Source organism: Rhododendron vialii, chromosome 10a (assembly GCF_030253575.1).
Source record: "Rhododendron vialii isolate Sample 1 chromosome 10a, ASM3025357v1".
In the NCBI taxonomy this organism is placed as follows: domain Eukaryota; kingdom Viridiplantae; phylum Streptophyta; class Magnoliopsida; order Ericales; family Ericaceae; genus Rhododendron; species Rhododendron vialii.
This window is the reverse complement of record NC_080566.1, coordinates 31,420,219-31,490,584: the sequence shown is the minus strand read 5'-3', so window position 1 is coordinate 31,490,584 and position 70,366 is coordinate 31,420,219. Positions and strand designations below refer to the sequence as shown.

At 39.0% G+C, this 70,366-nt stretch overlaps 6 protein-coding genes, 1 long non-coding RNA gene and 1 other non-coding gene across 15 annotated transcripts; 1 reads left to right on the top strand and 7 right to left on the bottom strand.

Annotated features, from left to right (window-relative positions):
- Positions 1-11,586: 11,586 nt before the first annotated feature.
- On the bottom strand, positions 11,587-13,524 carry LOC131303945 (protein MAIN-LIKE 1-like). The gene is made up of 3 exons (XM_058331016.1): positions 12,971-13,524; positions 12,723-12,878; positions 11,587-12,221 (listed from the first exon to the last, which is right to left on the bottom strand). Exons 1-3 carry the CDS (start codon positions 13,430-13,432, stop codon positions 11,703-11,705), a joined length of 1,137 nt encoding a protein of 378 aa, XP_058186999.1. The 5' UTR covers positions 13,433-13,524; the 3' UTR covers positions 11,587-11,702.
- A 10,445-nt stretch (positions 13,525-23,969) lies between these two features.
- On the bottom strand, positions 23,970-29,888 carry LOC131303944 (uncharacterized). 2 transcript variants are annotated; one of them, XM_058331015.1, is made up of 2 exons: positions 28,198-29,888; positions 23,970-24,546 (listed from the first exon to the last, which is right to left on the bottom strand). In XM_058331015.1, the coding sequence occupies exon 1, from the start codon at positions 29,814-29,816 to the stop codon at positions 28,689-28,691; it is 1,128 nt and encodes a 375-aa protein (XP_058186998.1). In that variant the 5' UTR covers positions 29,817-29,888; the 3' UTR covers positions 23,970-24,546; positions 28,198-28,688. The 2 variants fall into 2 exon arrangements, with proteins under 2 accessions (XP_058186998.1, XP_058186997.1); XM_058331014.1 differs by lacking the exon at positions 23,970-24,546 and adding an exon at positions 25,475-25,760.
- Positions 29,889-36,416: 6,528 nt separating this feature from the next.
- LOC131303943 (transcription termination factor MTEF1, chloroplastic-like) lies at positions 36,417-38,424 on the bottom strand. Its single transcript, XM_058331013.1, has one exon. It carries the CDS (start codon positions 37,685-37,687, stop codon positions 37,202-37,204), a length of 486 nt encoding a protein of 161 aa, XP_058186996.1. The 5' UTR covers positions 37,688-38,424; the 3' UTR covers positions 36,417-37,201.
- A 3,515-nt stretch (positions 38,425-41,939) lies between these two features.
- Positions 41,940-45,761, bottom strand: LOC131303940 (mitochondrial-processing peptidase subunit alpha-like). 5 transcript variants are annotated; one of them, XM_058331010.1, is made up of 5 exons: positions 44,611-45,761; positions 44,307-44,477; positions 44,092-44,184; positions 43,849-43,915; positions 41,940-43,471 (listed from the first exon to the last, which is right to left on the bottom strand). In XM_058331010.1, exons 2-5 carry the CDS (start codon positions 44,454-44,456, stop codon positions 43,449-43,451), a joined length of 333 nt encoding a protein of 110 aa, XP_058186993.1. In that variant the 5' UTR covers positions 44,457-44,477; positions 44,611-45,761; the 3' UTR covers positions 41,940-43,448. The 5 variants fall into 5 exon arrangements, with proteins under 5 accessions (XP_058186993.1, XP_058186990.1, XP_058186992.1 ...); XM_058331007.1 differs by lacking the exon at positions 41,940-43,471 and having other exon boundaries at positions 43,644-43,915; XM_058331009.1 differs by lacking the exon at positions 41,940-43,471 and having other exon boundaries at positions 43,644-43,915; positions 45,255-45,761.
- Positions 45,762-45,897: 136 nt separating this feature from the next.
- On the bottom strand, positions 45,898-57,851 carry LOC131303937 (TOM1-like protein 5). Of its 2 annotated transcripts, none has more exons than XM_058331001.1 (9): positions 57,658-57,851; positions 56,770-56,848; positions 56,311-56,409; positions 56,107-56,217; positions 53,982-54,139; positions 51,927-52,002; positions 50,390-50,475; positions 46,741-46,905; positions 45,898-46,385 (listed from the first exon to the last, which is right to left on the bottom strand). In XM_058331001.1, the coding sequence occupies exons 1-9, from the start codon at positions 57,801-57,803 to the stop codon at positions 46,070-46,072; spliced, it is 1,236 nt and encodes a 411-aa protein (XP_058186984.1). In that variant the 5' UTR covers positions 57,804-57,851; the 3' UTR covers positions 45,898-46,069. The 2 variants fall into 2 exon arrangements, with proteins under 2 accessions (XP_058186984.1, XP_058186983.1); XM_058331000.1 differs by having other exon boundaries at positions 51,927-52,023; positions 57,658-57,848.
- LOC131303942 (uncharacterized) lies at positions 47,514-50,370 on the bottom strand. Its single transcript, XR_009192263.1, has 2 exons — positions 48,205-50,370; positions 47,514-48,115 (listed from the first exon to the last, which is right to left on the bottom strand). It is a non-coding gene; the product is annotated as an uncharacterized LOC131303942 (long non-coding RNA).
- On the bottom strand, positions 51,523-51,630 carry LOC131305821 (small nucleolar RNA snoR100). The gene has a single exon (XR_009193379.1). It is a non-coding gene; the product is annotated as a small nucleolar RNA snoR100 (small nucleolar RNA).
- Positions 57,852-58,184: 333 nt separating the features above from the next.
- LOC131303939 (serine/threonine-protein kinase BIK1-like) lies at positions 58,185-68,199 on the top strand. Of its 2 annotated transcripts, none has more exons than XM_058331006.1 (8): positions 58,185-58,228; positions 58,980-59,177; positions 59,562-59,740; positions 59,842-60,075; positions 61,676-62,148; positions 62,337-62,458; positions 62,535-62,655; positions 67,409-68,199. In XM_058331006.1, exons 5-8 carry the CDS (start codon positions 62,007-62,009, stop codon positions 67,693-67,695), a joined length of 672 nt encoding a protein of 223 aa, XP_058186989.1. In that variant the 5' UTR covers positions 58,185-58,228; positions 58,980-59,177; positions 59,562-59,740; positions 59,842-60,075; positions 61,676-62,006; the 3' UTR covers positions 67,696-68,199. The 2 variants fall into 2 exon arrangements, with proteins under 2 accessions (XP_058186989.1, XP_058186988.1); XM_058331005.1 differs by lacking the exon at positions 58,185-58,228 and having other exon boundaries at positions 58,290-59,177; positions 61,676-61,903; positions 62,001-62,148.
- The last annotated feature ends 2,167 nt before the right edge of the window (positions 68,200-70,366 follow it).

Here is a 70,366-nt window from a genome sequence, read left to right as displayed (position 1 = left end):
GATCTGCACCCAATCAACCAGAATTTCAGGTATATTGTGCATGCAATTCATAGAAACAAGAATATAGTAAAATCAGATCGAATCTGCTCCGCATGTATATCCTCACCTTTTTTCAAAATTTGTTACGAATACTCTCTGATGTACAAATAGTTTTCATGGAACTACCATTCTATTTTTCAAGTGCCATAACACCCAAATTTCAGCTTCCAATATGTAGTGATGTGATTAAACTTGCTGGACTTATATTTACTCTAATATGGGGAATAGAGCTCAATTCTTGAATTGGTATTTTGACTGATAATTTGTTTTTTGTGTAAATGAAGAGTGAGTTTACTTCAATCCAGCTGCTAAAAAACTAACATTAGATATGTAGAAATCAGAACTATTTTGCTTTAATTTCTTACCAACCAAATGGAAGTTTAGTTTTCCCTATTACCAAATTAGTGACATCTGTGAATTCCAAGTTGGCAAAGCAGGTGGAGAGAAGTGGAAGCCTATGTCTGAATCTGTAAGATTTCTACTGAGATTTACGTAGTTAAGGAAACAGGAAAGCTTGCATTGTTACGATTGGATAAAGAATTGAAATGGAGATTTGCACCTAATCATAAGTTAATTTTATACTCTCTTCTTGTTCTTTTAAGTTCCTATTTTTCATGCATTTTGTTCCATTCTTTTAGTACTTTGATTTTATTTTCAGATTGTTGGATTTTTGTAGTTTATTGCGATGATTTTGAAAGCTGAAGCTTAAGTGGAGCTCCAAAGTTTATTGGAAAGATTTCGGATATGTTTTATGTTCGCTTTTTCAAGCTTTGGATATTAGCCATGGTCTTTATTAAGTGTTTTTTGGAATCCTGGTTAGTATGAATCACTAGGCAGATTAAAAAGTTATTAGCCGTATTTGTACATAATCGCATTTTGTTGGGTTACTTGGTAGGAATTGTTGATGGTGTTGATTATCCCTTATTAGTTCAATACATTCTCACCGGTATCATTCCTTTTGCAAGGCTGATTAGGAACTCAGGAGTTGTCGTTATTAGATCCATCCGTTTTTTGGTGTGGCTGATCGTAAGCGAGTATTCCCTAATTCCTTCTGGGAATTTGGAGTAGGAGAGGCTTGCTTTTGACTGGTTTTACGAAATTTTACTTGGTATATATCTTTTGGTTGAATTTAAATTCTTATAATGTGATTGGTAACGGAATTTTCCTTGCAAAGATGGATTTTTTGTACTGCATTGTCAATTTTGGATTGTATCTCTGTTGATGTACCAGTTTCTCAAGGAAGTGTGAAGCCAACAATGGCTCATTTTCTAGGGACACATTGATATAACAACTTCCAATGGGCCTTTTTTTTAAAAAAGTTTTACTCATTAGTCGGGCTAATCTTTGTCTTGTCTATTTCTTTCTTTTTCTTTGAAAGATGTGTTCATTGTGTAGTGATCAATAGAATTAATTGGAAGATTGAACTGTGGAATTAAAACTCCATTCTAGAATGAGAAATCTATGCATTCACAGATATTATAGTGCTTGAATACACTGAATGAATACTATTTCCTACCTTCCAGGTACCTGTAGTGTTGTCAACCGTGCACATATGAATAGCACTATAAGTTTAGTTTAGTAAATGAACTTAAATTGCTTATAGCAATGATCGGTTTTATGGGGAAGATTACGCAGTTTATTAGTGATGTTCTTCTAAAAGGATGGTAAAATTGTCGAACGATGATCTGTAATTGTATGGTTTTTCCTAGAATTACAGTTGTATGTGGTCTAACTGGAAAAACAACTGCACACCATATTGAAATTGAGTGACCCTAAATTAAAATTTAATTGGAATTCGTTGTTGTTCTGTTGTTTCAATGGCTCCAGTTGAAGTAAAACTACAAAGACCTAGCATAGAAGTTATACCCATACCTATTTGTGCAAGGTAAAGCATAAATAGAATGTTGCATTTTAATGTGAATTTGCTATTTGCATGCTTTGGAACTTTAAGACCATAGTTACCCCACAATAGTTTTTGCAGCCTTGAGAGTCAGAGTCCTTGGCCTGATTCAAGTAGATCTGAGCCTCAACCCCTACATGTGAATCAGAGTCTTTGGCTCATTTTTTTTTGCATAGTTTTCAGAAAAAGATGATCACTGTTTGGAGCAAAATCACGACATTTCGAGTCTTGCAAGGACATAGGATACATGTACATTTAGTAAGAAACAAGGGGGTAGCACAGTGAACAATGTACTACAAAGACTAAAATTTAGAACTACAAATGAAAACTTATGCAGATGTATCTAGCAAAACTGTACTATTTTGGTAGAACTATATTAATATATGTTCAAGTGTGTTGGCCTTTTGTACTATTTTACTTCATTCTGTGCTTTTGGTCTAAGCTACTTCCTAAGTACTCCTAATTTAGCTAACAGCGATCAATTATTCTTCTATCATATTATTGTCTGATAATTTACCCCAAATTTTGATTCTTTTCTTTAAAATCAATACATGCTACATTCCAGATCCAATTCCAGGTGCATATCCAGTAGCGGAACATATAGATTGAGATCGAGAAGCATAAAAACCAGAAACGGAAATAGACTCAGCGGAAGTAACATAGAGATATGCATCTAGAAGCTCTGCATCGCGATCTTGAATTGCTGGTACTAGCATTCGACCTGGGAGGGAGGTTACTACTTCAAAGTGGTCAATCGACTCTGCCTTCACCTTTGTGGCTTTACCAAAATCTCTAATGAAAGAACCCGGAGCTGCTTGCTCGAATGCTTCCCGTGCTATGGGTGCTTCAGGGTCTCTATCTTGAGAAACTGCCTCTTTAACAGGCTTTGGAATGGGTCTTGCGTACTACAACCCTTGCTGTTTACTCTGCTGTTAGTGGTGCTTCCATTCTGGCGCAGGATTGGGATATTAATCCTTTGGCAATTGTATAAAAAAAACCCTGTAGTCAAAGTCATGCAATTAGCTGAATAACTTCACACCTTTTGTTCAAGGCAAAAGCTTATCTGGACCATAACTTCTACAACTAGGAACTTCTGATGATACACTTGATCAAACTTATCCATATAACCTTTGCTATGATCAACAAGAGCCATAATTGAAAGAAAATCCAAAACGCATCTATACAACGGGCATGAATGATGTGCTTTGCACGTCGGCATGCACCTAGTTTACTCTCAATTTTCTCAAAACGCATCCACCAAAATCTAGGGGGCTGCGAATATTTTTTTCCAAAGCCCACTACTTCACATAGTCCATTTTTAATATTTAAAAAAAAAAATTCTTGATATAACCCACTTAATATACCTGATCTTCCCATTATACCCTTCCCCTCTCAAAAATTACACTTTAACTCTCATCCTACCCACAGCCACCATCTGCACCTCCATAGCCACCACTGCCTCTCCTGCCAGAACACCACTGCCTCTCTTCAACATGTCGTTCTCTCTCTCTCTCTCTCTCTCTCTCTCTCTCTCTCTCTCTGTTCGTCAATCTCTCTCTTTGTGAGTATATACATACATGTATGTATATATATATACAATAACAACAATTAGATCACTTTCGGTGACAACATATCGAAAATACGTACAAAATTCGGTAACCAACTATCAAACTATATATCCGAAAATCATACATAACATTTCGGTAAATAGCTGTTGAAAACAAGATTATATTTCGGTAACTACATGTCAAAAATATGTTTAAGCTTCAGTAAACAACTGTCGAACTACTATATACGAAAATCATACATACATTTCGGTAAATAGCTATTGAAAACAAGATTATATTTCGGTAACTACATGTCGAAAATGCATACAACAAAAACAAGAAACATATATTTCGATAATTGGATGCTGAAAATGTATAACAATTTCGGTAACTAACTGTCGAGTATGGTAATATTTTATAGTGGTTAGCTACTGAAATTACTTACTTTTTTCTATTCGTACCAAACACATCGAAAAATTGGGTTTTGTAAATCCAAACGCCACAACAACAAAGAAAGAAGAATGATGAAGAACAGGGGGAGGAGAAGAGAAGAACAGGAGAAGAGAAGATGAAGAACAGGGGGAAATCGCCTGGTGTGTGTTTTTTTTTATAAAAAAACGTGAATGATGATTTAAGGGGAAGGGGGAAGAAGATAATTTAGGGATTTTGTTCATAAGGGCATATAGGTCATTTCATGTATAGGTATAAGGGTAAGTAGGTCATTTTGCATTAGGGAGTGATGTTGTAATTAGTTGAAAATTTTTAACGGACTAAGGGAGAAAATACGGGGCTGCGAATAGTCGCCCCTAAAATCTTTTTCGCAGCCCTCTATTTTCTCCCTTAACCCACTTCTTCACCTAGCCCATTTTCAATATTTAAAAAATAAAAAATTTCTCCATATAACCCATTAAAGGTACCTGATCTTCCCATTATACCATTCCCCTCTCAAAAATTACACTTTAACTCACACCCTAAGCCCCCCACGCCTCATTACCGTCTCCCACCCCCATAGCCACCACCTCCACCTCCATAGCCACCACTGCACCACCGCCACTCCAGCCGGAGCACCATCGCCTCTCTTCAAGGTGTCGTTTTCTCTCTCTCACCCTCTATGTGTGTGTTCATCAGTCTCTCTCTCTGTGAGTATATACATACATGTATGTATATATACAATAACAGCAATTAGATCACTTTCGGAAACAACATGTCAAAAATATGTACAAAATTCGGTAACCAACTGCCAAACTATATATACGAAAATCATACATAACATTTCGGTAAATAGCTGTTGAAAACAAGATTATATTTCGGTAACTATATGTCAAAAATATGTTCAACCTTCGGTAAACAACTGCCGAACTACTATATACGAAAATCATACATACATTTCGATAAATAGCTGTTGAAAACAAGATTATATTTCGGTAACTACATGTCGGAAATCCATACAACAAAAACAATAAACATATTTTTCGGTAATTGGATGTTGAAATGTATCTCAATTTCGGTAACTAATTGTCGAGTATGGTAATATTTTACAGTCGTTAGCTACTGAAATTATTTACTTTATTCTATTCGGACCAGACACATCGAAAAATTGGATTTTGTAAACCCAAACGCCACAACAACAAAGTAGAGGCCATTGTAAATGGAAAAACTTAACCTCCTCATGCGACTTTCAAGATACAATGTCCATCATAGTATCTTTCTTCTCATTTTCCATCATATAGTTGCCAATAGAATTTGATTCAATTTCAATTTCAAAATCCAAACCTACAAGTGGGTCAAAAAATAGATCAATGGAAGGGCTTGAACCTTCCATTGATACAATATTTGGCCATTGCTCCTCCTCCATCGAAAAATTTGAAAGATAGGAGAAAAGAGAGGATGAAGATGAATAAGAAAGAGAGCTTCAGAGAGAGAGAGAGGAGAGGAGAAGATGAACAGTTGCCTGGTGTGGGTGTGTGTGTGTGTGTGTTTTTCTAAACGTGAATGATGATTTTTGAGGGAAAGGGGGAAGAAGATAATTTAGGGTTTTGGTCATAAGGGCATGTAGGTTATTTCACGTATAGGTATAAGGGTAAGTAGGTCATTTTGCATTAGGGGATCATGTTGTAATTAGTTAAAAAAAATTAACAGGCTAAGGGAGAAAAGGGGGCCGCTATTCGCAGCCCTCTATTTCCTCCCGGAGCCCGTTAAAAATTTGCAAGTAATTACAACATGACCCCCTAATGTAAAATGACCTACTTACCCTTATACCTATACATGAAATGACCTATATGCCCTTATAACCAAAATCCCTAAATTATCAACTACCCCATTCCCATCAAAATCTCCCCAAAATCATCATTCACGTTTGAAAATAAAAAAAACACACACAAACCTCCAGTTCTTCATTCTCGGCTTTGTACAAGTTCATCTTCTCTTCTCTCGCCTCTCTAAATCATCATTCTCTTTTTTCCTCTCTCTCAAATTTTTCAATGGAGGAGGAGCAAAGACCAAATATTGTATCAATGGAAGGTTCAAGTCCTTTCATTGATCCATTTTTTGATCCACTTGTAGGATTGGATTTTGAAATTGAATCAAATTCTATAGGCAACCATATGATGGCAGAGGAGAAGAAAGATATTGTGATGGACATTGTATCTTGGAAGCCGCGTGAGGAGGTAAGTTTTTTCGTTTACAATGCCTCTGTTTTGTTGTTGTGGCGTCTGGGTTTTGTAAACCCAGTTTTTGAAGGGTTTTGTCGATGTTTCTGGTTCAAACAGAATGAACAGAATAAAGTAAGTAATTTTGGTAGCTAACCACTGTAAAATATTACCATATTCGACAGCTAGTTACCGAAATTGAGATACATTTTCAGCATCTAATTACCGAAATATATGTTTCTTGTTTTTGTTGTATGCATTTTCGACATGTAGTTACCGAAATATAATCTTTTTTTCAACAGCTAATTACCGAAATGTATGTATGATTTTCCTATAAGTTTAGCAGTTCTTTACCGAAGTTTGAACATATTTTCGATATGTATTTACCGAAATATAATCTTTTCTTCAACAACAATTTACCGAAATGTATGCATGATTTTCCCTATATAGATAGTTCGGCAGTTGTTTACTGAAGTTTGAATATATTTTCGACGTGTAGTTACCGAAATATAATCTTATTTTCAATAGCTATGTATAATTTTTATAGACATAGTTCGGTAGTTGGTTACCGAAGTTTGAACATGTTTTCGACGTGTAGTCACCGAAATGTTATGTAAAAATTTTCTATATAGTTCGGCAGTTGGTTACCGAAATTTGAACATATTTTCGACGTGTAACTACCGAAGTATAATCCTATTTTCAATAGCTACTTACCAAAATGTTATGTTATAATTTTCCTATACATAGTTCGGCAGTTGGTTACCGAAGTTGGAACATATTTTTGACGTGTAGTTACCAAAATATAATCTTATTTTCAACAGCTACTTGCCGAAATGTTATGTATAATTTTCTTATGCATAGTTCGGCAGTTGGTTACCAAAGTTGGAACATATTTTTTATGTATAGTTACCGAAATATAATCTTATTTTCAATAGCTACTTTCTGAAATGTTATGTATAATTTTCGCATACTTCGGCAATTGGTTACCGAATTTTGTATATATTTTTGACATGTGGTTACCGAAAGTGATACTTATGTTCAATAGTTATATACCGAATTCTATATATTTTTGACATTCACTTACCAAAACAGATCCAGAGAGGTATAAAACTTGTTTTAATAGACTTTTGAATTTTTGATACTTTCTTCAAGGTGATGCTTCAACGCACGGCAGCCATATAGGTACAGTGACCATAGCACCGGAGTGTACGACGGAGAATGTGAGTGCGCATGGCAGCCACATAGGTCCAATGGCCCTATATGATTTGACACGAGAGTTTACAACGGAGAATGTGAGTGTTTTCAAAATAGGTGGATGATTCAATGGCTCTTTGGGTTTTGTTTGTTTACTGTTATTAAATATTTTTGTTGAATCATGTTTGTAGGTTTTTGCATCTGAAGATATGTTGAGAGATTGGATAACATCTACCGGTAAGGAAAATGGGTTTGTAATTATCATAAAGTCGGCAATGAGAATGGCAAAGAACCGAAGGCCAAGGATGCGGTTTGCATGTGAACGGGGTGGAAAGTTTAGACCGTTTATCAACAAGGCAAAGGACAAAGGAGGTAATGTGAAGGAGAATGGCAAAGAAGCGAAGGCAAAGAAGATAGCACGCGTCACAGGAACTAAGAAATGCGAATGCCCGTTTCAACTGAGATGTGTTAAGGGGTTGGAAGGTTGGACTGTCACTGTCTACAACGGCAATCACAATCATCCTCCTGCGAAATAGCTTGAGGGGCACGCTTATCCTGCGAAGTTGTCTTCGGAGCAGTCGAATATGTTGGTGGATATGTGTGTTTCGTCATTGTCTACACCGCGAGAGATCCTAAGTCTAATAAAGGGCAAGAATGAATTCAATGTAAGTTCAATTAAAACCATCTACAACGCACTCTACAAGCATGGGTTTAAGGACCGAGCGGGGAGATCTCAAATGCAATATTTATTGGCTAAGTTACAAGAATATGGGTACATCGAGTTTAATCGGAAAGATGACAATGACTGTGTGAAGGACTTATTTTGGTCACATCCTACTTTGGTGACTTGTTGTGTGCTTTCCCTCGGGTTTTGCTGGTGGAAGATGCTTTCGTTTGAGAAACATAAAGATGATGGGGCAATTTTGAAACTAATGAATGCTGATTGGAATATCTTTATGGCCAAAATGGTTGGCCAAAACCCTATGACCCATATGCATTGGATGAAGACTTTGAAACCCATTTTGAATCCATCAACCATATCCCTGTCTTCACCCCAACAGAAGGTCCAGACCGGCGGTCGAAAGTCCGGTTCGATCAATAAGTCAATGTGTAGGAACCCGTCTGAGTTTGAGTATGTTGAGGCATCCTTGGAAACTCCTAAGTCGGTGAAGGAAAAAACCTCCAAGGCCAAGGCAGCTGTGAAAAAAAGACCCAAGGCGAATGCCAAGGCGGGCGTGGAAACTCCCGACAAGACCACAATAAAAAAAAGCATCAAGGCGGTGGATGATAATAGCCCCAAGGGAAAGGCCGTTGTGAGAACCCCCAAGGCGGCAAAGGAGTTACCGAGGCGGAAGAAGCCAAAACTTCTTGGAACCCTCTTTGTAGGACCGTACCTTAATAACTTTTCGGAACCAATTCGGCCGCACGTAAAATCTATTACGGATGTGACAAGTGATGGAAATTGTGGGTACCGAGCGGTAGCTTATTTTATGCACCAATTCGAGCACAATTGGAAGACATGCCGAAATGATTTGCTCTTGGAGGTGAATTCCATTATGACCATTACGAAAAGATGACTAGTATCGGAGGTGCTAACAAGTTGCGTTATAGATTGTCATTCTTTGAAGACGGAACTGCACCCGAAGACAGGTGGATGATTTTTCCTGACATGGGTCACGTTGTAGCTTCTACTTATAATGTGGTGGTTGTCCTCCTATCCCAACTTCAATGCCTTACTTTCCTTCCAGTCCATTCTCGTCCTCCATCATCAGACAAAATAAGAGTTCTTGGAATTGGACTCGTGAACGGAGATCACTTCGTACAGGTACATACCGTATAGTTTTCTTTCTCATAAATTCAACATTACTACAAATTGCCTTGATGTGCGATTTTCAAAGTCTTTTTACTTTGATAGGTTGATCTAAAAGCATGTTCTCTCGTGCCACCTATTGCCAACAATTGGTTCAAATTTCGATGGGAGGAGGCCAATGAATGGGAGACACTTTTTTCTGCCCAAATAGAAGCATTTAAAGCCATAATAGGAAGTGATGTAGCAACTGCTGAGTCGATTGACGTAGATTAGTTTTGTTTTATATGTATGGTTATCATGTTGACGCTTTATATTGCAATGTTGTTGACTAAGCACATCCATGGAGTTTGGTTTCGCTCTTAGTGCCATTGAATTTATTATGGGATTGATGTGAACAAATTGACTAAGCACAGGTTCATTTCAGTATCTGCATTCCAAAGTTATTGTAATGTTGTTGTAGCTATATATCGATATTTTTGTATTTTTTTAGCATTTACAATCCGAAATTTGTATAATATTTCAGCACTTGGATACCGAATCATTGGTACTATTTCATCATGTGCCTGCTGAAATATGCTTTTTTAGAACAAAAAGTTAGGTGGACTCTCTGAGGCTGTCATGTTCCACGAAGTGTCATTGATGGAGTTAAATCTGAATCTTTTTTGCCCAAACATGAGTACCACAATCTACAGAGGGGGTGACTATTCGCAGCACCGTATTTTCTCCCTTACCACTACATTTTGGTAAATAGTTGTTGAAAATCATACATAACATTTCGGTAAATAGCTGTTGAAAACAAGTTTATATTTCGGTAACTACATGTCGAAAATATGTTCAACATTCGGTAAACAACTGTCGAACAAACATTTTCGGTAAATAACTGTTGAAAAAAATATTATATTTCGGTAATTGTATGCTGAAAATGTATCTCAATTTCGGTAACTAGCTGTCGAGTATAATTGAAAATACAAGACAACATTTGAGTGTCTAGAATGTTTTATTGATTATAAGACTCGTTTTCCCACACTTTGAGCACCACAACTTACAGAAAACAAGTATAAAATAACATTGAAAATGTCAAACGATACTGTTTGAGGATGGAACAGGTTGGGGTGGCTCGGCCTCCTGCACAGCAACAGAGCACAACTGCCTATTATTCCAAGACCCGGAGAGGGTACGTCAAGGGAAGTGAAGGGAGCTCCACACACCTTCACAGCAACAGGAGCATCGACGTGACTACAACTCCGATGACGTGGAAAGGGTAGGTGATGTGCCTTCCACTCAACAAGGAAACCAAATGTGGTCGTTGTAGTACGTATGCACACTGACCGACGTTCCCAAAACCTCTTATTCGGACAAGGGAACGAATGGTGTGAATGTTGAATATTCCCAATACCTCATATTTAGATGGACACGGCTTGATTACCTAGCTTGGAAAAAGCATGACAATGCACAAGCCATCGAAATAACTTCACTGAAAGGAGCTGTAGGCTATGGGATGTACATATGTTAATTGAAACTTCGGCCATAGGGTTTACAAATTTTGTATACTTAATAAATTTTGTATGAAATAGTTGGAAATATAGAGGGAGGTATGAGTCTGAAACTCCCTCAGTCAGCTCTCAATTTATAGGCATATACATTGGGGTTTTGAGATGAAGATAATGGGCTGTATGGAGGAAATTGTAACTTCAAAACAAATAAAGTGATTTGACAAGGCACTGCACGTATATTTACGAAAGATTCTCTCCTTGAGGAGGAGCATGTGGGTGGGGGCACTATACAGAAGTTTGCTTGCCGAAATTATTGGGGAAAAATATTCTGCCCTTTTTTCAACATTTGCTTGCTGAAATAATTATAAAATTTCGGTTTCTTATTATTGAAAAGTGTTAATAATTTCGGTTGCAAGTTGATTTCAGCATTTGCTTTCCGAAATTATTATAATTTTTCAGTAGTTTCGTACCAAAATTTGTGTAAAGTTTCAGCATTTAGAACCCGAAGTTGTTATAATAAATATTTTAGCACTTGGATACTGAATAATTTGTACGATTTCCAGAACATATATGCCTTTTTAGATTCTCTCCCTGACGAGGAGCATGTGGGTGTGGGGCCCCTATACAGAATTTTGAATTGAGCTAAGGGAGTAGATAATGAGGTGTACGGAGAAAATTGCAACTTCAAACAAATAAAGTGATTTGACAAGGCACTGCACTCCATATTTACTAAGATTCTCTTCCTGCGGAGGACCATGTGGACGGGGCCCGGAATATTGAAAGTTTGTTTTTGTGAAAGACACTTTCATAGTAGTTCAAAAAAAGCCATGAACAAGTCGAACCTAAAATGGAATGGTAAAGGCATTGCAGAATGTAGTTCGAAACAAAAACATGTACAAACCCCTTGTTAAACTTATTATGAGAGAGAGCAGAACAAGCTTGACCAAATGTTCGTTCCCCAGAAGCCCAACATGTCTAAGTAGCAAATGTCTTACACAATTGAAAATACTAATAAGAACTGTTTATCCATAAACCCAACATCTAACCTCGCCCCCTAACACCCCGCCTCCTTTAAGTAATAAATGTCGGCCGTAAAATGGCTTCTACGTCCTGCAGTGCCTGCCGCAACTCAACAGCTCCAAGTCTGGTATCGCCCAAAGCCCTGTGTACCACATCCAACACAACCCGAACCTGCTCCTCACGACCTTGCCTAACTCGCCCTCCACCAGGTGCCAGACCACGTCCCACCCTCGGGTGCGAGAACACCCTCAACCACGGAATGTAGTCATCAGTACACGCCCAAGGAATCCCAGGTGGTGTACGCTCTCTCTTATCCTCAAGCACCAAGTGGAAGTCAGGGCTAGACCAAAAACCTTTAGTCCATTCGTAAACAACGTTGTAGGTGTGCTGGCCTCTCGATGCACGCTGAGGTGCTATAGGGTCTACGGGTATTCGCTGTAATAGACCAAACTGCCTCAAGACTCTGTCGAGGAGGTATGGCTCCACATAGGACATGGCACGAATGGGACCAGTGTAGAAAGCAATCTCAGAGACATTTTGCTTGCGGTCCTTGTACAGGTCAAATATCACCTGTTTGTCAAACAAAACATATGATATGTACTAGTACAATAAAATAACAAGTTAATCAAACAATCCGGCGAAAGCCATCAACTAACACTGTATCATTCATTCAAAAACTAAAGTCTGGCATATATGTGGAACTTGGCTTTGAAGAAAGACAAGGGAAGGTAGTGAACACGTCAATTGAAAAGTGGCATGAACTCCTATCAAACAATCCGGCTAATGGTTTGATAGTAGATATTTTGAAGCAAAAGTCATGTCCTGCATCTCAATGTGTTACCGAGAATTTGGAGAATATTGACACAGGTTAAGTTGGAACTTCTCCTATATTTGATTAGCTTATAAAACAATTGTACTTCCAGTTCTCTGTCCTTACTGGAAGAGTTTAATTTCTACTCTCAAACTGTATAATATTCTAAAACAGCTTCTAATTAGCAACGTAATTCTACAAAATGTCCCACGCACCAAAATTGGTATACTAACTGAATGCAGGGTGTGTTAGAATTCTACCTCATCTACAAGTAAGTTGTCCAACACGCGCCGGTAGTGCTGTACACTAGTGCCACTCTCGCTATGCAGACACCAACGTCGTGCCCGTGGAAGCTCTTCCGTGTACTCTAGGTCAACAACAGGATGTAGCGTTGGGAAGTGCTCGTTTATCCACGCCTATAGCATTACACGCATGTGAAGCATATTACAATCATATATCCGTAACATGAACTTATTGGTTTTTTCATAATCAGAAAAAGTAAGTGTACCTCTAGTAATATAAGAAATCCGCCAATCTGCTTTGCATTCCTCCTACTCGCATAACCAAGATTTCTGTACAAATATGCCAAGCAACTAGAGCCCCATCCGTACGTATGAACCTGATCTAAATCCTCCAATAGTGGAAGGAGGTCAAGCTGTACGAACCCACCTGACTTGTCACAAAAAAGGGTGCACCCAATGACATATAGCAGGTACGCACGAGCACAACACACAACCCGCTCGTCTGTGTCCGTCTCATTTACGTCTTTGAAATTCATCTCCAACCAACTCAACTTAACTGTATACCGTTTAACTGCACTCACAGTAATTGCATTTGTCACTACTTCGTTCGACACACCAAGCAAATCCATTAACAGTTTTTTTGGCGTCCTCTCGTCCTCCGTGTACACAGGCAATCCACGAACAGGTATCCCGAGTAGATGTTCTACGTCATCTAATGTCAACCCCATCTCACCAAAGTCAAAGTGAAAGGTGTTCGTCTTCGGATGCCACCTTTCAACAAATGCAGCAATTCTAAAGGAATTGCATTGCGCGTTTTTATATATGCTACACAACGGAAGTAAGCCCGAATTCAACACCTTTTGTTTGAACCTGTCTTCTGTCACTACCCAAGTGCCCAAAAGACCCAAGTGTTGATGCAATCTTAATGTACCCCTCTCTTCTCCCTCCAAAATGGCTTTAGCCACATGTGTGTGAAAACTCTTTAGCAAGGATAGGTCCTCCGGACCACCCACATCCAAAGGCGCATCGTCATGTTGCTGTGCTTCTGCCCGGCCCCGGCCACAACCCCGACGTCGACGTCGGCCTCGAATAACCTACACGTATATGCCAATAATAGCATACAGATTAGTGTTCATAAAACAAATAAATATTAAAAAAAAAACTATTAAAAGCAAGCGAGTATAAAATTGAAAAAAATTTACCTCTTCCGGTGGTTGTTCTATAACCTACACGTATATGCAAAAACATACAATACATATTATTGTTCATAAAACAAATAAAGATTAAAAAAACTATTGAAAGCAATTATGAAATTGGAAAAAATTTACCTCTTCCCCTAGCGGTGGCTACGATGCTATAACCTACATGTATATGAAAAAACATACAATACATATTATTGTTCATAAAACAAATAAAGATTAAAAAAAACTATTGAAAGCAATTATGCAATTGAAAAAAGTTTACCTCTTCCTCTACCGGTGGCTGTGGTGCTATAACCTACACGTATATGCAAAAATATACAATACATATTATTGTTCATAAAACAAATAAAGATTAAAAAAAACTATTCAAAGCAATTTTGAAATTGAAAAAAGTTTACCTCTTCCTCCACCGGTGGCTGCGGTGCTATAACCTACACGTATAAGCAAAAACAAAAAAAATACATATTAATGTTCCTAAAACTAAAAAACTATAGAAAGCAAATAATATGAGTTAGTGTTCAACAAAATAAAAACCTAGTGGAACCCTTTTTGGAAAATTTTCACCTCATCCTCAGGTATGTCCTCGAAGACAACATCTTGCTCCTCTTCCTGACGAGGCACTTTGGCCTTGCCCCGGCCCCGACCTCGGCCTACTCGAGTTCTAATTCGAGGCAGTGAACGCATAACCTACACGTATATGAAAATAATACAATTACAAATTAGTTTTAAAAGAGGCAGTACTTACATATTTCAGTTTTTTGTTACCCAACGTTTCATAAAACAAACAAAGATAAAATACAAACTACTACAAAGCTGGTGTGAAATTGGAAAATTTTAACCTCATCCAAAGGTGTGTCCTCGACGAAAGCATGTTCCTCTTCCTGACGATGCACTTCGGCCTGGCCCCGGCCCCGATCTCGGCCTCCACGAGTTCGAACTCGAGGCAGTGAACGCATAACCTACATGTATATGACAATAATACAATTACAAGTTATTCATTTCCACATGAAGTTTTAACGTCTGCTTGCTGCTTGCCGAAATAAGCATAACATGTCAGTTACTGATTACTGAAAATAATAAACAATTTCGGTTATTGGTTGCCGAAAGCTGACCAAAATGAAACCAAAAAACAATTTTGTTTCAGAAGTCAGAACATTTTATCATACGTGAAGCTTCTGCTTTTGATCTCCAATTTAGCAAAAGGCACAACACTGTTGCTTACTTCCCCTATTCACACCCTTGAACTCCATTACCAGAAAAAATCTTGCACAAAAAACTACAAGTAACAAAGTTCTTTGTTTTTCTCCAGCTAAACATAGCCACTTTGACTCAGATGCTTTCAACAAAATATTTTCAATACAGTTCTTATTTATCAATTTGGTTGATCATGCTTGTATCCATTATAAACAAACATTAAACATACTTCAACGTGGCTCAAATGGTTGAAGTTATCATCATCAATCTTGCGAATAGTATGCCATCATCAATTTCTACGCCACTTCAGCATGGCAGAACTTAAAGTTAGCTAGTTAATTCACATTCGATCAAATTGTATTAGTGGATACTAGACAAAAATGTGTAGTCTTTAAAGAGGGAACGATACCCTCTTACCGATGAGTCATAACAAGGAATGCTACACATCAAGTAGTATCAAACATTCATGATAAAAAGAACCGAGTTTAAGCGGAGTGGTTTTTTTAGCTTTGTGTACACAAACTAAAACAGTTTTTTGTACACAATGTTTCACACTATTCGTACATGCCTTTTCCACTATATGTGGGACAGATCTGAGCTAAGCGGAGTGGTTTTTTTATTGAGTATAAACTCGGGCAGGTATGTCAAGTCTCGTGTTCTCAGGTCGAATACCGCCTATGGGATAAAAAGATCAACTGGTTAAACATGAGACACTACGAAGGAAGATGGCAGAATTTGTCTATGAGAAAGACTTAAGCTATTGTACATCTTGTTCCAAAGAAGGTCATGCAAAGTCAAACTTCATTCCAAAAATCAACTATTGAAAGCTGTTTACCTCAGGAGCCTCAGACTCGTCCTGAAGGGCACCCCGGTCCCGACCTCGGCCTCGAACTCCACGTGGTGGACGCATAATAACCTGCATATCATAACAATAATACAAATTTACAAGTCTGAAAAGGCAACAAAAAGTAAGAATGCCTATAAGACAATGCACTATCAGTAAGCTATGGCTTATGGCAGGACAAAATGAAGACTCCATATTAGTACTCTATAGCTTTTCAACCGTTGTCGTAAAAACGTACTCAGACTTCCTCCAATTCATACAAGTGATGCAAATAGAGACAACCAATGTCCAAAGCAAACTCAATAACATTTTCAAACTCATTTGGCTCACTGCAACAAAGTGTTCATTGCTCTCCCTCCTATATGTTCATTGTTTGGTTGACAAATCGAGTCAAAAAAGTTTTGTAGCAAGTGTTCTGCAAAATATATTCCAAAACAGAGAAGGAACAGGAAGAATAGCCAATTACCAAGACAACTTATGATGAAGGCCATACCTTAGCTTTTGATTTGGTCTAGTAATAACTCCTAGTACTATTTTGTTGAGTATGAGGATGCTGTTTCAAATATGAATACGTCTTTCGGAAAAACTAATATCAGTACCCTATATGAGTACGTCTTTCAAAAAGACTAATATCAATACCCTTACTAATATTTTGTTGAGGGACACAGGCCATTGGCAAAGTTGTTTAAAATCTAAATACATCTTTGGGAAAGACCAAAACCAGTTCAGAGGGCCACAAGTTAACTGGTTTTAGTAACTTTTCAACCTTTACAGTATAAGTCACTGGATCCAAAACTATGAGGGATCCACCATTGTTTTGGAAAAGAACTAACAACTTAGTCGATTCCAAATCAATGAGGGGTGTTTTCTGAAAAAAAAAAAAAAAGATAAAATAAATAAATAGGTTACTTAAAGGAAGTGGGCTTTACCAAGCTCATTTTCCATATTATTCTCAATTTTCAGATTATTCAAAGAGCCCTGGCTCAAGCTTTTGTCAGCTAGCAACTGCACTCCACATATCTAAGACTCGTTATCAACATTTCAAACATTGAGCATTTCATCGACACAAGCTAAAGCAATCCCATTCATGCACGACAATGTAATAAGAAGACAAAATCTTAGGAATCCACCTACGAGCAGAGAAGCTCCAACGGGAGCTTCAAATCCTACATGGAGGTATGAGCACTTTTGACAAGTAGCACAGCTCAAATTCGGCTGCCTCTCATAAAGCCAAATCCACTTGCATTGACATGAGGTTTAGGGCTGTCATTTTTTGCGCCAAGAGAGGCGCATGCCAAATGTGAACCAATACAAGATAATAAAAAAAACCCTAGCATCTCACATATAAGCTTACAGATCTCAACATTCACCGTTTTTGGCTACCAATTTCGGGATCTAATTACCAAAATTTCTAAAAAAATACGGGATCTAATTACCAAAATCTCTACAAAAATACGGGATATAATTACCAAAATCTCTACACAAATACATGTATGTAAATGGGTGGGCTGGGGTGGCGGTGGTGAAGAACAGAGAGAGAGAGAGAGAGAGAGAGAGAGAGAGAAGAACAGAATGAGAGAAGAACAGAGAGAGAACCGCACCTGAGGCGGTGGTGCGGCGGTAGGAGTGACGGTGTTGCGGTGGTGGCTATGGAGGTGGAGGTGGAGGTGGAGGTGGTGGGAGACGAAAATGGAGTGGCGTGGGAGACGTAAATGGGTGGGCTGGAGGATTTGGCTGGGGGATTAGGGTTTCTATTTGGATGGGTGGGGGAGTTCAAGTGTAATTTTTTAGAGGGAAGGGTATAATAGGAAGATCAGGTATATTTAATGGGTTATATGGAGAAAATTTTCTTTTTTAAAATATTGAAAATGGGCGTTGTGGAGTAACGGGCTACGGAAAAAAATACAGGGCTGCGAATAGCAGCCTCTATCATAGGGGGGTGCGAATAGTCACCCCATTTTTTGTGTCAATTCCTTCAAATATGGAAGGGAAAATTTCAAAAAAGCCTCTAAACTATTGCCAAAATGTCCCATAAACCTCCAAACTTTAATAAATGTCCATCAAACCTCCAAACTTGTTTCAAATGCATCAATTAATGCCTCGGCTGTCTGTTTCTGTCATTGCACAAACGTAGCAGTCATACGTGGACCATAAAGCCTTGCTTTTGGAAGGAAAACACACACGTGATGGTCATGTGCATCATAAAATAAACATTTCCTGTCTCATACTCCCACTCCTCCATTCCTCCACTCCTCCGCACCAGTAGCCATTCTTTTACGATCCCAATGCAGCCATCACAGCCCATTTCTTAATCCTCTCTAATTGTGACACTTGTGACACAGGTGAGGACGAATGCAACCAATGCAGCCCCAATTCCTCTTATGGAAAACTCTGTTTTTTTGTTAGACCATGGAAAACTGATGGTGGATCCATGATGTTTTTTTGTATGTATGTTGGATCCAACTGGGATTAGTCTCTCAACTTCTTGACTGTCTTTGGGTTATGCAATATGTTAAGACTGCTTTGTTTGGTCTTAGTGTTAAGATTTGTGTTTATGCCATTTTGTGCTCTGCAAATGCTTAGATTTTGTCATTTGGCCATTTTGTGTCATTATGCCATTTCATGCTCTGCTTTGTGCAATCTGGATTTCTGCATTCTGGGTTAATGCCATTTGGTTCTCTACTTGTGAAATTTGGGTTTATGTCTGTGAAGTTGGAGATTTCACCTTCGTTCCATGTGCTGGTGTTCCTTATGCTGCAGAGTTTTGTATGCTCTGTTTAGGGTTTTTAAGGACGGATGGAGTGAAAAGGGAAGTTTGGGTCTTAAATAGACCGAGTTTAGAAATGGCGTGAATTCGGGTTTTTTTCCCCTCCCAAATGAAAAATCCTCTGCGTAAGAAGAGGGATTGACCTTTTGGTTATGTCATCCTGCCACGTATGGTCCACATATGCCTGCTCCATTTGTGCAATGACGGAAACAGATGACAGAGGCATAATTGATGCATTTTAAACAAGTTCGGAGGTCTAATTGACATTTATTGATGTTTAGAGGTTTATGGGACATTTTGGTGATAGTTTAGGGACTTTTTTGAAATTTTGGAATGTGAACTGTTAGGACGAATGTACAATCCTCTCAAAAATTGAATGAGTTGAAGCACTATTTTTCTTCAAAATTGAGAAATTAATTTCAAAAAGGTGTTTTGGAGGGCAAAAATGTGTTTTAGAAGATTGCATTGGAGATGCTATTGGTTCTGTTCATTTGTCAAGAAATTACACGAAACTTGTTTTTGAGAAAATCATAAAAAAACGAAGTAAAGGAAAGGAAAAACATTTTCTTATGTGTGTTCATTTGATACAAGAAATTTGTTAAAAAGCACTAAAAATGTGATGGAAAAGTCATCCTTGATATTTCTTGTTCCGCTGCTGGATAGGTGGGCCGGTTGGCAGCGATATTGGGTCCATTCTTGTTTGGATTTTACCTTTCATCTTTATTTATGCGAAATTATACAGTAGTCTGGGAGTTCCGTCACGTAGTACTTTGAACCACTTTATAACCACACATTCTTATGGGGTCTACCACTAAGTGTATGAACCTCACAAGAACGTGTGGGCATAAAGTGATCTGAATGTGAGGGTACTCTTGAACTATTGAATAATTACTATTTGTTCATGTGGTAATGTTGCCGATGGTAGGGATTAGAGGCTAGATTGAAGCTACAATGGGATGGTTTGGTGGTTTGGATGCCAACAAAATTAGATTTAGATTTGTGAATGGCGATAGGTGCGGGTATTTTCTGGAAGTTCGCAGGCATTCGGGCAAGGATTCTAGTGGTAGTGGTTGTGCATCGAGAGTGTGGCTCTAGGAAGTGGTTTCAGTGGTGAGTTTGGGGAAAGAGTGGGTGGTGGAAGGTGTCATTGGCTCAATGGTGGAGGAGCGGTTTCGTGAAGGGCGTGGTGGTTGAGGATGATAAGTCGGCACCGATATATTGGCCCTACATGTATGTGTGCTCGGAAAAAGGAAAAGGCCGATGACACCTTGTGGTCGTGTCCCAAGGAAACCGAATTTTTTTTTCTATCTTGTATTGTGGCCTTTAAAAAATTAAAGACAGCAAATGATCATCCCACTATTGAACCTTCTAGTGTAATGAACATTATCCTCGTGACTCATGTTACCATTTTACGCGAACGATGGATTGAAGAACCAAAAGTAAAACAACAAAACTGACTAATTCTGTGTTGTACTGCCCTTGGATTACAATGAACAGAGCATCAACAAATTTAAAACCATACAATTTGTCTTCGTCCCTTCTTTCCCTCCATAGTTCCACCTCTCTCACCACTCCAGCAAAATTTTAAAATCAACAACCTCAACAAGGCTGACCAACCATAACTAAAGAGAAACTACACTGACCATATCGAAGCTGACCATGAGACACATCTCGATTTGTACTGTTTTGGAAGTTCCTCAAATCGGCATATAATGGGAATTTCAATCATGCTAAAGGTTTGGTGCTGTAACAATGAGATTACTGATGTTAGATTGAATGGTGAGGAGAGACAAGAGAAATGAGAAGAAAATTGATTTATCCTTGTAACAATCTGCGCGAGCTGACCTGCATAACCCTTAGACTAATCACGTGGCTCAAAAGGTTAACCTCAAGTTATACATTGACTAGTCGGATTACATTATATACTACCTTTACTTTCCATTCCCCACCGATGTGAGATTGTGGGCTCTTCCCCACCATGTGTTTTGGGTATTAAAGTTTTTTTTGCACAATCCCAGTTTACATGGTAGGAGCCAACTCTAAAATCTAGTACGAATTCAGATTAGCAGTTATAATTTGGGTTCATATGGATCTAGCTCTTTCTACCGGCAAATGCACTACACGGTTGTAGTGTGCCTCAATATGGCTTTTCCAGAGATAATCCTCAGGATCCGAATCAATCATCATTTAGAGTGTGCGGAGAACTATACTTATACAAAAAATCAAGTTAATAAGATGTATATATCTAAAAACATGATCGAGTTAGATTTGTCTTATTAGTTCATTCTCTAAATCATACTAACCGTTTATTTTTCAGAAACACGTGTTGTCTGATCATGCGACTATCAATCTTTGATCAATTTGATTTTTTACAACAATAAAGTTCTTAGCAAACTCTATACAATGACAGAATCGGACCGTGACAATCATTTCTCGAAGGTTGCTTTCGGAATGCCCTACAAGCCCATAGTGCAGTGCCGCACCATAGGAACTCCTAGTCCCAATAAAACCATGCATTATTTTGTTGATCATATGAGTCACATGACCCTTCCACTTCCTTGGTTTGCAAACGCATTATTTCGCATTAGTTTCCATTATTTGATTGCTACGACCCTTCCACTTCACTACTGATAAATCTGAAGATATATATATAAACAAGCTCATCCTCTCTTCTCTCTCTCTCTGTTCTTCACCATAAACAAGATCTTGTCATTGAAGATGAAGCCCTTTGTAGCAGCTTTAGTCCTTGTCATGGTTATTATCTCATTGCATTATGGTACAGACACATTCTCGAATGAAACAACTCGGTTTCAAAAATTAAGGTGACTAAACTATGCCGAATGTATCCTATTTCCACCGTCTTGGTGTTTCTGAATGTCTTTTCTACGCAGGTGAAAGTTACAGAGTGACACTTGTATGCAAGGATGAGAAACTGTCTCGGCCACCGTTCTCCTGCAAACAACCGAATTGTGAACAGTTTTGTGAGAAGCTGCACCCCGTAGGGTGGGGAAATGCCAAGATGACAACCAGTTTGTTTGCCAGTGTTTTCACATTTGCTACAAAGATGTGCCTGCCAAGGCCGGCCAGAAAGCAGGCACGGCTTCTTCTCAACCATCTCGTCATCTACAATCAAACTTAGCGATTTCAAGGTTCTTAGGGTATTAAAGTTTTTTTTGCACAATCCTAGTTTACATGGTAGGAGCCAACTCTAAAATCTAGTACGAATTCAGATTAGCAGTTATAATTTGGGTTCATATGGATCTAGCTCTTTCTACCGGCTTTTGTTCTTCTGGTATTCTGTTGACGAATTTGTAGTTTTGGCATCTGATTAATGCAACTCAAAGCCATCCTAGAAGTCCCTAAAAAAACCTCCCTGCCAAAGAAACTATTACAAAAAAAACCTCCATCTGAAAGAATTCGTCTGGGAGCATAAATCATCCCATGAAGCTATCAGATGGTCAAGATGAAGTTTTTGGTTACTACTACTCCAGCTTTATAGAGAACTGGAGTGCTAATACCCCCTTCAAACAAATTTGCAGCTTTCGGTCTCGGGTTTCTTATGAAAGCAGCAGTAGGCTGGAGCATTAACCGGGCAGTAGTCCGGAGCGGAGAAAAAGTTTCATTTCAATCAAAGAACGGAATTCCTCAGGCCGATATGCAATAATTTCCTATCTTATGAATATCTCAAAGTACACGCAGCAATGTAAAATGCAGCATCAAGGTTGAATACCCAGGTGGAAAGTAAGGGGTTGTGGCCCTTTATGTGTCCCTTCGCATGTGCATGCGCACATACTATCCGAAAATACAGAATGTGAGAACAATATTGTCTGCTGAACAATCTGGAAAGCAATGCAAGATAAAAAGGAGTTTTGAGAAAAACAAATGATCAAGTAAAGAGAAAAAGTTCTCTCCGGATCACCCGGGGCACCCTATGTTTGTCTGGATAACAAATGGGGAGGCGCCACATCATCAATTTTCTCAAATGGTGTCCTCCCACCATCCCAATTTAATTGTCCCTCCTTTTATTTTAACTGGTTAAAAAATGAGTTATATCTTTAAATCCCTAATAAATTTCATATCGAATATAGGTTTTATTTGATAGATCTCGATTAGTTTTATAATACAATATTTTCGAAATCATCTAAAACATTATAAATTACAAGATAATCAATTAAAAAGTGATACAAACTCCTAAAAAGGACAATTAAATTGAGACGGAAGGAGTACTTTCGTTCCACCGAGCAACAATTATTGTGGGTCCTCTCTCTCCCTTCTCTCCTTCAGCGGCCCCGTTTCTTTTTCCTCTCTCTCTCTCCCTCCTCAAACCCAGACCCTCTAAAATTCAGCTCAAACCCACACCCTCTAAAATTCAGTTCAAATGCCATCGTTTCCAGAGAAATTCGATTCCCTAGTAAAGAAGCTCTGTGGAAGGAGGAATCATAGTATTTGTGGGAGCGGGTTTGAGTTCGACTATGGAGGGGAAAGGATCGGTTAAGTAAAATGACGACTGATCGGTCTCGCCCTCACTGTGATAAGCCGGACAGACCATGACTCCATGTCCGTATCGTTGAAGATCTTACGCATGATTTAGGAATTAAATGTTTCTGTTTTGTTCCTCTCTTGTAGCTCTATGTGTTGGTGTGTATATGTACAGAGAGTGGTGAGGAACCAGAGTGAGTTTTGAACTATTGAGATTTTACTTGTTGAATAATAATCTGAAATGTCCTCCCAATGGGTTGTGTGTGTTTGTTTTGTTTGAATACCTCGGCATAACAAATGGCCATTTTTTTGATACCAGAGTATTGTTCTTCGTGTCGAGACAATTTGAACGGTGCAAGACGACGCCAAAGGAGGTCTGTCGCCGCACGTTTTTGGTGTGTTTCCGAGAGTGATATCTATTCTCGGCGGTGATTGTCACGCACCAGTTCCAAGGAAGAAGATGACCTGACAAACAAAAGGTTAACCCAAGGTTAAGAGGGGACCCATAATAATTGTTGCTCGGTGAAACAAAAGTACAACATTTGGGAAATTTGATGACGTAGTGCCTCCCCACTTGTTATCCGGACAAACATGGGTTGCCGGGTGATCCGGAGAGAACTTTTTCTCTCAAGTAAAAAGTAGAGCTTCAGATAAATAAACTCCGACTTCCAATCACGCACAAGCTACAAGCATAGGTTGTGCTAAGTAAGGGTTGAATGGAAGAACAAAGCAAAATTTAAAACGAAAACCAAGTACTATATCTTTTAGCGGATTTCTTATTGTAAAACTACATTGCGAGGGGGCAAGAATTCAGCTAGCCAACTACCAGTGAAATCCCAGTTCAAAAACAAAGAACTACGGGGGCAAGTCGAAAGGACTTGTTAATACACAAGTTCACTCCGATGACCAAATGCAATAAATCTGTTGTTATTCAGAACCACTATGACGTGCCACAAGAGGGTAAGTTGCTAGTACCTTCCACTATTCCCTTCAATTCTTCAGTTGAAGAAAACTGCATTCAGTGATGCTTTGATGGTCTTCATGACTTCATTTGGAATTGAGATCAATTCTTCGGAAGCAGTCACACTTCAGTATTTCCTGAATGAAACATTGCACCCTGATTGCTTAGCATTACCGCTAATCTCTCTACAACCGGGATATCATACAACCACAAGTTGCCTACATTCAGCACCCAAATCCACAAGGTCCAAAACCCAAAAGGGTGTCCCAAGGCCTGATATTTCATTCCTCACTTCCCTTGAGGTTACCGTTAATCCTTAGCTCCAGTAATTACCTGTTGTATGTGAGGTGAGAGACATGTCTGTACCTACCTGGAGGATTCGTCAAAGAAAACCCCTGAACAAGAGTCAAAGACAAAATTAACTCACTTTTGATTACTTGGGAACTAGATGTCGTGGAATTGTTGGCCGGTTGAGAAGACAAGCAATACAATAGGATTATCTGTGCAATGTCTAATTTCAGTGGAATAAAGAATCAGCACAAGTGAGCAGGGACGGAACCAGGATTTCGTAAACATGGGGAGCGAAATATGAACACCAAGAAAGTTGCAGAGTACATTGTGAAGGCATAGGGATAGATAATCCACAGAGTAGCTAACTTGAGAGTTGAACTAAAAGCATTGTCCTCGATCGAAATGAGTTGGAGGCAATGGGCTGGCGAAAAGATCCAAATTTATCACAACTCACGATTCTTCTAGGAACATAAATACTAGTACCTTGAAAATACAAATGGGTCCTCAATAGTATAACGTGGAATGGGCTACATACACAACTCTCAATCACAACTCCGGATGCAGTTGTGTCCAAAGTTGTGCAAGTAGACTTTCTCATAGTATAACTGATATGGACCCAAATCCTCAAAAGTCTAGCACAACAATTCTCCAAAAAATCAATAAACCAGGGTATAATTAATCCATTCTGTATCTGCAAAATAAATTAGGAGCCAGTTTTGTAGACACTACATTTAACACAACATCTCAGGCTCACAACCATTGAAATGAATGGCTGAGTTTAAATATAAAAGGAATTCCCATCTCTCCAACAAAACACCTTTCCCACTCCGAATCCTCCATCTCCGACAACCCCATCTCCTGCGAGATCCTTCTCAGATGACCCATGTGGGCATGACCCGATGACCATTTATTAGAGACTCTTATCTTACCTTTACTGCAGATGTAGATTTTGGATTATTGTATAGGCAGGTAAACATATTTAGCTATCATGATTAAGCTGAAGAAAAAAGGCTGTTTAAACGAGAAAAAATTGAAAAATTACTCCCTACATTCCCAAATATAATAGTCAAGTATTCCAATTGGCGTTGTGAACTTTAAAAAATTAAAGTGTAAATATTTGTGCAACTATGACTTTATCCTTTTGAAAAGTTAATAGGTAAAAGAGGAACGCGGGAGGTGCAAGATTTGGCTGATGCAGGAGAACGTTAGAGGATTCTTCATTTTGACTATCTTCGCTTGCATCAGAAACATCACCAGTGCATTTGCCCTTGCAGCCAGAACTCGCTCCGAGGCTTGAGTTGGATCCTTTATCTTTTTCCTTTGAGATGGTATAGACAATAATCTTAGAAAGTGGAGGTAAAAGTTAATGTAAAAGATGTCCCTTAAAAGAGTTGAAATTAAGAAACTTGACATTTAAAAAGGAACGGAGAGAGTAACTTTTATAAAACACGGAATCTAAAGGCGTCTTTACGATAGCTGTAATTACATATTTCAGATCATAACTTCAAATTTGGCTGCAGATTATAGATTTTAAACTTTAGTATAGGCAAATAAACATATTTACTAATTTGTGAAATTATGATTAAGCTGCAATAAAAGATGAAAACCGGCTTTCAAGTAGTTAAAATCTGAAATTTGATCTGAAAAACACCCAAACCCAACTTCTCCAAGCATGTGGTGTCAAGTTACAAAGTCCACATTGACAATCAGAACAAGCAGAATAAACGAATGCCTAGGAGAAACTCTGATCTCCAATATACCATTTTGTTATGACAATTGACAAGTAGAGAAAAAACAAACCAACAAGCTATCAAACAAGGACACAAAGATTTACATGGTTCCGCTTTATTATAAGCTCAAACGTACTCCAAATGCAAGGAGCAAGAGAGGATTCGCCCTAATGAGGATATATTACAAAGAATCGGCTATATCCGTCACTCTAAAAAAGGACCAAACAATATTAGCGACAAAACTCCGGCGGAATCCAAAGGGAAACAAAACCCTAGTGGAACCCAAAGAGAAACCCAAAACCCTAATATCACACCCAAGGCACAAAGCCTAGCACTCCCCAAAGTCTCTTTATATAGCAGAACCCAGAAAATAGGTCAAACTAACTTGCGTTAATTCAGTGTCCTAGCGTCCAGACAGACTTAAGCCACGTCCAGACAAATAAAATACAGTCCCGCGCACCAACCTTGATGGAGGTGACTCTCCTAGACGGAGGTTACCAAAATTCAAATAACATGCATGATGCAATATATTCGAGAGTGCTAGCAGTTGGAATTCCACTCGCACTACTATGCCTCTTTGTGTATGTTTTTATGTTTATGAGTGCGTAGGCTATCCAGGATAAAGTGAAGAGAATTAAAGGTCATATATAAAGCAAAGATATTCCTCACTCAGCCACGAACGAAAATAATACATCATACATGGTAATGAGGCCCCAAAAGTCCGTTGTAAGGCGCAAGGTGAGGTGCGAGTCTTATTGAAGTGAGGCACTTCCACTCGAGAAAAATAGAAAAACATAACATAGACAAACAGTCAAAACAGCCAAAAATACAAGCAAATGGCTATTAACAGTCCTCATTTGTTTGAGACACCGAAATTCCAGCCCAGATATCGTCTAATAGCACTAAGCAGGAGCGGGTGCAGGGGAGCAGAGGCATCCAAAAGCTCCTAAAGTTGGGAGTGCCTAAGAAGCATACATAGATTATATGAATATGTAGATAAAATATCATTACATACTAAACCATTGAAGGAAAAGTGATACTTATTGAGAATTTTCTCGATCATAAAGGGTAATTATGGAAGTTAGATATTTTCAATATGCAAAACTTCTTAGCTGATACGATTTCCATATTCCTATTTTTAGAATGGCTTAACTCTCTTAAAAGTAAGAGAGTTATTGCCTTAACAACCTGATAAGCTCCCATCTTAGTTAAGAGCACGCTACCGTCAAGCTCCCATATTGGGAGTGCCAATACAAGCTCCCGTCTTGGGAGTGCATCCATTTTATATGGACCCTGCTGGCTGCTACTAAGATCTAAGGTCACTTAGGTGTTTGTCAAAAGGACAAACAGCTTGTGCATAATAATGACTATACAAGTGCAATACCACAACCGAATACCCATACAAATGCCACATTGTAGAAAAATTGAAACAACTCCAAAAATAAAACACAAAAAATTTGATAAGATAAAAAAGCAAAAAAAAGAAGGATAGGGGACGAGGAAAAGAAGAGAGGAGACTTCAATTGATCAACACAGGTCAAGACTTTGACTAGCAATCAACTTTGTGATTACCAGAGACTTCAATCAAATTTGGTGGTTGGTGGTGTGAAGTTTGCGGATTGCTAAGACTCTGATACGATGTGAGGAAGTCAGCTTCCACTTTTCAGCTTTCAGGGTTAATATTTCAATCCTCTTCACAACTTTTCAGCACCTCTTGTGCCTCTCCCCTAAACGAGAAGCCTACGGTGAGTTTCTTTCATGTCACCATGAAGTGTGCCTTAAACAACTACGGTAAGGCAAAACCTGTGAAATCCAATGTTTCATTTCATATAGTAGCATTGAAAAGGGAACACTAGAGTTAGGCAAATAACAGTGAAATCCAATGTCTAGTTTCACAGGTTAAACGTGAAAAACAAACACGATTAATATAACAGTTATATTATAATCCAATGACCGAAAACAAATAGGAACAATGTGGCCAGAAAAATATTAACACCATGACACAAAAGGGTAACTAGCAAGTACTTTTCATGCCCAGTCTAATCTTTTTACTCAAACAAGAAAGCCACCCCTTGTTGTCGATAATCTTCTTCGGGAAATTGAGACCACTTCTTCAGCAAATTACATATCCAACTAAGTCACCCTTAACCTGCCTCATTCCCATATGGTTCCACACAGTGCACCCTAATTGCTTATGGCTATTAAACCATGCTATCATGTTAAAAAAATTGTCAACGACAGTACACTGCATACCATAAAGCTAGAACTTGCCAACTTTAAACACCAAAATACGATGGATTTTTCAAAAGAGTACTCAGAGTTGGGACTTGAAGGAAATATGTGGCGAAAACCCGAGTTCTGACTCTAGTTGTGGTTCCAGAGGTGCCCATGGCTTTCCCTTAGGGGGGTTTCTCACCGCTAAGCAACCCCAAAGTACGACATCAATAGAGAAATTGGTCATGATAGTTTAAAACATGAATGAATTAAGGGTTCAGATTTCCTATTACACTGAAGAGTCAAGAATCCAAAGGATTGCCCTTGTAAGTCACCAAAAGTTCCTCCTCGTCATCTCTAAACCTTGAAATAAATTTCGTTAGAAACTCCTCTTCCGACAAACGAAGTACACAAACAAAACTTGGCCCCTTCTGTAATAGCCTCTTGGACTTGATAACCTGTAAAACTCTATAACGAGGAATTACTCTCTTCTCCATGCTGAACATTAGACAACTAGGGTTACTAACTAGCACGTCCCTTTCCAACTTGACATCATTCAAGAAGAAATCAATCCCAAACTTCAACTTATCTTCTGAAGTCCTAAGTAAACTCGGAGCCTTCCTAAACATGCCTGTACATTCATCCATTGAGAACCCAAAACTCCTAAACATTTCGAACTTACTACTAAGAGTCTCACCACTTATGCCACAAACTGTGTACACAGCGTGAACCAACATCCTTGAATCAACAGAAAACCCCATATCTAAAACTCGCGAAATGTTGTTCCTAAGAGCCGGCTCTTGCAGAAAGAAAAGCCAAGGTTGCGTCCTCAAAAGCATCGAGAGCTGGGACCCAACAATGCCGCAGCCCTCCAAGAAGGCAATGCTGCGTTTCAATTTCAATTCAGGTTTGGAGACGACCCAATAGGACCTCTGCAGAACCCTAATCAAATCCTGATTGTTTTTATCATTTACGAGGGTTTTCTTAATCATATCAATGCAGGGTATCCATTTTTTCTCGAAACTATCATGCACAACGCTAGGATGCTTCGAAATGAACTTACCCAACTCAGGACCAGTGAGACCCAGGTCCTTAAAGAACTGCAGCTTGGGCTTCAAAGTCTTTTCTATGTCGGAGAAGAGGATTTTGGGGTTGAGCCGAACGGAAGATTGAATTTGGACGTTGGATAAGCCGAATTGTCTGAGAAATTGAACCACGGCCAGTGGCTTTTGTAGGGTTTTGATGGGTGGGAAGCGATTGGAGATGGAAACGGCACGTGGTTCAGCGAATGCCAAGGTTTCAATGAGGAAATTGGAGAGGGATGGGTTTGAGGTGCGAGAGAGAGTAAGAGACGATACAGAAGAGAAGAAACGGAGGAAGGTTGAATTGTTGGGTTTAGGGTCGATACATTTTAAGAACAAAGTTTGCATCTTTGTTGGGTTTTGCAGGAAGAGAGATCGGTTAGGGTTTTTTTGAAGTTACCACGGCTCTCTCTCTCTCTCTCTCTCTTACAAAGGAGAAACCGAAGAGCTGTGAACAAGTTATTTTTGGGTAAAAATCACTTTTATGCCCCCTCATCTATCCTTCTTTATCACTTACACCCTCTCATCTATAAAATCCATCACTTACACCAACTCATCTATCCAAAAATGAAATAAGGAGTAACTTTGTTAACGGTAATAATGCAATTACCTATTTTCCCTTCAGCAAGTTAGAGCACCAAAGGCCCTAAACTCGTCAGTCGTCACTCATCACTTCGTTCACTACAACCATGGTGGTAGTCGACGAATCAAGACGTCAAACCCACCACCAAGAAACTCTGCAACAAAAAATCTCCAACAAATTTCCCTCCACCAAACCCTCACCGACCACGTCTCCACGTAGCCTCCGCCCACTCTTTCCTCTCCCACCATGATCTCCGCCTTCTGCCCTCCCAAACCCTCCTCCTCAAATCCACCAATTCCTGAACCATCAAAAACCTATCTTCACCCAACAACTCACCATCTACTAGAAACTAATTCAACCTTAAAACCAAGCAAAAATTTGGGAGAGAAATCCAACAGAAACCCAATACAATGACCAATTTCATAATGAGCAAAATCCAACCGCAACAATATGAACAAGTGACCTAATTTATCAATAATAACCTTGTATATCGTGTAAAATACGCGATAAGAGGTGTAAGAGGAGTTGAGGTTGAAGCGGAGGGCAAGCGACTTGTAGGAGGAGGCATGGGAAAGGCAGAAGAGGGCAGCGGAAGAGGGCATAGTTAGGGGGTGGGAGAAGAGAAGGAGGAGAAAGAAGGGGTGATGAGACGGAGGAGGAGAGAAGGAGGGTATGGACATGCAAAAGGATTCGACCCATCTAGGGTCGTAGTTAGAGGAGGAGAGGACGAAGCGATGGAACCAGTAAGGTGATGGGGGGATGGGAGATAGGGAGGAAAGAGAGGCAGAGGTGGATGAGAGGTGGACAGGTGAAGATGGGTATGGTTTAGGCAAGATTCACAAGGGAGGGTAAATTTGACTTCTACTCCACTATTTTTGTTAAATATTAGACAAAAGGTTTAATTAAAGGGGTTAAGTGATAACGTTTCATACAAGAGGGGGTGTAAGTGATGAATTTTATAGATAAAGAGGTGTAAGTGATAAAGAGTGATAGATGAGGGGATGTAAGTGATTTTTACCCTTCTTTTTAAGATGGCTACAAAGTGTTTTTTGAAGAATGTGTTTGCTCGAAAGGCGCTGCTATTCGCAGCCATTTATTTTTTTCTATAGTCCGTTAAAAATTTTCTATTATACTCGACAGTTAGTTATCGAAATTGAGATATATTTTCAGCATTCAATTACCGAAATATAATATTTTTTTCAACAGCTATTTACTGAAAATATATGTTCGGTAATTGTTTACCGAAAGTTGAACATATTTTCGACATGTAGTTACAGAAATATAATTTTATTTTCAACAGCTATTTACCGAAATGTTATATATGATTTTCAACAACCATTTACCGAAATGTAGTGGACTATGAGAGAAAATAAAGGGCTGCAAATAGCAGCGCCCTTACTCGAATCCATCCTCCAAAATAAGTTCTTTTTTTTTCCCTCAATGTCCTTAAATCGCATTCTCCAAAATATTTTTTTTTTATGAATTCCTTCAAATATGGAGTATAAACTTTTCTCATCCTATGTAAGTATGAACTTTTTTCATCCTCCAAATATATAGGACGAATAAAAATGCATAGGACGAATGTACAATCCTCTCAAATATAGAATGGGTTCAAGCACTATTTCCTTCAAAATCGAGAAATTGATTTCAAAAGGTGTTTTGGAGGGCAAAATATGTTTTAGAAGATTGCATTTGGGATGCTATTGGCTTTATTCACTTGTTAAGAAATTGTATGAAAATTTTTCTCGAGAAAATCTTAAAAAAGCGAAGTAAAGGAAAAGGAAAAGCAATTTCTTATGTGTGTTCATTTGATAAAAGAAATTTGTGGAAAAGTCAAAAAGCACAAAAAATGTGATGGAAAAGTCATTCTTGATCTCTCTTTCCACTAGATTAGTGGTGGCAGCGATATTGGGTCCAATCTTATTTGAACTTCACCTCTCATCTTTATTTTATGTGGTGATGTTGCCGATGGAAGGGATTAGGGCCTGGATTGAGGCTACAATGGGATGGTTTGGTGGTTCCAACAAAATTAGGTTCGGATTTGTGAATGGCGATAGGTGCAGATATTTTCAGATGTTCACAGGCATCCAAGCAAGGGTTCTAGTGGTAGTGGTTGTGAATAGAGAATGGGGCTCCGGGTGGTGGTTTCAATGGTGAGGGTTTCACATGGATGTGTCACATTGGTGTATGTGTTGGGAAAGGAGTGGGTGGTGGAAGGCGTCATTGGCTCAATGGTGGAGGGGGTGGTGGTTGAGGATGATACGTTGGCACAGTTAAGTTAGCCCCCCTACCTGCATGTGTGCTCAGGAAAACGCCTATGACACAATGTGGCAGTGCTCCAAGGAAATTGACACAATGCATATGATAATCCCACTATTTAACCTTCTAATGTAATGAACATTATCCTCGTGACTCATGCTACCATTTTACGTGAACAACGATGGATTGACGAACCAAACGTAAAAACAGAACAAAACTTACTCATTCTGTGTACTACCCTTGGATTACAATGAACAAAGCATCAACAAACAAAAACCATACAATTTGTCACCGTGCGTCTTCTCTGTCCCTCCTTTCCCTCCACGGTTCTGCCTCTTTCACCAATTTTGCAAAATTTTAAAATCGACAACCTCGACAAGGCTGAACCACTACAACGAAAGAGAAACTATACCGCTAGTATCGAAACTGAGCAGGAGACAGATCTCGATCTGTAACATTTTGGAAGTTTCTCAAATCGGCATATTATGTATGGGAGTTTCAATCATGCTGAAGGTTTGGTGCTGTAAGGATGAACTTCACTGATGTTTGATGATCGAAAAGATTTTAATTGCAGAAACAACTACGAAAATGAATTGCAATATTTTCATTTTCTGGTTTAACGGAAACAAGTAACTAACTAAATAAATATTTCAGAGGCATCCTCTTAAATCAGTTTAAATAGATCTGTCGGGGTCTCTTAGGAAGACAACACTATTTATTTCCTGATTAGGAAGCAAATATTCTCGGGTTTTGGCCCAATTAGAGTGTAGCGCTTCTTTAGAGAGTGAGGTCTACGGTTAGACTGCTACGAAACTTTCTCTTTAAGGTATTGCAAGTAAAAATATCCTTTTCAACACTTCGAAATAACAAAATTCAATTCAAGACAAAAGCATCCAACAGGCCATTGAAGTCTGATAAATTCAAATTTATGAAGGGTGCTGTTAAATACAACTGCGAATTTACTACATGTAGCCAATTCATAAAAGGAAATTTTGGAATTCCCTTTTATGAATTGGCTACATGTAGTAAATTCACAGTTGTATTTAGCCGGGCCCTTTATGAATCCTTAATTCACACGGTCAGATTCTATTTTAAAGTCCAATAAATAAACTCTATTTGTATGCTTACATCTTCATATTGTGTTATACAGTCCTTCCACTTTATAAGTTTGCAAACAAGACAATTTTTTTAGGAACATCCATTTTCGATTAATGATGGATAACCATCTATATAAACCAGTCCATGCTCTTTAACTTGACCATAGTTTCCTTCCTCTTTCCTCTCTGTGTGTAAATTTCACCTCCTCCGTTCTTCGCAATCTATACTTTTCCAATCGAAGATGAAGCCCGTGACACTAATTTTAGTCCTCGTTTTGGTCATTATCTCATTACACTACGGTACAAACACATTCTAGAAGGATAGATTGCTTACATGTAGTTTCATTTTATTTACCAGTGGTTTTCACAAATAGGCGAAGGGTCCCCAATGGGTCATCTATGGATGCGAGTGGTATTCCTCTAGTTTGCTCTTTATTTTCTTCTCTCTCATAGGCATGTTTACGAGGCCGGACTTGTACTCTTTGACATTCTATATGCATAAACACCGTGAAGTAGATTTAGTCTATGCCAAACTTCCTTTATTTAAGATATTGATCTTTCGGAATTTTTTTCCCACTCGGGCGAAAGTGATAGATTGACAATGATATGCGTTGATGAGAAGAGGTCTCAGCCGCCCTTGCCCTGCAGACTGTCTGACTGCGACCAATTTTGCAAGAAGTTGTGCCCCAAGGATGGGGAGTATGCCAATATTACGACCCGTATCTTTGCCAGTGTTTCCACCTTTGCTACAAAGACTTTCTTACCAAGACGGCCCCCATTATAGACATAAGAGCTTTCGGGCCTTCTACATCATAGGCAATCATACTCTACAAATTTCAATGTTTCTCTAGAATTTATCTGCACTATCAGTTTCATGCGTTTTTCTTTTTTCTTCTTTAAGATTCTAATAAATGCGACATTTCCTGTAATTTGCAAATGTTGCATAATGTATTTCAAGTCTCAATGTTTTATTACAAGGATTAGCAGTTTCAATTTCGGTACTTTTGGATCAAGGCAACTATGTGTACATTAATTTCATATCTCAGAAGTACGTCGAAGGATGGTGTTTTATCCGTCTGCTATAAAATGTAGCACTAAGTGGTTATGGTATGTAGAAAGCAATTCAAGATCAAAATGAGTTTCAGAATGTCCAGTTGGTTGACGGAGTATGGTGTCGTACATGTTGTCAAGGATATGTCTCCCTCTTCAAGAACGAGTATGGACCTGAAACAGAAAGGAACCGACTTCCCAAGTAAAGCATCAAGAAAATAATTTCGAAACTGGCTGATTTAAATATGAAGCAAAGCAGAACAAACGACATTTGGTACCGTACAGTTTGAGAAGGGGTTTTAATTGCTTAAAAGATGGTTGGCAACCTAGTCGGGAAATTATCATTCACAACTATTCAAGTACGTGAAGAGAACATTATACGGAGAACAATAGAATCAATATCTACCAACCCCATTTAATAAAAGGCAATGAGCACAAGTCAAGAATGTTGACTACGAGAAAGACGCACAAAATAATTGGCCTGCTTTCAGAAGCATCACTAAAACAGAGCTAAAACCGACAGTGTCTCCATAATTTCATTTCATATATGTCTCCATAAAAATCTTAACAACCAGTCACATTCAAAAAATGAGCACATGTTACAAGCAACTGATGGAAATATAAAGCACAAAACAAAACAAAACAAAACCCAAAATTGAATAATCAAGGCTCTATTAAATCTTAATTGTTTCTGTTTTTAGAGAGAAAGGGACATACAATTGTATTCGTAGTTATAGAGCCAAAGACAATATGACAATTCTTGTACGCACACTCAGTACTAACTACTAACACGCATATAACTTCTAACAATTTAATTTGGTATAGGAGCAATGAAAAAGAGCAATATGTCAGCAAGCCACCTACTGGTGAAATTCAAATTTCACGTTCGGAGCGTGTCCTTACAGTTGATATTTCATTCATCTCTCTCTTTGAGGGAACCCACTAGGGTTGGCCTATGTAACCCAATTTTCAGAACTACATGTACTTAGAATATTAGATGGAGCGAAGTCCTGTAGCCCTCGCTGGAAAAGAAATAACAACTCACTTTTGATCAGCTTGATGAGAAAACTGGAATCTTGGCTATATGGCTAGAGCCTAGAAGTTTATTATTTCTCATGGAGTACCATATGCTCCCCAAACACAAGAAATAATGAAATAGCTGATAAGGATTTTCAGAGCTCTGGACCGTTCAGGGCACAAAGTAGGTGAAGACAGCATTTTAGAGAACCGGTCACAAAACCAGGAGTCAAAACTAGTATTTGAATCTTCAGCACCAGTCTATATTTCTAGAGGTAATTTTTTCTTTTTTGATCAGCTATATTTCTAGAGGTAATTAGTTATGTTGCGTTGATGTGTTCAACCGTGGTGGAATAAGAAATGAAATAAAGAGATAACGACATTTTTAGCTGTTGGATGAAGAGGAGGGATGACCCTGATGGAAAGTAGTAGCTAACACCGACGATTTCTCCTTGATTCCAAATGTCAATCTAAAAGCATAGTATCGGGCTAAGAAATACAGGCAGGCCTGCAGGTCTCACGTACCCATATTTGTGTCATGTCCGGCATAACAAAATGACTCCCTCTTTCCTCTTAAACATGCTTAAATGTGCACAGCGCTTGGGTGCTGTCATATAGGTCTCGACGAGCTCTACAAAGTGAACAATTTAGATCATCGCAACAGATTCGGCAAAAGCCTTAAAAAAGGACGAACTGCACGCAATAGTTGAGTATCCCCAACTGCCTAGAAGCCATCTCCCTTATAAATTTACATATAGAATAAAAAATGTTATTTCTAACAAACTACAATAAAAAAACAAAAGTAGTTTAACATTATGAAAATTACAAAACAATAAACAATCACTAAACAAGTATTCATGAACTAAGGTATAGTTTCCCTTTTCCATAATACAATTCATTCTGTACTATCACACGGAAAAGGGGAACTATAGGCACCACAAGTAAAATGATGATCAATTTTCATGGACACCAAAAGAATCAGGTATCAGTACAAGCACCAAACTCTAAACACTGAAAACAAAATTAAAAATAACACAACTCACACAAGTTTCTAACCCAATGATCAAAGTCAACAAAATCTATGTACATTTCAGAAAAACAACATGACAGGAGAGGTAACAAGTTCTCGTATTCACTTCAAATTTTTACCTGAATCAAACCAACATTTATTGTTGTAGACTTTCTGCATCTCTAATAGATATCTTCTTCAGTAACTATATGAAGCAGTCATCCTTCATAGGTTCAGACCGCTCTTCCACCATCTCTACTAAAACCAATTGGTGCTAGGAGGGCTTCAATTAAGTCTTTTATGACATTCTACAACGCACTTGCAAGTCTGTTTTTAGAACGATCACAGGGGATGACATTGTGTAACCAAATCCATGGAGGCACTCCGGGCCCAACAATAGGTCTCCTTCCCAAAAGGTTCAACACAGTCCATCCTAAAAGCACGCTATCAGATTACGACATGTAATACCATAGTGCAACAATTTTTCACTTCTAAATAAACTTTTACCACCCAAATCCGACTATCAGAGTGAGCATATATATCAAAGAAAGCTTCTCCGAGCTTGGGACAAAACAAGTCTAATTCCCGTTATGGTTCCAATTCCATAGCTTCCATGGCTCCCCCATAGGGAGGTTTCTGGCCACAAACTACACCCAAAGTGCAACATTGCTGCAACAGCAATGAACGAAGGGCTCCCAATTCTTATTTCATTGAAGAGTCAAGAATCCAAAAGGTCACCCTTGTAAATCTCCAAGATTTCCTTTCCATCATCTGGAAACCTAGATATAAATCTTCCCAGAAACTCCACTTCTGAGATAGTCAATAAATAACTTAAACTAGGTTCCTTCTGTAACAGCCCCTTTGACATGATAACCCTTAAAACTCTATAACGAGGAACTACTCTCTTCTCCATGCTGAACATTAGACAAATAGGATAACTAACTAACGCATTCCTTCCCAACTTCACCTCCTTCAAGAAAAAATCTATCCCCAACTTCAACTTCCCTTCGGAAACTATAAGTAACGCCGGAGTCCTCCTTACCATATCCATACATTCCTCCTCCGAAAACCCAAAATTCCTAAACAATTCAATCTTCCTGCTAAAAGTCTCACCACTTATGCTACAAACTGCGTGCACAACATGAACCAGCATCCTCGAATCAACAAAAAACCCCATATCTAAAACACGCGAAATAAGGTCCATATGAAGAAAAGCTGAGGTTGCCTCTTCAAAAGATATGAGAGCTGGGGCCCAACAATGCCGCAGCTCTCCAAGAAGGCAATGTTATATTTCAATCTCGATACTGGTTTTGAAAAGACCCAACCCCCATAGGTCCTCTGCAGAACCCGAATCAAATCCTGATTGTTTTTGTCGTTTATGAGGGTGTTCTTGATAATGTCAACGCAGGGTATCAATGTTCTCTCCAAACTATCAAGCAGAACGTGAGAATGAGTTGAAATTAACTTACCCAACTCAGGACCAGAGAGACCCAGGCCCAGAAAAAAGTGCAGCTTGGGCTTCAAAGTCTTGTCCACGTCGGAGAAGAGGATCTGGGGCCTGGACCGAACGGAGGATCGAATTTGGTCGTCGGAGAAGCCTAGTTGCTTGAGAAATTGAACCACGGAGTGTGGCTTTTCTAGGGATTTTCTCGATGAGAAGCGGTTGGAGATGGAAACGGCTTGTGGTTCAGAGATTGCCAAGGTTTTGATGAGGAAATTGGAGAGAGATGGGTTTGAGGTTGGAGTTGAGATGCTGGGAGAGTGAGTGAGAGAGGATGAGAAGAGAAGCAGGAACAGAGGAAGGGTTTGGGTTTGTTTTTGTTTTTGTTGTTGGTTTTAGAGAGAGAAGGGAAAGGGTTGAGAGAAAGGTATGAGACCAGAGTTTGCATCTTTCCTGGCTCAGTTGTGTGCACACAGTACACAGAAGAGACGAGAGGGAGAGAGACTAAAAAGTTACGAATCATATTGTTGAAAAGTTACGAATTTTTAGTATAAAAGTTACGATACGAAATAAAATGTTATGAATGACCAGTCCTACAAGTAATTTTTTATGAGGTGGTACAATATAAATCACACAATAGGTGCATATGGTACACACCTTAAAAAGATGTGTATTGAAGACTTTCCGGAGAGGGAGACACTGGGTAGGTTTTGGATACGATAAATTATTTGGAAGGCCACTAGCATTAGATTAAAAATGATACATTTTCCCTTAATAATCACAACTCTCTCTGACTCTCTCTCCCTCATCCATTCTCCGAAAATCGGAGAATGCTATGGGAACCGAGTCATAGTGCACCGATCATTACGCGGGCTTACTTCGGGTCCTGCTTGAATGATCCAAATTGTTCAATAATTTTAAACAAAACACCGGTTGGGCCGTGAAAAAATCATCTTAATTGGAAATATGTAAATATTCGATCTAATCTTCTAATTTTTCATTCAAATTAGAAAATAAAAAACGCCAAGTGGGCTATGAAAAATCATCTTAATTAAATATGTATAGGTGTTCAATTTTTCATTTGGTGTAATTTATCTCTTCAATTTTAAGTGTATTGAGTAGTTATGAAGAACCCCAAATGGTTGGGTCATAGGACTTTGTTTGGTTAAATAGTTTTGTGAAGAAGATATCTTAATTTCAAAAGAATCGTTATTCAAAAACCGAACCAAACCGTATTTTAATAATGGTTTGGTTCTATGAATTCCATGGTACATTTGGTTGTCTAAACTTATACTCTCTTCGTCCCATAATATTTGTCCGGTCCGCGAAACGAGGACTACAAAATAATGCATTTCTTTTGAGAAAAAATTTAAATTTTTTTCATAAGTTAAAAGAACTCGTCGAGATCTAGTATATTGTTGAATTTTTTTTCAACTTTTCTCACAAAAATAGTATTATTTTTAAGTCTCCGTTTTGCGAATTGGACAAATATTATGGTACGGAGGGAGTAATCCGTAAGTATTGATTTGTTCTTGATTTAAAACTAAACCAATTCGATCCATGCCCACTCCTGCTTTTTTTTTTTTGGGTATTATTATGACATATAAGATGAGCTAGAGGCTCTAACATCATCAAGGGCTAGGGCCAAGAGCCATTGGGGAAAATCACCCCTCCAACTTATCGACCCTTTACCCGATAGAGATTTCTTAGCCACAAAGTGTGCTACTCTTTTACAACCACGTTTCACATGAGAAAAGAGACATGAGGAAAAATTCATGACAATCTGGAGACGATCTAAAATAATGGTATCACAGTCAACGAAGGATGGAGAGCCCTTGAGAGCTTAAACAATCTAAAGTACATCCCCCTCCATGATAATCCGAGAATAACCCAACGCAAAGCAATAGTAAGAGCCAACCGGAATCCCAAAGCTTTCAATGACACAAGGAGAGAGAGGACCCTTAAATATTTCCATTGCTGCTCCCACCAATATTGCATCTCTATTCCAAGCCACAAAACCCACACCACCACCATTGCCATCCTGAGAATTTAGTGCACCATCAACAACATTTAACTTTTATGTAACCTTCCGGTGGAGGCTGCCAAATTTGGGTACAAAGAGAAGAGAAGGGAGGAGCCCTGTGTTCCAATAAATCACACACCACCTTGAATTCTTTTCACGCCAACAGAGCATTTTCATAAACTGCTTATAATGGCTCCCATTGCTGGCCCTCAAACAAATCCTGGTTTGTATTTTTCCAAATCGACCAGCAAGCTCTCAAACAAATCCTGGTTTCTATTTTTCCAAATCGACCAACAAATCAAAGACGCAATAGCTTTCCCATCCCGGTTGTCCACCGACAGAAATCTTCCCTTGTGGTAATGGCATCCACCATTGCCGAAAACTCAAATGTTTCCAACTAGAAATAGCATTTAGGGGGCCAAATTTCCACATCTCCCTTGCCCTCTTGCAACGGAAAAAAACATGCTCGATTGTTTCAGGTTCTTTGTGACAGTGAAAACAAAATAGGTCCCCAATAACTTGTCTAAGATGAAGGTTTGCAACCACAGCTAATGCATTATGAGAGCATTTCCAAATGAATTGACGTACCTTATTCAGGATCTGAAGCTTCCAAATGGCTTCCAATTCATTCGATCCAGTCCTCCTGAACTCGGTTCCCCCTTCACAGTGGATTTCTTAGGAAAGAGAAGGAATTTTGCTATATGGTGTGCTGACCGGACCGTAAATTTGCCATCATCAGTGTAATGCCATACCCCCTTGTTTGGAATTCCTTGTTGGCTGACTCGGATAGCCAAAATATCTTGGGCATCTATCGGGCCAAAAAATTCTCTCACCAAGCTGTCATTCCATTCATGTCGTTCCTCATCAATAAGATCAAATACTTTTTGTGGTAAAAGGGCTAAATGTGGTCCCATAGGAGGTGTACTTAGGACCTTGACGGAGAGGGCTCGGGATATCCATGGGTCCGACCACAGATTTATAGCTTTGCCATCGCCCACCCTCCAATGCCAACCACGCCAAAGAACTTCACGCCCTGTCAGAATACTGCGCCAAGCCCACAAGGCCGTTCCTGGACATTGAGCTTCCCAAAAAGAACGGGAAAAGTGCCCACCCCGAAAAACCTTTTGGAAGAGAGATGGTGGGCCTGGGACCAAGTGCCACCCTTAATTGGCAAGAAATGCTAGATTGAAAGCGTGCAGGTCACGGAACCGCATTCCACCCATGGCTTTGTTGTCACACAGCTTATCCCAACTGACCCACTGAAGTTTCCTCTCCCCCTTCCTGCTACCCCACCAAAATCTGCTCATGAATTTACACAATTGACGACAAAGCCCTTTCGGTAGGAGGAAACACTGCATAACATAGTTGGGCATGGTCATTACCACTGATTTGAGAAGAACTTCCCTACCCGCGTTATTTAGTCTTGCCTTCGACTAGCCCTTCAACTTCGTGTCCACGCAATCCATGACATATGAGAATACAACCCTCTATGATTTTCCAATGATTGACGGTAGCCCCAAGTATTTGCTCCCTCTAGTCTCAAGTCTGATATTCATCACATTAGCAATCTCAATTTTGACATTGCGAGGCGTGTTCAGGCTAAAGAAGAAAGAGGATTTGTCCCGATTAACCATTTGACCCGATGGTTGCTCACACTTGTTAAGGATCTCATTAATGGTCTGGCAATTGTCTAGAGTAGCTTCCCCAAAAACAACCGAGTCATCAGCAAAGAACAGATGTGACACAGTTGCATGCCCACCTCTACTAAAAAGAGAAGAATGGAGTAATATGCTTACTTGTTTTATCATAAAAATCTCTTTAACATGATCACATGTATAATATCTTTTGTAAAAAAAAATCTCAATCCAGACACCGCAGTTCTCAATATCTTCTATTATGGTCTTTCCCAAATTAATAGAACCCACATCGAGCTATTCAAATCCAGGAAATTTATTAAGGAGTTCAGTATCACGTATATATGGTAACCGATACTGGATCATGCCGATTATGTGGCTAATATTTGATATTTGGTAGGGTTTTGGAGATGAAAATGGTGTAGAAAATGTATTGCAATCTCGTCACCCCAAAACAAAGGCTGAAAGTATGAAACTGTCAAACAAGGGCGGATCATCTATCTTTACACACAAATTCAACAAAAAGAATGCGAGTATCACAAAGTATGCCGCTAAGAGAGTAATTGGAAATAAACCAAATGAGCTCATCAAAGGGAACAAAAAACTGAGAAAAGAATTAAAAAAAAAGTTCCAAGACCAGCGTAGCAGATTTTCAAACCGGCAGTCATACTAATACTGCCAGCAATGGCCATTGCTCCTCCCCACCGTAATGTTTCTATCGATGCAAAGTCCATTCCTAATTAAGAAGATTAACATATTACAAACTCAAAGTTTTGCTGGTCCGGTAAAGGCTGGTACACCCGGTATTGACCGGTACAAGCCGGTATTTGGGGCGGTACAGAACACCTACTTATGTGTACCGTTTTATGTCCGGTACGGTATACAACATTGCTATGAACGGGCAAAGATTACAAAGAGTCAGCTACATCCGTCACTCTCAGAAGAAGAACCAAACAATACAAGGGACAAAACTCTGGTGGAATCCAAACGGGAACAAAACTCTAGTGGAACCCAAAGAAAACCCAAAATCTGATATGCAATAATTGCCTATCTTACGAATATCTCAAATTACGCACAGCAATATTTTTCCCCCCAGCCATAAAATGCAGCATCAAGGGTGAATACCTAGGTGAAAGTTAGGAGTTGTAGCCCTTTATGTGTCCGTTTGTATCAGCAGCAAAACGTTCCATGTTTAAGTAGCAAAGAGTAGCGTTCCAATGATTCCATTTCCTTATCCTTGTACCTTCCAGTTTTCCATTTACTGCCACTGCCAAATGTGAGCAGGAGCAGCAAAATGTAATAGCAAAATAGCATGAACACATCAGAGCCCTTTGGAAGATGTATCCTCCCGAATCGACAACCATGGCCAAATAACCTTCAAAATTTGATGCAAATCCACAGCAAGAAAGGCAGTATAACGAAGAAACAGAGAGCTCACCCAAGATACAAGACTCAACCCAAAGACACAAGACTCACCCATCTGAAACCTGAATCTGCAAGGACACCAAACTCCCCAGGAGATTCACCCACCTAAATACAGAGTTGCAGGAACACTAGACTCCCCCGGACTCGAAGCCACACAACTCTCAAAAACCAGAAAATAGCGATCCCAGAAACCTCCAAGTAAAGCTCAAACCCATAGTAGACACAAAGAAAAACCCCTCAACTGTATAAACAAGTGAAGAGAAAAAGAACCCCAAGGAAACCAAACTAAAACCCAACATATTCAGAGCCACCCCCCAAAAGTACAGATCAACCCCCATATGACCACCCCCCAAAGTGCAGACACCAGGACTAAGCTACCCACACCAACCCACGGGATTATCTTTGCCTTTGCGCTTTCTTCTCCCCACCATATAAACCCTACTCAATCTACAATCCAAAGACAACCTAAATGAACTCCCCAATCTAAAGTTTATTTAACCATGTTTAACAAACTCAAATAGGCAGCCGCAAAACAATTTATACAACACATTAGTCGTATGCCGAGTGAAGAAAAAAAGTAACATTCATCGTAGTAGGTAACATTCCAAATATGCCAGTATGGTCGTACATGCTGTAGTAGGCAGAAAAAGCATGTATTTGCGAATACTCATTCAAGACACAAAGATCTAATCATCGTATCATACAGTTGATTCTCAGAGTGAGAAATCCAAAAAAAAAACAGTTCAAGAAAAAACCGATTCGGTAAACTAGTCCGTTACATTGTTTTTACTATCTTAAAAATTAATAGCCACTGAAAACTAAATGTCTATGGGTGCACTTACATAACCATGAGTACATCCCTTTTCCAGGATCCGCAGCTGAGAAAGATCCACCTCCTCCCATTAGGATCTATAAGAAGTCCTACTTATTATTTAACTGGTGAAGTTGGAAACAAGAAACAAGAACATGGGAAAACAAAGATGCAAACAAATATATTCAGAGGAAATTCTATCCACACATTATTGGGAAGAGAAGAATTTCAGCAAGCTGGAGCACAACAGATATTCCATAAATAGATACAATACCTGCAGTACAGTCAACACTATAGCTTGATTAGCAGCTTCCTTCTCCTTAAGACACCCACCCGGAGCTTCAAAGGCAAGAGCAAATTGAGTTTTCTGGCCATACAGGAATACAAGGGAACGATGTTAGAAAGACATAATTCGCAAATCCATACAAAACAAGTACCAGAGAATTGTTAAGAACAAATCGAAAAACTCCTAGAAAAAGGTGCACAAACCAACACAAACTTGCATATACCCCTGACAATGATAATCACCTCCAACATAGACAGACTTTGGCTCCTCAGGACGAGGTACGCTGGCCAAGTCCGAAAGAAGTGGATCTTTAATAGCTCCTCATGTTCAACACCAGAAGCTGAATGGACCATTCGTGGAGCAGTATAGTTGTCCTGAAATTATCAGAGGCTAACAAAGTTAAGAAATGGAAGCATCAAAAGAAAACAATGGTCTAATATGTAAAGTTTCCTCCAACTCACAGCCACAAAATACTCCAAAATTGAGCTATTCAAAGGGGTGACCTACCACGCGTTAGCCCAAGCGCCACGATCCGCAAAGCTGGGCTGGGCCCAAGAAGGCCCGACCCACATCAACGCCGAGAGTCCACATGTTTACCGGAGAATCAGTTCAGTCACATGGCCAAGAGTCCGTGTGTTTACCTGATTAGGCTTTTCACTTTCCTTTCTTTCCCTTCACTTTCTTAAAGCATTCTTTTATTCCTACTCTAAAGGATCCAAATTGGTTACCTATACGACTATTTTCCAGGTATACAAGACTGCACTACCAAATGAACACATTCGCGCAAAAGAAACTAAAAAAGTCAAGATCTTTGAGTTTCAGGTGTTTTCTAATCTTCAAATGTAGAGCTGGAATTTACGGTTTTCTACTCACGGAAAAAAGAAATGACAACAAAAATTGAATCTTCTTTTCGTTTCCAACACTTCCTCACGAAACCAAACACCAGCGCGTATCAACATAAAAGCCCTAATAGCGAATAATTCTTTTCATTTCCAACAATTCCTCAGCAAACCAAACACCAACATGTATTAACACAAAGCCCTAATAGTAAATAATTTGTAATGAATCAACACAAAACCCTAACCCTGTATTTGGGCAAGAGTTCAAGGGAAAAAATCAAATCAAACCATGTGAGGACTCTCCAAACTGACTGTTTCGCTTCTGATGGTGCAACATGTCCAAATAGGGCTTTGATTCTTCTCTGACTACGGATTGAGGAAGAAGAAGAACGATGAAATTGAGAGATTAGTACGAAACAAAAGTTAATCGATTATATAGTAGGAGAAATAGAGAAGAAGAAACAAACCTGCCACTCAAGATTAAAACCCTAGAATACCAGAAGATCGATCCATTAGCCACCAACTGGTGCATCCAAGAACTACCAAAATCTACACCAGTTCGCACGACACGATTGAGAAATCTAATGCCGATAACTTTGGCAAAACCGATTCGAATTTCAGCAAGGGGAGGTGCGAAGGGTTGGCAACTATAATTTTTGTGGAACGCTGTTGAAGAGTTTAATGAAACGCTGCAGAATCTTAGGCGCGAGCGTTTCCTCCTCTTCTTCTCAGAACGCTATGATTGGTTTCCTATCATAGCATTCCTACAAAAACGCTATTAGATAATGCTATTAAAAGGCATATTTGTTGTAGTGAAGGGCTATGTATAGAAGACATAATATCTAGCGGCAGACAATTTTGAACTTGAAAATCTTGAAAGCAACAACTCTTAGACTCATAAGAGATAAACCCAACTTTCTCGACATTGGGTAGATCAGAAATAGAGAAGACTATGTAGAGGCCGCACAAATTGAGCATCTTAACTTAGCACCAAACAGAAAAATAGCAACAATTCACATCCACATATTACGGAAGAAGCAAACATCGGTGCATACAACTGGAAACACTGGAAATCAATTCTGGAACTGAAAATACAAAGAAGAAAACAAGAAGTTTGGAGGGCCCTCTCAGTCACTATCCATGCTTCCACCGTCATTAGAGCTGCTGCCATTGTGACTATGTAATGAGAGGTTCCTGATATGGGGAGCCAGCGTAGCAGAACCATCAAGCTTGTTCTCCAAGAAGAATTTCTCCCTCTCAATATGTTTTGCAGGCGGAGGTGGAAGCACAACAGGTGGAACTGCATTCCCTTCTTGACTCAAGGGTCGTATAAGCAGATGGTGCACCCGTTCTCCTGGATTCGGAGATTTAAAGACACCTAAGGGTCGCTCTATTTGGCCCTCCTCATGTTCAGGTCGTGCACAGGCTTTACCTTTTCTCATCCTTTCAATACAAGAGACTATAATCAGAAATCAAAAAAACAAGAAAAAAATAATACGAGCAACACAAAACAATACTCCCTCTGTCCCACTTTAAATGCCCCATACGGGAATCCATGCATTTTCAAACCCCCACAAAATATATTTCTACATTTTTTTTACACCAAAGTAAAGTATGCAATGAGTACTTTAATTTGGTGAAAAAAAATAAAAATAAAAACATATAAAAATATATGTTGTGGGGGTTTGAAAATGCACGGATTTCCGTAGGAGAGATTTAAAGTGGGATAGAGGGAGTATTAAGTATGGCCCAAATCATTCACGCCCCATGGAGTATGGCCCAGTATGAATATGCATACCTTCGGAAAAGCTGTTCGGCTTCCTCTTCCTCCTCTTCTGCTTCATCCTGGACAAAGTCATTTGATGTAGAGGTTGACCTAGAAGAAATAAGTACATCATGCCTTGCTAGTACTCTTTGTAGCTGCTCATTTAAGTCAATTGCTCGAGAGACAACCTTCTCATCCCTAGGAACAAAACAACCACAAATTGACATCACAAACCCAAACTTCACGCACTTCAAGATCAAGCTAATTTCCTTTTATTAGAAAACCAAATCAATAAAAATTCAACAACAGAAAACATATACTCTCTGATAATTTGCAAAGAGGCTCAAAAAAGTTTTTTGATGAGGACAGTTAAATATCACACTATGTACCAGCTCTCAAAATGCAACCTATCTACAAACAAAATATCATCATACTAATTACTTGCTTCTATAGGTTTGGGAACACTTGGTTCATCAATGCTTAAACCAACGCCCAATTAAAAGGAACGAGCTGTAATATCTGAACCATGTCATACTCTTACTTGGTTCAGTAAGCATAATTTACGAGATATGGTAACCCTAGTAGATTAAACTCCAACAGGTTAGTATACTACCAGTGTAGGACATTCTATCAGTTTGTCATTTTACTTGAGCTTGTCTAATATGTTCTCTAATACTTTTTTGTACAGGTGTGGGACTTGAATCAAATACATAAGATACTCAGGGGAATGAACACTAACTCTGCCCTTTATATCTTCCATTGGCCTCTCTCTCCTCTCTCATCTTCCTTTTCCTCGACTTGTTCTCTCATCTTATTCTTCTGTTATATCTGATTAAGTATTAGAATAATACTGGGATCCTCAATGAAGCACTACGTGGCATGTCTAAAAAAGAAAAAGTGATCGACTCTGGTGCATCTTCAATCTTGATCTATTTCTGCGGGAGACCATTAGATTTTGAAAGCAACAAGGATGAACCTAATATATGCCCCCCTCATGCGCATTTATAAAAGTAGCAACAAATTCGGAGCATTTTGTGGTTTCGAAATCTTTTGGCAGACCTTTTCTGCTAACCTGTCCCTTCAAGCATTCATAATTTCCTCCCTCAATGATTGTCTGCACCACATAAAGCATCATGATGGCCCGTTATCTCATTGTGCTTTGAATACTACATAAGATGTCCCTTCCTCCTCATTTTCACATTTTACTGCTTTCATTTTACATTGTCTTGAAACTCTCCAACTTTTTCCCACACCTCTTTCTGGAGAGACTCTATGCTGCTATCTATGGCTCCGCTCAGGGCGCAATGGATCTTCGTCTGAGACTGTGCTCCTTCTCATCCTACAAAGGCGGCAGCCTCTGTCTTCTCTTCTGCTACCATTGCCAAAGCCTAGGGAATAGCAGCAAGCCCTATTGATGATTATGACTACTTTTAAGATGCGGCAAAAGAGTTCAAGTAGGCTCTCCATGAAAGGGGAAACAGAAGGCAAGGAACTTACAAGTTACACTTCCATTGTCCATCCCATGCTTTTCAATTGAACGCAGCAATCAACAACCCTTACACTTTTACGCATGAAAAGTTATCCTCGCGCTAGGTTACTTTAGAAAGGGGTAGCGTGCCCATCTACCCACTTCATCTTCACAGTAATGTTGGGAGAAGCAAAGGTATGGCTCATGTTTTGTAGTACCAGTTAATAGATTTATCCACTTAGTGATAAGTCTATTCACTGTTTTGTTCTACAGTGCAGTACAGAAAGTCCAACCAATTGGAGAGACTGAAGTTCGACCTTGAAAGACCCTTTCTTGGCAATGAACATCTTTGGGGAGAGATTTTTGTAGCTATAGACTAGCTGGTGAAGTGGAAGGGACCTTTATTTGGATACAACGCGTCGTAGACCTGTGTTTGTGGTGGAATAGAAGAATACAGATGCGCACCAGACGCGCCATATCTTGGAGGGACCTAAGTACCATTGATGTTTAATCTAACGCACCTTCCATTTAAAAATAAAAAAAGAGGATCCATTGAAATAATATGCAATTATGCATCCTTATTTTTTCATAACTTATGAAAGTTGTCGTAATGCGCCTAAATTGCGTGCAAGACTGTCTAGTAGCATAAAGTAAAAGTCAACAACCACATACATCACTGCAGTGCTCTCTTACTTTCCTTCGTGAATTCACTAGTATTTGTCTGCTAAAACAATCTCTAGTCTATTTTTGTTCACAACCTCATCTTCTCCACTAAAACAACATCTAGGCTATTTTCGTCCACTAAAATGATATATAGTAACTTGTGATATTCATGTGAGAAGGGGTATGCAAACATGGTTTTGCCTACCTTAATGGGTACAACGCACAAAACTGAATGACAATGACTGTAGGGAAGGATTTAATATTGTCAGAAGATATAGTGTTAGTAAGTACAGGTATTCTAGTCATTGCCTCCTCTCTCTCCCTCCCTAATATTGTCAGAAGATAGCTGCAGAGGATAAGATGTTTGCTGTTCACCACTATGGTACTTAGGAGTTGGTTCCGCTTCCTTCTGGAAAAACCACCGTTTCACTTTGAAGTACCATCATGATAGATTTTTTGAGTGCTACAAAGCTCGCCTTGTTGCCAAAGGTTACACCCACACTTATAGATATGATTATGCGGAGAATCATGGCTCTTTTCTGCTTCTTATTTCTTTCACTGTCAGTCTTGGTTGGCTCTTGTTTCAATTAGATGTTAAGGATGCTTTCTCGCGTGTTGATCTCCATAAGTTTGCATGGTGCCAACTGGGTTTGTTGCTCAGGAGGAGAGTTCTCAGGTGTGTCATCTTCGCAAAGCTATCTTTAGGCTTAAGCAATCTCCCAGGTCTAAGTTCGGCAAGTTCAGTGATGCCGCTTAATGATGTTGGGCCGTAACTCAGGGGTGACCTTCTACTGAGATCAAGAATTGAAGAAAACAAGGTTTTGAAATCAGACGAAAACCAATTATATGGCGATTTCTAAGTCTTATGAGATGAATTTTGTTTCATAGAGCTCCAAGCGTGCTGCCTTCCCTGTGCTTTCCGCTCTTGAAGTGAGTTTCCTCTCCCAGCCTCCCCTCTCGTTGGAATCCCAATCGCCCCCAGGAATTTTTTGAATTTGGATCAGCTCCAAGGATATATATAGGTTTTCTTCCCCATCTTTCAACCCTGCGCCTAGCTAACGGAGTTCACAAGGAACCGACTTTCGTTAGTGAAGCGAGGCCTCAAACATCAAACCATATCTTACTGAATAATCTGACTGAACCGAGTGAGGTATAGACTCGGAGGGGCAGCCCAAAAACAGTCCCAAATCACACCCCAACGGTGCCCGAAAACAGTCCCGAATCACACGTTTTTATGTGAAAAACAGCCCCCAAACTTCAAAGATTGCCACTACCATCCCACTGCTCCTAAAACTCGAGTAATTCTAAGGTCTTCTTCACTACCTTCCCCCTTAAACCCCTTTCCCCACCCTGATTATCACATTTTGTGGCTCAATATACATATCCCTCAAGAAGAAATAACGAATGCATTGTCTCAAATTTGATATTCTTCCAGCATTTCTTTGCATACTCCTCATATATCACATCAATTTTTAGCATAGAAAGGCACGACAAACAGAGGAGTAACTAACATAAAAAGCGCATAAAATGTATAAACAAATTAGGCCTCACCGAGAAGTCATTACAAGATGCATTACTCGTTGCTTTTGAAATGAACATTGTTCCACAAGATCAAGTGTGAACTCATCCTTTGCTCCCTGATGGAATGATGCCATAAGAGTCAAAAAGAAAATGACAGAGTGTGTATCTTGCACGTCAGCAAAATAATTTCATTGATGAAGCCGCAAGCTAAATCACATATTAGAAGAAAAGAATTAGTTAATCAAATGAAGGGAAGAGATCGAGATAAGTTGTAGGAAACCATTGGTTGAACAGATTTAGGATTCTTGAATCACTACAGTTCATCTTTTTTCATCATGATATATGATGGAATAGAGGTGACTTACAACAGATAAAGTTCTTTTAAGATAACAATCACTTATAAATCTTCTCATCTTTTTAGGATAGGAATGTTTATAAATCGGCAACAAATAGCAGGCCAACTTTAAATTACCCTCGCGATGAGATATTTTTTATGCTTGTAATTCTTCTCATCTTTTTTGGCATATTTATGTTTATAAATTAACAAACGATAGTGGGTCAACTTTAATAACCCTCACTCTCTCATATTTTTGCAAAAAAATGAGATTAGAAAGTTCCATGCAGGTGCCACATAGATGAGTGGTTAACAGGTAGGGAAAACACATATCTTACTTCAACATAACCGGTATAATAGTAGACCCCATCAGACACTCCATCATCAACCACTTAGATTTCTGAGTTTCGAACTTAAAGGTAAGAAGGTTTCCATGTTTCACCTCTCCACAATAAACTAAAGCCCGCAATGCATGTCAGACACCATTTAAGGCCAACTTCATTACTCATATCAACAGAGCAATGTTAAACGTCAGTAAAAGATTAGTTTCTAGTACACAAGGGATACAACAACAATAGAACCCATGTAGTCCCCAATCATTGGGGATATGGGCGGGGGAGTATTGGAGACAGACCTAACCTTCGGCAATATGCAGAAAGTGGTTGCTCTTTGAAACAGTGGCCTCCATGCAGTCCCCAACAACAACAATAGAACCCAAGTAGTCCCCAATCATTGGGGGTATGGGCGGGAGAATATTGGAAACAGACCTAACCTTTGGCATTATGCAGAAAGTAGTTGCTCTCAGAATACCACTGAAACAATAGCCCCCCGTTTTGTTGCGTAACCATGCCCCCAAATCAAAGCCAAATAGCATTAGAGAGGGCAAGCCTAGAGATCCAATTCAATTTCTATGCATGTTACCATGCTTCCTTCGTTGATAGTCCAGAGCATCGATATGCACATTAATCCAATTCAATTTCTGTGCACAAGGGATGCTACCAATAAGTTTATGCCATGCCTACAATAATCTAAACTTATTCAGCATCCACCATCAAGACCCTAGCCTTTTCTATTGCTGCTATTTTCCAAGATGGCGAGCTATACTATATTTCCCCAATCCAAATAATCTCAAAGCCAAAAAACAATCATTATGCAATAAATACCAAATATGTCTATTTAAATCATTTGCTATAAACAAGTATCAAGATACAAAACATCAATTTAGCAATGTACCTCAGGATGTTGTAGATCCACAGCATCAAGGACTTCTCTTAAAACCTCCAACGCAGAACCAGCCTTTTGAATAATACTGATTGTATGTAATAAGAGACTGAGAATCTTTCGATCAAGTATCCAAACAATTTTTAAATCGATTGTATTGAAAACATAATAGGAAAGCAGCCATTAGTATGACCTTCAAACATCGGAAAGGAAAAAGTAAACTTACATACAGCTGTTGGCTGCACATGCAGCCAATCAAGCGAATGCCGTATATGCCAATTGAACAACTTTAACAAATTTTCCACCTTACTACTACACCCCTCTCATCTAAATCAGTCACCCGTCCATCTCTCCATTGGTCACTCTGAACCTCCCCTCAACCTTCCCTTGCTAACCCACTGCCACCACCACATCCATCCTCTTCCCTTCCTTCCTCCCCTCCTCTCAAATTCCTTCTTTTCTAATGGGAATATGAGAAAGAAGATGCAGTGACTTCAAAACATAAGAGATTTAAAAATGCCAGGATGGATCAAAGCTGGAGACAGAAAGACTTCGGGGTTGTTTGGCGTAACTTCTCTAAAATGACAACATGGATATATGCTGGACACGAAGAAGAAGACTTTTGGGTTGTTCGGTGTAATTTTTCTAAACAACAAGGGGCTTCCTACAGATGGACTTTCTAGAATGTACAACACCAAAAGGGCTTCTAAGATAAATTGTTTGCGCTGGTTATATATTCAACGTCACATGTATTTTAACTTTATCTATTCTCAGTGGAAATACAATGAGTACCATACTGTAGGTACCCAATTTGGAGACCCATGAGACACTCAGAGTTGCCACTTGGTTATTGAGAACCAAGAAAGCATGTGACTTGCACTGACTCTGAATTACTTTATGGGAGCTAAGGTACAAGAAGAGGAAGGTATTAGGCACCCTCCCTAGACCAACCAAAAGGCTGGCCTCTAGTTGACAGCTTGAGATTCATGACCTAGACTTAGAAAAAGTAACTACAGACTTTTTAACTAACTATGATGAAGTGTGAAGAAAGAGTTTAACAAGTAGACAAAGCAACTAAACAAGAAGCAAGTTTAAAGACCTTCCATGTTTGCACTTTCCAAAACAGTTCAAGAAACCATCTTTATGATACTTCAAAGAACTAAATTAGGGAACTTTCCAAAACAAGTAAAAACGTCCTTAAACATAAATGTTCCAAAAGGAGTGAAGAAACTTTCCAAGAACAAGACTTAGACAAAAACTTTCCATCAGAGACATCCTTTAAATAAATCCATCGTAAAACCATCAGAGACACCTCTTTTACACAGAAATTCTCTCCTTAATTTCCTCTTCACAAGAAGGACGTCTAACTAATGAGCTTTACTCTCAACCAGAGGATACGAGTCTAACCATCAATTCATCCCCATCACCCCACCCAAAGAGGGAAGGTCTCATAAATGGTGTGGTCTCTCCCAAACAACAAACAATACCCAGTCAGTCTCTATCCTTTTGATTTTCTTAATAATAAGCTCATCATTCAAATTATAACCCCTGTTTGCAACATGAAAATCAGGTATTTCCCAACAAAAATTAAGCAAAGTTAATTTCTGAAGACTTTAATTACAATTGGTAAATAGTAACGAAAAGGAGTACTATGTAAAATGGTTTATGAAATATTATCAGTTACAAATTTATGATAGTTTTTATCAGAAATCATATCATGGGGATAACATGTATGCCCAGCTTAAGCATTCATTGTGAACGTCATAAGACAATGAGGTCAACTTGAAATAATTATTAACACAAATAAACTTTCGGGGTAGATCTTTCGTTCCAACAAAGATCATATGTTACCCCAAAAAGGTATCATATGATGGTAAGTACTGTCATGGACTAACAAGTGTAATATGGGACGGACAGTTTATAGACAAATAGTTCGATGGAAGAAGGAAGCTTATAAGCTTTTAGCCACATTAGAAGCCCCTAGTTTATTCACAGAAGGAAAAAGTCGAGGTCCAATGTTGGATTGTCAGAGCTGCAAAGATGTGTTCTTGTTGGGAAGAACGATACCTAGATTCGGGAACATCCTGAGGCTTTGCTCCTTCTGAAGGCTTCTCATGTCTAGAAGGAGAAGGTTCCCCACTAGGTGAATGTTTTCCAATTGCATTTGAAGTAGGATTATTTGATGGACTAACATCAGGCTTTGGCGGAAACTGTACCCCTGCACTCTGAAAAATGAAACATCAGTGTAGCATCCATGTTTGGATGGTAATGAAAACCGTGAAATTTGTGATCTAATCTCAGCCATCCATTTCCATGATTGAGATGTGTCAAAATTTGTGTTAAAAGTTGTGTCCCTTGAACCCTCCCTTATATATGCGTGTGTGTGTGCGCGCGCGTGATATAAATATATAATGTATACGTATACATACAAATATTGATCCTCTTTCAAATCTCAGATTTATACTTCTCAACTTACCTACAATATTACCATGTTGTATCATACCTCTTACAATTCATAAAAGGAGGTGATTATTTAGGCTTTTGTAGTCCATGAGCCAAGGGCCATGGCCCACGGCCAGTCATGGCTTCAGACTTGGGGTGTGACAGTTTACTTCATTAAAGATATGTGTCCTGTAGATAGAACATATTGCATTGCTAATTCCAGGACAGCCTTGTAAGTTATATACTAAGTTCTTTAGATACAAAACCACCTAGAAGTTTTCGAAATTAATTGGGTTCAGCTATGTGAATCCTTTTTCACCATTATGCGGGGCCAATGGCCATATAATTTATCCAGCTTTCTAAATTCAAATTCATTTTTACAACTGCATCCCCCTATTAATTTAAACCACGCAGAATAACAAACGCTACCCAGGGAAAAGCATAATGGAAATGGGGGACAAATGTAGACAAAGAGACTTGAACCCAAGCCCTCTCCCAACCAGAGCTTTGATATCATGTTACACGGTCTTGGGTAGAACTCAACCCCAAAAGCTAGCTATTGAAGCGAGGGTGCCCACACGCTTATATTCTTCATATTACTTTGGTATCCAAACAATGTGAGACTTCGCTTCACATGTTAGATAGCTTGATATACATTGTTGGGCCTATTTCCTAATAGCTTAAGCTTTTGGGACTACTGGTAACTTAACATGGTATCAAACCAGGGTATGCCAAGGATGGGTAGGGTGTGTGTCCCTGGTCTGTACGCAGCAGGTGCTACCAAGTGAGCACGCTGGGCGTGAGAGCATCTCCAACCCATCTCTAAACCTCCAAAATAAATAATAGATGTGACATATTGAAGGAAGATTTTGTAATTTACTCCCACTTTTTACATTTTATGAGAGAATTTAAGAGGGACCCATGCTACTTTTTAGATATTTGGATATCCAAATTGCCTTTGATTCTCCAAATATGGAGACCCTACTCCCATTTGGAGACCCAAATATCTAAAAAGTACGGTGGGTCCCTCCTATATTCTCCCATAAAGTGGAAAAAATGGAAATAAATTACAAAATTTCCCTCCAATATGTCACATTCATTCTCTATTTAGGAGGTTTAGAGATGGGTTAGAGATGCTCTGAGGGAGGGTGTGAAGCGAAGTCCCACATCGCTTGGGTACCAAAGTAATATGAAGAATATAAGCGTGAGGACACCCTCACTTCAATAGCTAGCTTTTGGGGTTGAGTTCTACCCAATACCATGTAACATGGTATAAGAGTTGGGTATGCCAAGGATGGGTAGGATGCATATCCCTGGCCTACACATGGCAGGTGCTGCCAAATGAGCACCCTGGGTGTGAGGGAGGGTGTAAAACGAAGTCTCACATAGCTTGGGTACCAAAGTAATATGAAGAATTTAAGCGTGAGGACACCCTCACTTCAATAGCTAGCTTTTGGGGTTGAGTTCTACTCAAGACCATGTAACACAAAGTTCTACAAATGAATTCTTGCAATGGTTATGCATTAAGATTATTGCTCAAAAGCCACAATAAATTTCCAACTCACTTCATGAAGGAATCACATCCTCCATAATGTATCTATTACGTAAAATTCCTACTGCTTACAACCAACTAGTAACCCAAAAATGAAGCGTGGAGATCTAACGAAGTCCATTTAACAGGCTGAATCTATTAACTATTAGAATGGTCTGACCAGACAGTTGAATAAACAAAGTTCCTTAGAGTACCTACCACCAGATCATAATATGTAGAATAATACTGAGGGAACTTTCCGGAACCACCAAGTGATGTCTGTGTGGCATCTAGAAGAAGAAATATTTTCTCTCTTACGGGTGAGTCTGACTGTAAAAGGGAGAAGTAAAATTAGCCTTTAGTCCTTTACCACGCAAATTTACTCCGCAGCTAGGAATTACACACTTGGGGTAAATTGCATACCTTTTTCTTTACTATTTTCAGAAGTATAGAGAGAAGCCCTGTATCAATCACCTGCCTATGAACATGATCTCCAATATTATTCATCAACATCTCCAATAACTGCAAAATCAGGTCATCATTTAATAATCATTTATTTACTGAAAACACATTTGACCTTTACAGCTCCTTCATAAACTTACCTCGTCTACAAGCTAGACTTCATTGCTAATGAATAATTTTAGGTAATTAATGCAAGAAGGCGGCCTAGAATAGTCTCACAGGACCATATATATGTGCGTGCACATGTAATTGGAGGAAGTACATTATTGATCAAAGACATATGACGGTATCAGGGCAGTGGTACTCATTAAGGATTCCAACTCAAAGTTAAGCTAAGCCAAAACAAAACAGAAGAATCCTCAATCCCTTTTTTTGAAGTTCAAAATTAATAAACACCCACAAAGATTAGTCCATACTCACCATAACTGCAAACAATTGTGTATTTGAGTTTTTACTACCCAACCGCTTCTTAATAGCTTTGATGACACCTCTAGCTTGCCTGCACAAACAAGTAAACTTGTTTCAAGGAAAGTAAAAAGGTGATGGTGTTAACTAACACCTTTAGCTTGCCTGTGCAAACAATCTGCTTCCCACCGTCAACAAAGTGGGGGCCTCCACCACCAACTGCAGGGACCACCACCACCAGTAGGAACTACTACCCTAATCTCAAAACCAATTTGAACTTCAAATCTGTGGGAAGCCCTAATCAACCACTACCCGAAAACCACCATGAGAAGCCCAGATTTGAGTTCTGACCAATAGCCCAGATTTCAAGCCGAAAAATCACCACCATCGCCGACCACCGGAAAATAGCCATTGCAAATTTGGCAGTTGATATGGGTCTCCCTTGATTTAGTGAAAAAATTAAGTAAATAACTTAATTTGGTACGGGTATGGGTTTGGGTAAAGGAGTGCAGCTGTCTTTTCAGTGATTTCTACTCATATGTGAATTTGAGTTTCCTACAAGGGACTAATGAAATTCCTGTCAGGTATTACTTTTTAGGGTTTTTAGGGCAAGCAACCGGAGTTGATTGTTGCCACTTTAGTTTGCGGAAACATAAGCAGTCAAAATTAATTCAAAACAATGATGAATAATAACGGGAAAGTTGAAAAATGAAAAACAATGATGAATAATAACCCTCCCCTAAACAAATCCAAGGATAAAAAAAAAAAAAACCCTAAAACCATTCAGTGATCAAAAACGTTTTCAAGTATACAAAAAGAGTCTTGAAGCATAATCTAAGCCGACAATATAACACAGCAACAACGAAGATCAGCAAAGAGCGTGAGAATACAGTAACAGTGTACCTTTGATCATGCGCTACTAGTTCACAAATTTCAATGTTCTTGGCCCAATCCATTTCGGTTAGTTTCTCACTGGTTGCGGAATCAACAAGTGCGGCTGCCATTGTTTGCTGTTTCTCTTGGATCTGGCAAGAAGATAGCAACGACATAGGTAAAAAGTAAGTGTGAGGAGCTAATCTAACAGTTCTGGAAAGTGTAAACTGGTGGAGAACACGTTCGGCCCTGTAAATGGACTGGACGGTCCGCTTTTCGGGTCCGGATCCTCTCCACAGATCCCTCTCCTAGTATCTGTCACACGTTTTCACCATCTGCTGCCAGCGCATTAACGAATGGATCAGACGGCCCAGATTCAGACAAAATATCTCTCTCTCTCTCACGAATGGATCAGACGGCCCAGATTCAAACAAAATCTCTCTCTCTCTCTCTCTCTCTCTCTCTCTCTCTCTCTCTCTCACACACACACACACACACACGATGATTGAAAGTTCAAATTCCAAATCCAGACCTCATCTTGCCCTAAACCCTAACGCGCTGTCCCTGAAGCACAGAGCTCTCTCTCTCTTCCCTGACTGAGGTACGTCTCTCTCTCTCTCTCTCTGCTTTTTTCTGGACCTAAGCTCTAAGCCTCTGAATCCCCACTATTTGTTTAATTTTGTTTTTGCTTTGTTGGAACGCCCAATTTTATCTGTTAAATTGCTGTTTTTTTTTTACCCAGAGCAGCTAAAACCAAATCAGAGGAGAGACCGGACTCATAACTGTGGATTGTTTTCCTTCTTTTTCATTAAAAGAATTTAGGCATTTGCAAGAATGCCTCAATCGAAATCGAATAAAGACGTATATCTACCTGGGTGGCTTTTAGTTTTCTTTATTCCTGCCGGAGGCTTCGTAACTTGGGTGGGTTGGTTTTGTTGGTTTTATGGAGAGACCAGGTAGAGGACAAAACTTGTACGGTTTGGGTTTGATTAAACAATAAGTGTACGGGGTGGCTTAAACAATTGAAACATTAGCACGTCTCTCACTCATATCAAATTTTTTTAGTTGAATGCGTTGCGTCGTGCCTGCAAACCCTAGTGGTTCAATATTGAGAAGGTCATATTTGATCGGTTTGGGTTTCAATTTCAAACTGCTTTCAAGTGTATGAACCGTTGCCAAACCAATTTGGTTTGGTTTTCCATGATCTTTCTTTTGAACGGAAAAAAAAAAAAAAAACCGTTTTGGTTTTACATAATCAAAACCGCCTAGACGTAAAATTCGATCAAAATCCCTGGGTTTGTCTCTATTTAAGGAGGTTCAAATTGACGGTACCTTCACTCTCTGCATCTCAGAGTGGCATGCATCTCTCACTGTCTCTCTCAAGATGGAGAAGGCTGTCGAATCAGGTCAACCTGCCGGACAAACGTGTGTAGTAACTCTCGATAATCTTCAGGGCGAGTTCGATTTCCTCTCTCTCAAGATGGAGAAGGCTGTTGAGTCAGGCCAACCTGCCAGAGACACGTGTGTAGTTACTCCCGATAATCTTCTCAGTGAGTTCGATTTCACTTTTTCTAGCAGTTTTTTTGGATTGATTTTGCTGCAAAACGAAACCCTAATGCTCGATGTTTTCATTGTTAAACTTGCAGACCTCTTCTAGTTACTCGATTTTCGAATTTCTCTCTGTAATTCAGGCTAGTTTAGACCCTCCTCTTTCTTTGGTTCTGTTTGTGTTCTCTGATTGATAAGCAGTGGTTCTAGGTCATTTTCCTCCTCTTGTGCCTTCGTGTTCTACTTCTCATCTTTCGTTTGTTGATGTTAAGGTTAATGTTCCTTCAGATTTGCGTAGCCCTGGGGTTTCTGTTGTTAATGTGGATAGTGTTGTTGCTAATTCTGATAATAATGTTGATACTGTTGTTGGTTGTGTCTGATATTAGGGTTTTGGGGGCTGGGAGTGGGGGCGGCAGCTTGGAGGGCTTATGCCCAGTACCGACCTTGAACATCAGTGTGTTGTAGAAACATAACTTGTTTGGACGACCTGGGACTTTTAATTATGCCTGTTTTCAATTCGAGAACTAAACGAGGCCGCAGTATATGCAGAGTTTGAGTAGTTCAGGTGCAAGAGTAATTGGATTTGCTCTACACCAGGATTTGATTGATTTGATTTACTTATGTTCTCCTTCATGTTTGATTTGGGTTATTGTTTTCCTTCAACAGAAATATTACATTTTCCCTGATTATGTGGTTGATGCACCACATGGTTTGAATCATTGGTTGCTGCTGCCATGTCCTCAAAAAAAGCGGCGAGGACAACTTACTTTATTGATTTGCCGGAGGAGCAACTGCTGGGATTCATTCCAACCAATAATACTGCTCCAGGCCCTGATCCTCCTGTAGTGTCTACACTGAAATCATTCCGAGAATTTGCTGATATGATCAGGGTTGAGTTTGGTATGTTTTTGGCGTTTTTATTTTTTGATTTTGTTGCCGAGTTCCCTAAAGGTATCTTGATAAGAGATAGTATTGTACATCCTGTATGCACAATTTTCCTTGCGCCGTGTATGAGCGCTTTGTGGCTTCTTCACCAATGCTTTAAGGGCACTTTTAATGAAACCCCGGGGAATGTTTAAAAAATACACCTAAACTTTCACTCGAATGTCCCTTTAACACCTGAAGTTAATAAAATTTTACTTTTACTCACCTGAACTTGTCAAAGATTACTCAATAACGCCCCCGATGTAAAACTCCGTTAAATTGGAGAAAAATTGCTGACTTGTATCTGACTTGGCTTATTTTGTTTGCCAAGTAGCACCATGTACCACAAATTTGTTTTGTGTAACTCATACCAACATGCATATACCCATACCCGACCCAACCCCAGCCTAATGCCACACACCACTTATTCTCCTATCTCTTCAAACAACAGATCCCCTCTCTAGACACCATTGCAACATGTTGCTGCCATGGCCATCAATTCAAGAATTAAACATCAAGTATTTCATCCACAATTAATCGGACTTATTGTGGTCCTTCAACATGGCAAAGGGATGATCCCCGCTACGAATATGGGCCCACCCACCAAATAAATTGGGGGTTCAACAGGTTTGGAATTTATATTTCCTACCCGAGACACAAAATTATCAGGAGCTGGATTATTGGTGAAGTTAATTTTGATAATCAGTCATTTAAACAATTGTTGCGGTGATCTCCCATGATTGGGACGAAATTTCGTAGAGAGAGAATGAATTTGGATTATAAAATTGCAACACCTTCGTTCTTCTTACTTTGATAGTGCTTGCAAGAATGTTGGAAAATAAGAGATATGCATCTTACAATTTTATGCATATATTCATGTATATGCATGCCGAAATGTTTTCCTTTCTTTATGCGTAATTGTAAATCATCCCTTGAGCAATTTCTCATGCCGAAATGTTTTTGCTTCTTTACGCATAATTGTAGATTGTCCCTGGAGCAATTTCTTGGTTTTGTCCATATCTTTTGCACATCAATTGTTTTAGCTTGAATTTTCTCTTTCTTTGTCTGCATAATTGCAGGGATTGTGAACTGAGTTCATGAATTGCGCCCAAACTATTTATTGTGGTAGATCTTGCAAGCTTCGTAATCACTCGAGGCTTTGGGCTGGTCGAAACCTAGTCGATCATTATATTTAGGTTATGTAAAAGAAATTAGAACTCGATAAACTTGCAATACAAATAAATGTGTGATTTATCAATGCAATTGCCAACCAAAAGGGAGTGCAGCTTTGTGGATCATACAAAAAGTAAGCCCAGTCATCTCCATGTCAACCATTCCATCTCCAATTTGACGGAGTTGGTGTCAGGGTTTTAATTGAGTAGGCTTTGATAACCTCTGGTTTTAAAATGAGATTTTGTTAAGTTTAGGTTTTTATGGGACATTTGAGCAGAAGTTTAGGGGTATCTTTGAAATTTTTCCTGGAACCCATGTTGCCTTTACTTGTATAAGGTTATAACTCATTTTCTCTGTCTGTAAGCATATCAGTTGACGAAAGGGTTCCCTATTTTTTTTGAAGGTACTATGGCAGACTTGCCTTGTGGTTTGGTTCTAGAAGACTTTATTGGTAATACCCTGTTTGGCCAAGTGTATCAGGGAAAAAGTATTCAGCAACGAGGCTTGGACAACATCCACAAGGCTAATGTTATGGTGAAAGCATGGAACTATTGTTTGGGAGAAGTTAGATCCTTTGCTAACCCTTCTAACAGGTTCTGGAGACAAATTGCTAAAGGAAGATTCCACGCAAGTGTGTGTTATTGAAGGAAAAAAAAAGCTCTGTCTGATTTCATTGCTTGCTTGTTTTTAACTGTTGTTTCAAATTATGTTCTTCTTGTGTGTCATAGCATGAAATGAAGCTACTGACAGTATCATCACCCTTGTCAAGCCATCATAACATGGTAAAGTTAATTGGAAGCTGCCTTGTAAATGGGCGGCTGGCTGCCGTGTATGAGCTAGATCCACTGGATACCCTGCGTAACCTCCTTCCTCGAGGTTGGGTTTTGTAGCCTTATTTCTTTTGTGTTTCTGTCCCACAAGTAATTAGCATCTTTCTTAGTAAAATCGTGATGAAGGAAGTTTTCTCCGTGGAGAACCACCTCAGCTGATTATAATTGGGCCTTCATCAACCCGTAGAGCCTTTCATGAATTCGTCTTAACTGGCCTTATTTGTTTTTTTATAGATGATTTTGGCTGGTTTTCACGAATCAAGGTTGCAATTCAATTTGCATGTCTCCTTGAAGCTTTTCATTCTCAACACCTCAAGCTTCGCAATATCTGTGCTGATAATTTAGTGCTTGACAAGGTAATAAGTCCTGTTTTTGCACCACTTTTTTCTTTTGAGAACCTTTTGGGAAGATCTAATATTATCGGGCTTGCAGGTTTGCCATCTGAAGTTAGTTGACTTCGGTATGCTTGTTGGTGGAGATTTTGGTGATATTCCCCCGTTTGAAAAAGTGTGGGGGTGTGTTGGCTATGTGGATCCATGTTTTTCCGACACAGGTTTTTCTCTTCCTATGCTTTCACTGCGTTTTATTTGAAACTCAAGGCGTTTTATTTGAAACTCAAGGCCCATGCTGTAATCCGTGTGTAATCTTCCTAAACGCTGCGATTTGTAATAGTATGGTATTGGGGGGAAGATTACCAAGAAGAAAAACCTCTGGATGCCGATCATTTCCCACTGTATCTATTTGATGTGCGCAATTTTTGAACTTGAATGTTCTCTTGTGAAAAAGGATCATGTCAGTCGCCATTGACACATTGGGGAATCTTTATTGAAGAACAATGGAACAGTTACACAAGGGAGCCATTGGCTCCAATTTACACAAAACAACACATTACCTCGATCCTCACAAGAGATTCCCTAACCAACCAACTAATCTTCTCACCCATTATAACTGACTAATGACTCCAGCCAACTCCTGTACTTAAAAAACAGCTACTGCCACCTACCACAATCCATCTATAGCAGGTGGTGTGATGCTTATGAACACCTTGTTTATGAGGAGATTACGTAGCGGTGAAGAAAGCTAAGAAAATACTCTTAAATGACAATAAAAACTACTTCAAACCTAAGTAAAAACAACTTCAGCTCTTCGACACCCTTTTCTTCCCTTTACCAAAAAGTAGAGTATACCACTTGTCCCATCAAAAATTGTCTTCAATCTCACGCCATCATATGGAGTTAGCCGCCAATAGGAAGAGATATTGAATCTTTGGTGAAAGCCATGCATCCTTGAATGCTTGAGCTCTTCTTTGCGTTTCTCTGGAGCCCTCTTGAGAATGTTTGGTAACCTCAAAAAAGACGTAGGGTTCCCCTTTTATAGTTCCTCCTTTAAAACCCTTTTAATTGGCCTTTCGCACTCATCAAACCTGACATACGGTGTCCAGACACTTGGGTATCCCGTCCGGATGCTTGGCCCTAAAAAATATCTGGCGGACAAAAAAATCCTGTCCGGATGCTTTGGTCCTCCATCAGGACGGACTTCTCTTTTTCAGCTTTCTTTATTCTTCTCGCCTGCTCGTTTTGACCTTGTAAATGTCGAGATTTTAAAAAATTGTATTGCACACAAAGTTGTAGCTCTTTAAGTTAGCTTTCCAACCCGAACTTGAATCATCCCAATGATCGGACATCAGATGAGAGACGTGTGTTAAAAATGCTAAAGGCTATGCAGCTGACTCTTATTTCGGGATTGAATCAGACTCTTAGATTTTTCCTTCTGAATCGGATTGATTTGGATTTCCATGAAAATGGTTCCAAGTATCCACGGCTTCTCTCTTTTCTTCATCAATCGCCTCCAAGGTCTCCCAGCTTCATAGCAACCATCTACAGGCCTCCTGTTGGCAATTTCACGTCAAATGATCATGCAACCATCTACAGGCTTCGTGCTGGCCATTTCACATCAAATGATCATCAAAACCTGAAAACACATAGGAACATGCTAAGCCACCCAAGTAACAAGATAAATGGGTTAAGAAAATATAACTATCAGATATTCAACGATGCAATGATGTGGACATGTTAGTGGATTGAACAAGAGTTTCATCAGTTGAAGAGCTTCGATTTTGTAAGGAATCAATGGCTAGGGTTACTGTTTGTTATGTCACTATGGGGAAGGGGATGAGAGACTTAATTGCGTTTCAGTTGTCTTTATTTTTTTAAAATATAAAACGCTTCAACTTTCTGTTTCCAAGAATGGTAGGATAACAAGTGTGGTGGTTTTTTCTCCCTATTGCTGTCCACAGTTGCCTTCGAGTGCATAATATGCAAGTGGGAGTTGTCTCTTTGCATAATGAGCTAGTTTCACACTTAGTTATCGATCTCGTACTGTACCGGTTAGTACCGGCCGAGATGTACCATACCGGCAAAAGAACGGGATACCTGACTCTTGGTTCCATCTCGGTAGAGATACCGCTCTAATCCGGGCTGTTGCGGGCCATCTCGTCCATTTTGTGGATTCCGTCCGGTGCAAAACTTAGGTTCTCTCAGAACTGTGACTCACGATGGACTACTCCGGTAGAATGCTCTGAAAGTTGTATCACAATCTACAACCCTTATTGCTCGCTTTTCTTGATCATTTCGTGAATACGTTGGGTACAAATTTTAAATTAAACAAGTAACAGTGGGAAAAAGGGAATTATATATGTATAGATGGCGAGAGAGAGAGGCATTTGGGTGGGATTGACTTTTGTACAAGACATTGGACGGCAGAGATATCTTTATGGAAAAATTATTCATTCTGGTTTTTTTTTCATTTTGTTAATACTTAACCTCAATTATTTGTTTACCATAAAATTGATTAATGATTTTTGTAGGATTGGCAGAAATTGTCAATGATTTGCAGAACTATCTTAGAACTTGTTTTTCCTATAAACTAGATAATGGATGTTTTAATTTAGAAATCTATTTTGGTAATGTTGAGGTACATTAAAATGTTGTAACTTGTTTGTTTGTCAAATTTTTTGGATCATACGTAAATATATTGAGGAATACATAAAATTTTAATTGCGGTCAATCCGAAACGGTACCAAGATATATCCTGGTACTAGACTACTAGTACGTACCTCTCCAATAGAGGAAACAGTACTTTGACCGGGGTACGAGATTGATAACTTTGGGTTGGCACAAAAAATGGGTATGGGCTGGGCTTCTTTGCAGTGCAAGTGACTGATGGAAAACTATAGTGGACTAGCCAATGGTTTTAGTACTGACCGTAAATTAAAGGGAAAACTTCACTTTCACCCCCGGTGGTTTGCTAATGTGCGGATACAACTCACATAACTCCTTGTGCTATGTGGCCAAAGTGGGGCAAAGAAACCGTTAGCTCTAACATTGTCTCCAGCCGGAACATAATGATCTCCCCTCAACTACATCTTCAATTCCCTCAACTGTAAGTACCACATGACATGCCCCTGCTTCTAATTCCCAAACTACACGCCGTCCTTGCCTGATGCGGTCCATGATTAATGCAATGGGTAGTTTGGTAGTTTCAAAAGATTCAATGATTTGGGATGATGAAGAGCCTACTTGGGATATTTACTAGACGTTATCTAGAACAATGAAGGCTATGACTCTTCATGACCCTTGTGTCTTTTCATTTAGGGAAGTTTGACCGCATATTAAATGCATTCAACCATTATGTAACACATTCATCATATCCATCCTTCTAGGGAATAGGAATAGTTATCTGCATTCACACATTCATTCTACCTAGACGTAATGGGAATACAGGTAATTTTTTGCATTCAAGTGTTATGGAGTCTGTCTAAGTCATGTAATCTCAAGAGCTTGAATTATGAATGATTGAGTGAATGAAAAATTACCTTTAAGCTTTTATGATTGCAATCTCATTCTTTGGTGTGATGCTAAAGAGGCCTTAGAGCATCCGCAATGAGTTTGTTAATTAGTATGTTAATTGTGTGTGTTAAGATTTAACAAACAAAATTGTATTTTTTGTGCCACAATACTTGTGTGTTAGAGTGTACTAGAGTGTGCTAAATGTAGTAGTGTGTTAGTATGGTTATCAAGTTTAGCAAAGAAGTTAACAAACAATAAGTGGGTCCTATCCCTATAAATTCAAACTTCAACCATAAAACATAAATGCTTACACTACTTTCTTTTTTAAAAACTTACCGTTAGCTTGATTTACCGTTGCCTTTTTCATTGTTTTTCTATATATGCGTTGAATACCAAAGGTCAGAATAAAGGCAAAATAGGCAATGGGATTTCATGCTCTAAACATAATTCTTTTAAATGGGAAGTGGAGTGGCAGGAACATGGCCGTTGGCCTTTCCTTCATTACAAAAAAATGACGTTGGTGACATATAGTTATTGTAAAAGTTTTTATTATAGCCATTGTTTTGATACATTATTTTAAAGAGTTAATACACTCCTAACTAACCCATTGAGGTACTCATATATATACTAACACACTTTTAAGTTAACACACACTTGTAGAACCCATTTTTTATTCTAACACATACTTTAACAAACATTTTGATACACAAATATAACACACTCATTGCGGATGCTCTTAGGTGTGATGCCTTTGGTAACCTAGGTGTGAGGCCTTGGATCTATCCTTCTCTAACTCTTCTCTCCTTACAAAATACTGTTCACGTCTACTGTTCACAGGCCCAAAACAGCCATTTTTTCTCTTCATGTTTGATCATACTTAGCCCTATTTCAAATCCGTCTTGCATCATTGCCACCGCCTCCTTGATTCACCTTGGAAAGGTCATTTTCTTGAACCCTCTCATTCTCTTTGCCTTCCAACATGAGAACTCCACTAAAATCTATTTCTTGCTGCGCATCCACAGCCCCCATAGTATCCTCCTCCCAGTAAAAACAACTTCGTGCAACATTTGCTGCTTTGATAGAGACCATCCTAGATAGGGCTGAGCAAATAATCTTTAACTATCTTGATTTTTAGGTTGGTATTAGAGGGTTCCAAGTGTATCTGTTATATTATGCTTTGGTTCTTGTGATTTCGATAATCTGTTATGCTTGTATTCTTTCTTAGTTCTTGGGTGGGTTCCAAGTGTAGCTTTCATCTTATGCTTTGGTTCTTGAGATTTGGAACATCTGTTATGCATGTATTCTATATTCATTGCCTATTTGAGATCGTTGAAAATTGAAATCACAAAGTTCTTATGCGTTGGGGTTCCGGGTGACTTTCTTCCTCGCTTTCGTGTTGTATTAGGAACGGAACTAAGGATGGGTTGTAATATGATATTTCTGTGGATCTCTGTACAGGTAAATTCTTGGATAAATCAGATGTTTTCTCGTACAGTGTTTTACTTTTGGAGCTTGTAACAAAAAGAGCCGCTCAAGAGGAGGATTATTTTTATCTTCACATTTGGGCCAGGGGAGAGTACGAAACTAGGCCTAAGAAGACCCAGCATAGGAAGGATTGCCGACAGTGTCCCCCCGTGGTAGTAGTGCATGAAAGCTTGAGAGGCAGTACGTGGTTTGATGCAAAAGATGGAGCTGCAATCACTAAATTGGCATTGCGCTGTGTTAGTCACGACCTAGACCAATGACCAACCATCAAGGAAGTAGTTGAACGTTTGCAACAATTAGAATTGGCCAAGGGGACGACGTGCTGTAGGACCGGCTTAGATTGGAAATAAAATTAAATGGGGCTACTTGGTTTGCTGGCAAATGGTTATCCTACTGGAACACAAGCCAGTACATGTTGAATTGAAGATTACTGAATGTTACACTTGCATGAAGTTCAAGTACAGGTATTTGGCGTGATGCCATCTATTTTGATCGTGCCGTCCGTCCCCGTCTTTCGAGTTGTTTTTGTTCGTATTTGTTTTTTGCCTTCATGTCAATCCCTCATATTTTCGTTTTAAGAAATATGCTCTGAAACCAAGGGATTGAATTGAAAAGGCCTTGCCTTAGTATTTAACTGTTAGAATCATCTGAACTGAATGTTTTTGGCTCATATCGTCATTCCCCGCCTCCCTTTTCTTTTTAAGCTGGAACATTGTGGAGATAATAGTTACCCCATTATTATTTTTGAAGTACTATTTTTTGTTGAGATTTACGAAACAAGTCACTCTCTCACAATACGTCACTTTTAGTTCGAAAAATAAGTACTTATTTTAGTTAATAAAATTAGTCTCTTTTTTTTTTGGTTATTTTTAATTTGAATTTGTACCGGTCAATGACAGTTTGCATATTTTTTCTTGAAGTTCAAGACTTTTTGTGACTTTTGAACCAAGTGGATGGCCTGTACTATAGAATCATTGATGTAATTATAACCAAGTGGAGTACTTTTCTTTAGAGGATTGATCTTTGCGGCCAATGTATTCATCACACAAATTAGCAGAGGTAAGAACAGAAAATTAAGAGGATCCCTTCCAAATACGCATAGCCATTTACATTTCACACCGCCAGGACAGAGAATATGCACAATAGAATGAAAGAATGTGTGTTTTACCGGCTAATCAGACGCAAGCTAACCCATCTCCATTCAAATTGAAAATGAAGAGGGAATTCATCATGCATTGATATACAAACCGATGACCATAGGTGGAATGCGTTTATACAGTGCGCACTTGACATTTAAGTTGCCCTAACCTAACTTCATACTTTGTTGCCCATTTACTATTAAGGCTCCGTTCGGCTAAGAAAAATAAATACTTATATTTCAAATAAGTATTTTTTTTAATTAAAGCTGATGTATTGTGAGATAATGACTTGCTTCGTAAAGCAGAAAATAAGTATTTAAGAAATAAGAAACTTAGTGGAACGGAGAGCCTAAAAGTCATACAAAATAATAAATAAATAAAACATAAAAGAGGGGTGTGGGGTCCTAGGAATCAAACTTACATCGCTTAGTCCTTCGATAGCTTGCAATGACAACAACGCCAACAACTGGTTTGTGCTACTATGGTTAACTTTTTTATATGTACATCTGGCTTAAATTATTATTTGTTTGGTTGCCCCAACCCAACGAGAAAATTTCAAATGCAACGATTATTTGTAACGCCTCTTTGACATAGTGTGGGATTTACACATACATGTGACCCAAATCCTATGAGATAAGATTACAAATAATCGTTACATTGAAGATTTTTTCCAACCCAAGAGATTGCCTAAGACCGAAAGCTTGTTGGGCTTACCCCTAGGCCGACCCTGCGTTTATATGTGGTGTATTGAGTTACTCCAGCTACACAAGGATGGTACCTTGGTTCATGGGTTCAGAACATCACGTGAATGGTGTGTACAACTATATGGGGTACAAAAACTCAATATAACATCAACTTGGCAAGTCATTAATTGTCAAAGCCTCTATTTGTAATTAGTGTCGTGTGCATTGGCTAGAGCAACCAAATCTGGTAATCTGGCATACTGAGGTCATGTTCTTGACCCATAAGACATACGCTTTCCGAATGAAAAATAACACAAGTTGCAAGAATCATTCCGAAATTTTCAACTAAGCCGCTCATTCTACAAACACTAAACCGCCAGTTATAATTCTAAAGCACTTAAAGAGGAGTAATATAAGAACGATGCACCACCCTCTAACAATGTCAATTAAAGAAAAGAGTAAGGAATGTCCTAGTTCACGTAATAACAAGTAGATTTTCCCGATAGACACTTGCGAAAAATGGAGAGGGGGAGCGGAATCCACAATGGAAAGCTACACACAAAGTTAAACCCGTTAAACCCACAAGAACCAAGTGAAGTTGTTTTGGTGGAAAATAGCCCACGATAATGCCCCACTTAACATTTCTGAAATACGAAGCAATAACAAATTAATAGGTCCCATATGGAATGAATATGATATTTCCAGTTTCTTGAACTTGTCATTAGGTTATAACACTCAAAGTAAAAACTCTTCTTGTCAAGTATTCATTGCCACATAAAAACTCCCAATGTTTGAAGAAGCACAACTCTAGCATGTTTGAACAACTTCGTCTCCTACATTACGACATTGACTATGGAAAGATTTCTGCCAAGACAAGTACTAATTGTTTGTGGAAGCCATTCTTTGTTACGGAAACAAAGTTCAGATAATATGAAGAACAATACCGATGGAAAGATCCGATTTCAAATAAACATGGAGTGGCACCATCGATGGTCTACGCATAGTAGTATTTCATGCTTTCTTACAGCACCACAATCCATGAACTCACTTGAAGAAACGACAAACGCTAGATAAGTTGACATATAACACTTGATTTAAAATATAAAATA

Coding starts and splice junctions, on each gene's coding strand:
- LOC131303944 (XM_058331015.1), bottom strand. CDS start 29,816: ATGCAAACTTTGTTCTTAAAATGTATCGACCCTAAACCCAACAATTCA.
- LOC131303943 (XM_058331013.1), bottom strand. CDS start 37,687: ATGGACCTTATTTCGCGTGTTTTAGATATGGGGTTTTTTGTTGATTCG.
- LOC131303940 (XM_058331008.1), bottom strand. CDS start 44,456: ATGGTCCATTCAGCTTCTGGTGTTGAACATGAGGAGCTATTAAAGATC. Junction 44,185..44,306: donor GTATATGCAAGTTTGTGTTG/GTTTGTGCACCT, acceptor CTGTATGGCCAG/AAAACTCAATTTGCTCTTGC. Junction 43,916..44,091: donor TAGTGTTGACTGTACTGCAG/GTATTGTATCTA, acceptor GACTTCTTATAG/ATCCTAATGGGAGGAGGTGG.
- LOC131303945 (XM_058331016.1), bottom strand. CDS start 13,432: ATGGGGTTGACATTAGATGACGTAGAACATCTACTCGGGATACCTGTT. Junction 12,879..12,970: donor GATTTCTTATATTACTAGAG/GTACACTTACTT, acceptor GTAATGCTATAG/GCGTGGATAAACGAGCACTT. Junction 12,222..12,722: donor ACAACTTACTTGTAGATGAG/GTAGAATTCTAA, acceptor TTTGACAAACAG/GTGATATTTGACCTGTACAA.
- LOC131303937 (XM_058331000.1), bottom strand. CDS start 57,803: ATGTCGTTGCTATCTTCTTGCCAGATCCAAGAGAAACAGCAAACAATG. Junction 56,410..56,769: donor CACAATTGTTTGCAGTTATG/GTGAGTATGGAC, acceptor CTGATTTTGCAG/TTATTGGAGATGTTGATGAA. Junction 46,386..46,740: donor GCCGAACAGCTTTTCCGAAG/GTATGCATATTC, acceptor TTGTATTGAAAG/GATGAGAAAAGGTAAAGCCT.
- LOC131303939 (XM_058331006.1), top strand. CDS start 62,007: ATGAAGCTACTGACAGTATCATCACCCTTGTCAAGCCATCATAACATG. Junction 62,459..62,534: donor ATAATTTAGTGCTTGACAAG/GTAATAAGTCCT, acceptor TCGGGCTTGCAG/GTTTGCCATCTGAAGTTAGT. Junction 62,656..67,408: donor TCCATGTTTTTCCGACACAG/GTTTTTCTCTTC, acceptor ATCTCTGTACAG/GTAAATTCTTGGATAAATCA.